Source organism: Gracilinanus agilis, chromosome 2 (assembly GCF_016433145.1).
Source record: "Gracilinanus agilis isolate LMUSP501 chromosome 2, AgileGrace, whole genome shotgun sequence".
Lineage (NCBI taxonomy): Eukaryota > Metazoa > Chordata > Mammalia > Didelphimorphia > Didelphidae > Gracilinanus > Gracilinanus agilis.
In genome coordinates this window covers 27,528,597-27,600,685 of record NC_058131.1, presented here as the reverse complement: position 1 = coordinate 27,600,685, position 72,089 = coordinate 27,528,597, and the positions used below count along the sequence as shown (strand labels likewise).

The following is a 72,089-nucleotide window of genomic DNA, read 5'->3' as shown; positions in this document are numbered from 1 at the left end:
GGAAAACATCAGATCATTATTTTATTTCTGGGAATGCTCATTTTCATCATGGGTGATTGTTTTGAAACATCTCATCAATAGAATATTATGATTGTGTAATTAGAATGCTGTGCCCTAAAGACTCCATCTCCCAGAATTCTTTTTCTTATCCCAAAATTCCTTTCCTCTCTCCCACACGGTGCATCTTCATGGTTTTTTTTTTTTAATTTTTATTTATTTATTTTTTTTTTGCATCTTCACGTTTTGTTTATAACTTGGCTGTAACCCTGCCTTTTCTCTCTCTTCTCTTGTGACCTCAGCTGGGTTAGCTCCCTCTTTACTCTAGCTTTTTATTTCCCTTTTCTTCAAGTTATTATTGATAAATATTATTAAATATAATACTTAGAGATATTGTATGTTAATTTTTAAGCTTACATGATTAAGAATCATTAGCAGCACCATGGGATGAGTTATAGTGTTTAAATATATTACAGCAATCCAGTAGAGAAAATAGATGCTTTTAATGCTGCATGATGATTTAAGATAGAGCTGCAAACCAAGCCTAATTTCTTGTATTATTTACCTCAAAACAATAATAACTACTAATGGTGAGCAGTGAAATTTGGATGCTGGCGTGAGGGTTCAGTTGAGACTAATAATGGATCTGTAGAGTGGACTCGGTTAGCAGTTTCAGGATTTTCTCCAGCTTTGCTGAGTCTTATGTGAATAGGAGTGAAAGCACTGGATAGTGAGAGTGATCCAAGCAAGAGTCAAGCTAAGCAGGGCTGGATCAATGATAGGACAAGGGGGCACAGGCCAAAAAGAGAAAAGGGAAGTGCAGAGCTGAACTGGATCATCAAGTGGTTAAATGGATCAAATGAGTGAAGCCAGTGTAGGAATGAGGGTCTGAGACTTCTGGGCAGAGGGATTAGGCACAGTCAGGATGAAGAAGAGGGTTAGGGGTTGCTGGCAGAAGGACACATGGAATGGCAACAGATTTTGATCAGAAAGGGAAATTTCAGCGGGGCAGCTGGGTGGCTCAGTGGATGGAGAGCCAGGTCCAGAGATGGGAGGTCCTGGGTTCAAATCTAGCCTCAGACACTTCCTAGCTATGTGACCCTGGGCAAGTCACTTAACCCCCATTGCCTAGCCCTTACCATTCTTCTGCCTTGGAATCAATACATGGTATTGATTCTAAAATGGAAGGTAAGGGTTTAAAAGAAAGGGAAATTTCAAAATTTATGAACATGGAAATGGAATACTTGTGAGTGAAGGGAAGATTAAGAATATGCCCATCTCTGTGTGTAGTCCAGGTAGGGTGCCGGAGTAGTTCCTGTGCAATGAATTAATTGAAGAACTAAAAGTTGTGGATACTTGAGGGAGTATTATTATAATATGGTGAAATCCCCTAAGAGGAGGGCAGGAATTGAAAGTGAAAGACTTTGAGGCAGGAATCTGTTGTGTTCATTTCTTGGTTTCAAAAAAATCATAATTCAGATGGCCCCAGAAACTAGATATAAACTCCCAAGTTCTTCTATAGGGAGAATTAACAGCTGCCTTCTACTTATCTCTCCTGGGTTGTTGTGCTAGTCATTCAAGCCCAATATACTATTTCAATTCAATAATCATCTTCCTGGGGCCTATAGTACCCTGTCCAAGGCATTGTGATCTCTCTGGAAATACAAGGACAATAAATGAGACAATAGGTGGAGATCCAACAGATAAATAATTACAAGATAATTCAGAAATATTAGTAACTGGAGAAATCATAGGAGACTTCACAGAGGAAGTGGCCCCAGCATGGAGACCTGCTAGAAGATAAGGTCTCAGAAGTGACAATAAGTAAAGAGGGCTTCACAGACCTGGGGAGCCACTTGTGAATACACAGAAGGAGGGGAATAGCCATCCCAATTTATTCAGATGCCATTTTTCCTAAAGGATTGGGAAGTAATATCGAGTAGCAAGGATTCTGGGAGAAAGTTATATCTCCTTTGATTTCCTGCATCCTTGACCCAAAATCCATGGTTCATTTCTCCCACAATCACCTTCCTTGATTCAAAGCCATACTCATTTCCTAGATTGACTTTCTCTGGATGTGCCTCTGATAGTGTAGGGTTCTTAGGATCACAACAGCCCAGAAGTTGGAACTGAGAGGAAAGATCTCAAAGCTCATCAGATGGATTTAGGGAATAGAAATTGGTCAGAGGACCAGGAAGGAAGGAAATTTTTTTTTTGATGATCAGGTTGGAAGTAGGGACATCAGAGAATAGTAGGTGCGTCCTGGGAGAATGAGATAGAGTTAAAGAAACCATAAACTTGATCTACTCTCTCCTGTGACTCATCTATCATCTCTCCCCTTCCTCTTCTATCCCTATTCATAAAAGTATCTCTGAAAGTCCCCAGGAGTTTGTGGTTTAAGCAGTAAAAGTCCTATTTGAAATATTCTGACCATACAATGTGGCTTCAAAACCTTGCTGTAAGTGATCCCCTGAAGCCCATGATTATAAAGGGTAACACCAACGGTGTGTCCAGACCTAATCTAAATGTGGACTCAGTTAATAACATCTGCACAATTCCCATGAAATTACTTTTTTTAATATACTTTATTTCTACTTATATGCATATCCATTGGCCCCCCCAATAGCATATAAAATTTTTCAGGTATGTTGCCGAGGACATTATTGCCCTGGTGTGTATTGAACTGGTAGACCTCAGGAAACCCTTTTTTGATCTGAGGTTCTGGATTCTCCACACAGAATGTGTAGCTTCTCATTCAAAGGGCTTAAGTGGGGTGAATTACCCCCATAGAACCCCAAGAGAGGGACAGTTAGGACAGTTAAGAATGTGGGTATAAAAATAGCACCCCAAGCTTGAGTCAAGCACTTTTTGGGGACAGGGTACTGGGTGGATGAGATAGTGGCTTTACTACTTCTCTTTGAAGCCTAACTTAACTCTGACCTAAGGAGCTTGGTGAATGGTTGATATTTACCCAGCAATCATCATAAACTATCCCACACTGACCTCTGATTTAGTTACTGCTGCAAAGAAATCCAGCTAGCAGTATCTCAACAAAACCTGAGTCTACAGATCTTCAATCAAGATACTTTTAACCATCTTGCATTTATTCCTAGTTAATATAGAGATACAGATTAGTTTGTGAGGTAGTTAAAGAAAGAAGATCTCCTTGGGGGTTTTCCCCATTAGGGGAGAAGCTATCCTGATAACATTGAAGATAAATTAGACAGTTATTACCTTTCCCTCTTTCCTGTACATACCATCTACCCCAAACTCTCCAAGTTATTAAATCCTTGTTATTAGTTTAATCAGTGAGGTGTGTAAATCTTTCATCTATATTATTTAGGCCTGAATTTATACATTACCTAAGCCAGCTTCCATCTTGATTGCCTGGATTAGGATCCTGAGAGAAAGGAATCATCTTTAAAGACATCTTGAGCCAATTAACCATCCTTATTTAGGGGATAAATCTCAAACAGCTAACGTCATCGATTTCCTGTGAAGTTATTCTCATTTGATATCAAATTCAGCCCTGGAAAAGCTTATCAGAGAGGCAGCCATACTGGTCCACAGACATTTCAGTTAAACAAACTCCCTGAGTTTTGAACTTCCAGAGGAAGGGGGAAGGAGTAGAAGTTCTATTTACTTGCTTCCTTTCCCCTGCTTGAGGCTTGAATTTGCAACTGGGGCTCTGGTACTGCAAGCTACATCTTTGTAACTACCATCTTTACTTCTTTACATCTTCCTCTGAATGTGGATAGTTTTCTTTCTCATAAGTCCCTCAGAATTGTCCTGGATCATTGCATTGCTGCTAGTACAGAAGTCCATTATGTTCAATTGTACCACAGTGTATCCATCTCTGTGAACAACATTATCCTGGTTCTGCTCCTTTCACTCTGCATCAGTTCCTGGAGATCTTTCCAGTTCACATGGAATTCCTCCAGTTCATTATTCCTTTGTGCACAATAGTGTTCTATCACCAACAGATATCACAGTTTGCTCAGCCATTCCCCAATTGACGGACATCCCCTCATTTTCCAATTTTTTGCCACCACAAAGAGCCACGGCTATAAATATTTTTGTATAAGTTTTTTTCCTTATTATCTCTTTGGGGTATAAACCCAATAGTGGTATGTCTGGATCAAAGGGCAGGCACTCTCTTAGAGCCCTTTGGGCATAGTTCCAAATTGCCATCCAGAATGATTGGATCAATTCACAACTCCACCAGCAATGCATCAATGTCCCAATTTTGCCACATCTCCTCCAACATTCATTATTTTCCTTTGCTGTCATATTGGCCAATCTGCTAAGTGTGAGGTGGTACCTCAGAGTTGTTTTGATTTGCATTTCTCCAATTATAAGAGATTTAGAACACTTTTTCATGAACATATATTTTACATTCACCTCAATGCCCTGCATTCAAAGCAACTCCCAAAGTCCACATCATCTAGCCAACCAGGCACACCTCTTTGGTCTGGCCAGCTCCAGAAGTCTCTTGGAGGTGATGCCAGTCTTTTTCCTTTGAGGGGCTGCTGCCAAAATCACCTCCTACCAGGCAATTAGCACCCAACTTGAAAATTCTCAAACTAAATGTCTACCTTTTAGGATCCCTGTCTGGTAACCTATACTTAGGGGAAAATACACAATACAGGAGAGGAAGCCAGGAACTTGAGGGCCAGGTTCAAACTCATGTAGGCAAGCCCACATTCTCCTTGCCATGTGCAAGGACCACCATAGACATTGGGAGATGGGAAACCCACTCCCTCAGGGAACAAAGGTTCAGAAGAGAGTCTTTCTGGGGTTTATGTGACTTGCTTAATACAGGGAGAATCTTTTATCCCAGATGCCCTTCTGAGAGGAAAAAAAAGAGATCAAGAACTAGAAGAGACCTCAAAAACCCTCTAGCCCAAACATCTCAATTTGTAAATGAGGAACCTGAGGTCTAGGAGCATTAAGTGACTTGTCCAAGGTCACACTGCTAATATACATTAAAGGTGAGATTTTTATGCAAATTCTCTGACTCCTGCACCAGTGTGCTTTCCACTTACTATGCATCACTTCATCTTCATGTAGCCCTTCAGGCATGGAAATGAATAAGGGAAGAAAAGATTCAGAGCACTGTCCCACAGTGGTCAACTCCACCATGCCTGTACATGTAATCACCCACAAGATAAATGCAGGACTTTTTCCTTCTTTCCTTCCTTCCTTCCTTCCTCCTTTCTTTTTTTCCTTCCTCCTTCTTTCTTTCTTCTTTCTTTCTCTTCATTCCTTCTTTTTTCTTCCTTTCTTCCTCTCTTCCTTCTTTCCTTTGTTCCTCCCTCTCTTCCTCACTTTCTTCCCTCCTTCCTTCATCCCTTCCATTCTTTCTTAAATTTTCCCTCCTTCTTTCTCCCTTCTCTTTCTTACTTCCCTTCCTTCCTTTCCAAAATAATCCAATATCTGGCCAAAAGTAAGTGCTTAATTAATGGCTGCTGATTGATTAAATTCATGGTACTAAGTCTTGGGTAAATATTTCATTACTTCCAGCAATTCACACCATACTTGGCATAGGATCAAAGTTAGTAAAACACTTAAAATTCAATTGAATTATATCTCTTCTTGTTCTCCTTCCAAATAATTCAGCTTATTATTTATTGAAATAACATCTAAAATTTTAGAGGTAAAATCCAGAAAGTATTATTAAACACAGAGTATTGTCCAATTAATTCATTCTAATGCACTCTAATAAGGCAACACCTTCCACTTTCTTAAACAAGTGACCACTCTCTGAGTTCCTTGTCTCACTATTCACCCACCCACCCACCCCCGCCCCTGTAGTCTAGTCTTGAACTGTCTCTCTAGCTGCTAAAGTCTGATGAAGGCAGTGGAATCATTTGTCTACACTATCTGACTTTGTATTTCATTACAACACTTCAGTCTCAATTTGTTTTTGTGGAAATGAGGAACTTCTCAAAACAAAAACTGACAGATTTGATAAGAAAATGAAATTCCACAATCTGATGCTTTTAAGAAACAAAGATATGAAAGACTGGGAAAGATTTATTCTGCAACAGGTTGAGAAGATTTATTCTTAATACTGTATTATTTGATTTCAAATACTGCTCTGTAATGTATTTTTCAAGCTGGTTTCCTTATTCCGTTGTCCTGACAACCTTTGGAAGAGAGCCATTACATTTCCATGGCCCAGAGCAGCTTCTACAATTGGAATAATTAAAATTGAGAAGATAAACTCCATTCTGTCTAGTAAACAAAAGCTGGTTTAGGCCAAATATGTCTGGGGAGAGGTGAGGAACAGCCCTATCCTTGATTTCCCCATTAGGTTGACCAGGTTAACAAGGTCTAACTTGATGTCTTCATCTAGATCAGCAAGGATATTAGAATCCTCTGAACAGGCATGATTTTTCCCATTGTCATGAGGGGATCAGGGAAGGACTGGAAAATATTAGCCCACCTTCTCAATAGGTATCCACCAATTAAATGTCCTGGACTGTCATGGGGAGGGCTGAATAATGAGTTTCCAAAATTGCATTTAATTATTCAAGATGCTGAAAGAATGTCTTTGACTACAGAGCAATCATTGACCATTCATTTATTAATTATTGCTAAATAATCAATAAATTTATTTTCCTGCCCAGAACTGAATCTTTTGGAATTTTTACTCATCAAAAAGTGAAAACAAGAAAGCTGGAATAACATCATACTGTCAGACAAAACAAAAATAAAATTTCATTCCATGAGCAAAAATGGACAAATTTCATTAAGCTCTTTAAGCTTATCATGAATGTTAAAACATCCATATCAAAATCAAATACTCAGATTAAAAAAAATTAAAGTAGAAGTTTGAATGAAATTTTAAAACTTCTCACCAGTGAAGTCAGTGCATCTAGGATTAGAAGAAAATAGAACTAACACCGTTAAAGATAATGAGAATCCCTGGCCCCCTGATTCTTTTCAAAAAGATCCTAGATATCACAACCATTAGTATGTAGCCAAAGGAAGGGATTAATCTGGAATAATGATTTTTTTATAATTGGTAGAATTCTAGCAAATATTTTATAAGGTTATTCGGTTAAGCTAATGCCAGTTAGTCTCTCTGAGCTAACATTTTACAATAGAATGTGACTCATCAAGTAAGCAGAAAGTTTATCAAACATATAAGGTATGTCCGGATGATGAAAGGTGAGAAGTCTTGGATCTTTGCTGGCCTATCGATCATGGGTCACTACCATATAGGGCACATTGGGAGGAGCAGTGATGACCTCAGACCTCTCATGACCAATCAAATAGTTGAAATGTCTCCTCAAGAAGCTAGGGCACCACCCACAGATAAAAAAGATATCTGGACCACCCACAGATTTAGGGTAAATAAGCAGGGAAAAAAATCCTCATTCAATTGTCTTACAAGGAATTAGGGAGGTAACCTAATGACCCAGCTTTGCTGAGAGACACCAGTGTCTTTCAATAAAACTGTTATTAGCTTGGAGCTTTGCCTCTTTGTTTTCAGATTGGCTGAAATATTTGCCACACTACATTGAAAATCTCTAAAAAAGATTTAGTATGTATGATGCTCAGACAAGGGATAGAAATATGCAGGGCCAAGAGCCATTCACCAAAAGATAAATGGTCAGAAGACATGAAAATAAATTTTCAAAGAAAGGCAAATATTTAGTAATCATATTAAAGAATGTTTCAAATCACTAACAGTAAGTAGAAATTATACCAAAAGAACCGTATTAACACCCAACAAATTGATAAAGGATGGAAATAGTCAATGTCAGAGGAGTTGTGGAAAGACAGGCACACTAATGCATTGTTGGTAGAGCTGCAAATGAATATAATTCTATTAGAAATTAATTTGGATGGTCAAATGATATGAACAAGCAATTTTCAGATGAGGAAATCAAAATTATCAATAATATAGGAAAATGTTCTAAGTCACTCTTAATTAAAGAAATGAAAATTAACACAACAATTGTCAATATGACCGTGAAGGAAGGTGATAAATTCTGGAGCGGGTGTAGCAAAATTGGGACACATGCATTTTGGTGGAATTGTGAACTGATCTAGCCATTCTGGAGGGCATTTTGGAACTGTTCCCAAAGGGCCATAAAACTGTGCATACCCTTTCATCCTGTAATACTACTGCTGGGTCTGTATCCCAAACAGATAATAAAAAAAGGGGGGGAAGGAGCCATTATACAAAAACATTTATAGCAGCTCTTTTTGTAGTGGCAAAATATATGGCTGCATATACACATAAATGTAAGTGTTATCTGTGGAAGCCTAACACTCATATGTGCCCATCACTAACTAATGGGGTGTCACATTCTTGAATAGATATAAACTACAGTGTACCTAATTGTCTACATCTCTGTTGGCTTATTCATGCAGTAAAGAGCAGAAACCCTGAAAATTCTTGCAACAAACCTCTCTTCCTTACATTTCATGCCATGGCCCAGAAATATTAGTATTTCCAGATGCCATCTTCTTAACTAGATAACTACATTCAAAAATCTTTTTTTGTTTCCTGGTTCCTTGTTTTCCTACCAAGAGTGATGCATGTACCAGTCATAGGCTTCAATTTCTTGCCCAAAGAAGAAATGTGCAAAATAAGGCTTTTAAGAAAGAGGAATTAGAAATTCAAATGCAAGAAAGAAATTTTGATTTTACTCTGAGATTTCATGAGATTAGATCCAAGCCTTGAATATGGCACCACAAAGACATATCTTATTTTTAAAAATAAATTAGCTAAAGTATGTAAGGAGGGAGGAAACTGTAAGTAAATTAGGTGAACACAGAATAGCATACTTGTCAGATCTCTGGGAAAGGAAAGATTTTAAAACCAAACAAGAGTTAGAGAAAATTACAAAATGTAAAATAAATAATTTTGATTATATTAAATTAAAATTTTTTTGTACAAAGAAAAACAATGTAAACAAAATCAGAAGGGAAACAACAAACTGGGAAAAAATCTTTATAACAAAAAAACTCTGACAGGGGGCTAATTACTCAAATATACAAGGAGCTAAATCAATTGTATAAAAAATCAAGCCATTCCCCAATTAATAAATGGGCAAGAGACATGAATAGGCAATTTTCAGATAAAGAAATCAAAAGTATCAATAAGCACATGAGAAAGTGCTCTAAATCTCTAATAATTAGAGAAATGCAAATCAAAACAACTCTGAGGTACCACCTCACACCTAGGGGGTTGTATTATATGTTAAGAAGATAGGTTTATGGAAAGAAATCTAGAAACCAGAAAGGGTCAGCATGATGCAGAACATTTGGGTGACAAATGAAGGAGAAAGTAAAATGATCCTTGTCACCAGATTCCTGGGATGGAAAGAGAAGTTCAAGAAGCATAATCTAAGCTAAAACACACAGGTGTATAATAGAAAAGTATATAATAATATAGAATGTATAAAATAGAATTCAATAGGATAATAGAATTATAATAATATAATAAGGAGTTTTAACTACCTGGATATCAGGTTACTCTACCAAAAAAGGGGGGGGACAACTAATAATTTCTTGACTTTCCTTAATAATCGTTTTATCATTCAAATAGTGAGATATTATTTTCTGAATGTTTCTAAGAGGGAATAATTGGATACTGTCATGGAAAAAGTGAGAATTCGAGCATCAGTAATCATTCCATCATAGAATTTGTAATAGAAAAGAGGAAAATTGGTTTCACCAGAACATAGTCCTCTGAATTTGGGGAGAAAAGAGTTTAAAATATTCTGAGGAAGGATAATTTGATTCACATGAGCTAAATTTCTGCAAAAAACAAGTCAATTCAGATGGATTGTACAGTTCTCAAGAGTGAATTTGGAGATCACAAAAAGAAATAATTCTGATGAGAAAGAAAAATACAGAGTTGTTTAAATAGACAAATGTGGATACCTAGAAAATCCATCAATTTGGATGTTTTTAAAACATGAACAGAAGATGGAAACTAAACAGATCAGAAAGGATGACTACAAAAACGTGGCATGGTTCTATAAGAATAAAGGGGTGGACCTAGATAACTAGAAGCAGGGCAGAAATTAAGTTTAGACCAAAAGCGGACATTAGCCATCACAATAAAGTCAAAGTGGATATGTGACCTAAATATTAAAGATTGTAGCATAAAAAATTAAAGAGAATTAGATCAAGTTCCCTTCAAAACTATGTCTAGGTTCTTAATTAATGATTTTAAAAAGGAGCACATAGGAGATATTTTTCAAAAATAAAATTGAAAATAAGAAGAAAATAAATGCAAATGCTTACAAAGGGAAAGGGTTGACCAGTAGAATTGTGCCTCAGCTATGGGAGGGAGTGGGAGGAGGGGAGGGATAGAACATGAATCTTATAACCATGGAAAGATATTCTAAATTAATTACTTAAATAAAGGTTTTTAAATTAAAAAAAACAAAGGGAAGGGGTTGACTGCGAAAATATCTTTACATAAATATATTTCTTATGAGGTTCAAATATCTAACACATATAGAAATATACAAAACCAATAATAGCCTTTTCCCAAAAGACATGTGATCAAAGGATATGAACAAACAGTTCTCAAAAGAAGCCATTTAATTATTTGAATCTCTAGGATTTTCTATACATGTGATCATAACATCTAGGAAAAGAGATAGTGTTACCTCTTTGCCCATTCTGATTCTTTCAATTTCTTTTTCTTCTCTTATTGCTATTTGCTAGCATTTTAATACAATATTCAATAATACTGGTGATAATGGGCATTCTTGTTTCCTTTCTGATCTTATAGGGAATGCTTCTAATTTATTACCATTACAGATGTTTGTTGGGATATATATGTATTATTCTAAGGAAATTTTTATTTATATCTACGCTTTCAAGTGTATTTAATAGGAATGAGTGTTTTATATATACAGATATCTTTTTGTCAAATGATGCCTACTCTAATAGAGGAAGAAGTATGAGAACGTTAACTGGGAATTTAAGTATAATAAATAAATTTTTTTAAAGAAGTAGTTTATTAACGAGTATTTGATAGAATGCTCCAAATCACTAGTAGAAAACTAAATAAAAACAACTCTGAGCATCAAATTAGAAAAGATAACAAAAGGATCCTATTTGGATTTGGAGAGGTAGTGAAAAATCACTAATATGTGACTTGGTGGAGCTACAAATAGTTTCAAACATTCTTCAAAGTCATTTAGATTTGTAGGAAAAAATGGACTAAAATGTCCATAACCCTTGCCTCAGATAGTCTATTGCAAGGCATGTACCACAAAGATCAATGACAGAAATGGCACTAAGGTGGCACTTATATAGCCCACTTAGTCCTGGGTCTTGAATCAGGAACCTGACTTCAAATATGGCCTCAAATTCATCTCCAGCAGTTGGGTAGGCAGGATGATGACTAATGACCGAGAAGACATTGTTGCTCAACTCTTAATTTACTTCCCTTTTTTCTACAAATAATAATAGATAGTAACCATAGATAGTAAAAGGATGAAACATCGGATAGTAGCAGGGAAATATAATTGTCCTGACTGAATACACGTCACCTGGTCTTCGTGGTCTATGCCTAGCAATGGAATCCCTGAGGCCAGGGTGATGGACATTTTTGTCCGTTTCTTCCTATAATTCCAAGTGACTTTGAAGACGTTTGAGACAATGTATAGCTCCACCCACCAAATTAAAATATTATCCTTTGGCCACCTTTTCTAGTTTGGTGAAGGGGAAATGAAACCTCAGAGTTGTTCTGATTTCATTTGAATTTCCTTTTCAGGTTCATAACTGGAGGCACTGCCAAGGATCACTGAGAGGTCAGTAGGGGATCAAGGAAGACAGGTCAATCGAATAAACTTTATTTCCATTTAATGACAATAACAGGATCATTGCCAATCAGGGAAGTGTCATAGACATCCTTTACCTGGATTTCACAACATATTTGACAAAGACTTCCATGTACTCTTTCAAGGCAAGATGTAGATCTATGACTTTTATGTCTACACTTGGCTAAGTTTAGAACCGATTGAAAACCGGTACTCAAAGTCTGATGATTGGTGGATCAATGACAGCATGTGGTGAGGAATGTCTGCAGAGGCGTGGTATGGGGATTTGTGCATAACTCCTCTCTGTTCAGCATTTTCAATCAATGACTTGCATGAAATCATAGATCGAATATTTCTTAAAGGTGAAAGAAAACAAGGAGGGATAATGAACATACTAGAGAAAAGTTGGGATCCATAAAGTGCAAGAACAATAGATAGAAGTCAGTGAATTAAGTTTTAAAAAGGTAAACATAAAGTCCTACAGCTGGCTTGGGGTCTACATTACTAGGCAACAGATGGTTAAACAATCTGGAGGTTTTAGTGGAGATTTAAGCTATTTAAGAGTCAGCAATGTGACATGGCCACTAAGAAGCCAAAGTCATCTTAGAGAAGTGTGGACTCGAAATTACCACACCAATGCAACTACCAACAATTTGGAAACTGGTCTTGATCAAGGACACATGACAAAACTAGTGGAAATGTGCATCGGCCATGGGTGGGGGGACTGCGGGGGGCGAAGGGGAAAGGAGGAGCATGAATCATGTAACCATGTTAAAAATGAATATTAATAAATGTTTAATAAATAAATAAATAAATACCTCTAAAAAAAATAAAAAAAAGGTATGGCTTCCTAAGAGAGTAGAGGATTTAAATATAGTCAGAAATGCAATTGATTTACAAACCAAATATAGTTAAAGGCACTAGACCTGTGATCTTACTGTTGAAAGGAACTCCCAGATCAGTGAGTTGACAAAAGACCTATTTTTAGGGCTTATTATGTGGCGAACATTCTGCTAAATACAGGTAAGAAAATTTTCTTTACCATTGGAGATAAGTATCTTCCCTGGAATTTAAAGTATTAAAAAATTGCCTAAGGTATAAAGAGGTTAAGTGATTTGACCAAGAACATATAGCCAGTTTGTGTCAGAGCTCAGATTTACTTGTTTGTTTTTTTTATTTTTATTTATTTTTTTATTTTATTTAATTAATTAACTTAGAATATTTTTCCATGGTTACATGATTCAAGTTCTTTCCCTCTCCTCCTCCCACCCCCCTCCCATAGCCAACACGCAATTCCACTGGGTTTTACATGTGTCACTGATCAAGTCCAATTTCCATATTATTAATATTTACACTAGGGTGATCGTTTAGAGTCTACATCCCCAATCATATCACCATTGACCCATGTGATCAAGCAGTTGTTTTTCTTCTTTGTTTCTACTCCCACAATAGAGATCAGATTTGAATCCAGGTCTTCTCTATCCATTATACCATACTTCCTTTCCAAAAAGCAAATATATCTGCAAAAGAAAAGAAGACAGGAAGACAGGAAGAAAGAAAGAAAGAAAGAAAGAAAGAAAGAAAGAAAGAAAGAAAGAAAGAAAGAAAGAAAGAAAGAAAGAAAGAAAGAAAGGAAGGAAGGAAGGAAGGAAGGAAGGAAGGAAGGAAGGAAGGAAGAAAGGAAGGAAGGAAGAAAAGAAAAGAAATTTTAGGTTGACTTGACTTCTCTGACACTTGAAGTCTTCAATCCAAGGACAGATGATCATTCTGGGAATGATGGATAGAGAAATGATGCTCTTGTGGAGGTTTGAATTAGATGGCATTCAAGGTCCCTTCCTATTCTGTTTCTAGGATTCTTTTTACAAAGTACACAATTATTAACATCAGTTCCAGAATAACAACTTCTTCTATTCTTTTATAGTCTCTTCTTCCCATGCATTTCCCTCTCATCTAACGGTACAAACTTGACCACGTCTTCCTCCATCTCCTGAAGATTACAAAACAGCTAATTATCAGAACGGCTGCTATCAGGATACTCAGGACAACAATCCAAATACTCCACTTGGAGGGTTCCTCAGGAACTGCAGAGAGAAAAGCCAGCGAATTAATGAAACTGGGGGAATGAGAGAGAGCCTAGTGGGAACTTTGGCCTTGAACTCTTTACTAGTCAGGGATTGATGTGGGCAAGGAGGAACAGAATTCTATGGCGTGGTCTTCAGGGGATGGGCCTGGGTAACTTGGTTGAGACACTCACCAGGGTACACAGCTGGTGTCTCCAGCTGACTGTGCTCCACCACACAAGCATAACCTGTCCCAGTATCTCCTGGCTGGATCTCCAGGGAAATTTGAAGATAAAAGGTATCATCAGAATGGGGAAGTATGTTGCTAGAGCTCTCTTTCCCCAATATAGTTCCATTATCAGCTTTCTTCCAGGATATCTGGATAGCTCGTGGATAGAAGCCTGTGGCTGTACAGGAGAAGCTGATGGTGCCATTAGGGAATTCTTGGCGGGACACATACACTTCAGGTGGTACTGAAGGCAGAAGACAAGAGAAACAAAAGGTATCATGACCAAAGTTAATTAGGAACCACTCAGTGTTCCCCTATTCTTCCTTCTTCCTTCCTTTTGACCTCCCTTTACTCTTTCCCCCTCCAACAGTATCATTTGTTTGTGTATCTCAGCCCCACCAAGTGTCTAATATCATGCTCTGATCCAGTAGAAGCCCATGTCTAATAAAAACTGGAATGGAATGCCTGGGGAGGGAGAGAATTTCACCTCATTCCGAGGTCCTCAGTCCAATATCAGATGACTGCTTTTATTTTTTTATTCTTTTTAAATTTAATTATTTAATTGATTAAGAAAATTTTTCCACGGTTCCACGATTCATGTTCTTTTCCTCCCCTCCTCCTACCCCCTCCCATAGCCAATGAGCACTTCCACTGGGTTTTACATGTATCATTGATGAAGACCTATTTCCATATTATTGATATTTGCACTAGAGTGATCGTTTAGAGTCTAAATCCCCAATCCAGATGACTGCTTTTAGAGTGTATTTTATTTTCATCAGCATTTTCTTTTCTAACATTTCCACATCACATTAATAAAGAAAAGTGATTGCCCATGTCACGAAAGCTTCTTTTATCATGTTGTCTAACTACTACAAGAAGCCACTTTTTTCTATATTTCTTAAAAACTGCATAATTCTTTTCTTATATAAGTGTTATGAAATTTCTTTGGAAGTTCAGTTTTCTTTAGATTTGTGTTTACATGCCTACATTCATTTCATTGTTATGGTGTTTTTTTTAAACCCTTACCTTCCATCTTGGAGTCAATACTGTGTATTGGCTCCAAGGCAGAAGAGTGGTAAGGGTAGGCAATGAGGGTGAAGTGACTCGCCCAGGGTCACACAGCTAGGAAGTGTCTGAGGTCAGATTTGAACCTAGGACCTCCCATCTCTAGTCCTGGCTCTCAATCTACTGAGCCACTTAAGTGGCCCCTTGGATTTTTAAAAATATAAACATTTAGAGAGTACTCCCCCATCTAGGTAGAGTTCTGTTGTAATGAAACAATTAAATAAAACAAATAATACAATGACCCCATCTAAAAATGCCCGAAGCATTCACATCTATAGCACCCTCCATCTCTCTCTGTTTTAAATTAACAGAAATATATTTCATCTCTCCCCCAGAATTTCCATTAGAAAGGGAAAAAAAGATATATTTTTATAGCAAATATACCTAGTCAGCAAAATATATTCACTTAGTGGTTGTATAAAAATTATATATGTCTTGTTTCACACCTAATACACCTCATCATTTCAGGGTGGTAAAGAAATGCATATTAAGCATATTTTAGGAGATATGCTTTTTCACATACAAATTCACATGACATTCCTATTAACTCAGAAATTCTGTGATTATCTGTTTCTTTAAAATCAGGAGATGTCTAACCGACTGCAAGTGGTAATAAGCAGCTATTGTTGCTTAAAGTTTGAGCAACAATCTTCTTTAATATTTCAACACTTCAAATAACCACAATTACATTATTCAGATTATTTATTAATAATTAAAACAATAAAAAAATTAAGAATTCACATTTCTATAGTGCACTTTATTTGCCAGGTAGAGTATTAAAAATATTATCTCCTTGGAGCCTCACCACAATCCCGAGAAGTAGGTACTATTATTACGCCCATTTTACAGACAAGGAAATTAAAGCAAACAGAGGTCAAGTAACTTAGGGTCACATGGCTAATAAGTCTCTGAGGCTAGATTTGAAGTCTTCCTGACTCCACCTACCTGCCCAATCTATCAAAGAATGCAAAAATTCGCCACACATTTCTCTTAAAGACCATATTTCCAAGATATATATGGAACAACCTGGACTTTATAAGAATAAGAGCCATTTCCCAATTGATTAATGATCAAAGGTAGTTCTCAAGGGAAGAAATGCGGTCTGTGTAGCCACATTTAAAAAAAAAATCTAAACTAATGATTATAGAAAGACAGATTATATCAATTCTGAGGATATATCTCATCCCATCAGATTGGCAAAGATGACAAGGAAAATGGCAAATGGAGGGGATGTGGCAAAACTATTGGTACACATATAGATAACCATTCTGGAAAGCAATTTGGAATTACATAGGAAAAGGTTACTAAACAGTGCATGCCCTTTGACACAATTCTAGCACATCTAGGCCTTTGTAAAGAGAACAAAAAAAAAAGAGGAAATGGGTCCTATATGTATAAAAGTACTTAAAGCAGCAATTTGAGCAGTGGCCAATACCTGGAAAATAAGGGAATGTCCATCAACTGGACAGTAGCTGAACAAATTATGGCACATAAATGTGACAGAATATTACTGTGCTAAAAGAAATGAGGAAATAAATTATTTCAGAAACATGGAAAGACTGAACTAAAAAAAGTGTAATAAGACAAAATTTCAAGAAAAAAAATTTATATCATAGCATCCATTTTATAAAATGAACACTTTTGAATGAATGCTTTAGAAAATCAGGATTTTTAGGAGGTGATAAAGAAGAACATGAGCAGAACTAGGATATTAATTTATACAATAACAACAATGCAGGCAAATGATCTTGAAAGATGTAAAAATTATAAAAAACCAAATAAACATTCATGGTTCCACAGGACTATAGATGAAGCATGCTACCCATCTCCTGACATAGGAGATGGATTTAGGATACAGATGAGATTTTTTTTAACATAGTAAATGAAGATATTTGTTTTGCTTGACTATATATATATGTTATTCCTTATTTCTCTATCTTGACAAAGATGAGAGAAAAAAACATACATTTCTGTTAATTAAAAAAATAGAGAGAGCCAAGTAAAACAGATGTTGCATTTCTCCCAGCAATCAAAAATTTTAGTCCTTTAAAAATATTTTTATAAGAAAAAATTGTATTTATGTTAATTAGCAAATAAAATGTTAATTTTAAGAAGTGAAATCAAGGAATGGACACAGCATATAGGGCAGATCTCCTGTGGCAAATTTATGGACGGATAGGGACAAGCAATGTTGAAGAAGTATGATCTGTACATTGGAGGTGAAATCCACGTAGTTGGGACCACAGATGTATTTGAGTATTTGAATCTTTTTCTATGGAGGCATACTCATAGCCCAGTTATATTCTAAGGAATGTGGAAGTTCATGAACTGAAATAAATGGTAGTCTTTATACTTTAAAAAAATGGAGAGAGTAGTTCCTTAGAGAATCTACAATGACTTCCATATATAACATAATGAGTTATCAGTCTAGCTATACATTTTTCATCTGAATAAAGTAATAAAGGCATTTCCTCCCATTGCTACTATGTGTATTTTTTATTGTTAGAGACAGCTACATCTCAGATCTCAGGTAATCTGCCTCCTAATTCCAGGGCTCTAATACTACACAATAGAATAGGGGAGATGGCTTGGTAAAGGATGGGTAGAAAGGGGGACTCACAATTCTCTGTCATTCTTGACTTCTGAAGGATTTTCTGCATGACTCCAATACAATATATCTTATTTAAAAGTTCGAAGACTTCAGGACTTTCGAAAAAGATTTCAGAGCTCAGGGCCCAATGGTGCAGGACCTTCCATTTTCCTTTTTCATTTATCTCAATGAAATCTTCTCCCTCAAAACCATACTTTACATGGTAACTCAAGGGAATATCTTCATTTAATTCACAATTTAGATAAAACTGCATTGTGCGATTGCCTATGGGGAAAAGAAACATGGGAAATTGTGAGAGAAAATGGTGATGTTGGATATGAAGAAATTGATGGAGATGAACTCTGTCATGTGTCCCAGAAGAAAAAAAAGGAATTTGTTTTGTGAATTGTGGGGGTGACTTGTATGTGAGGTAAAAATATTCAGGTGTCCATGAGAGAGTCTGATTCTCCAAGGCTAGGAAGAATGTTAGTAAATATAGTAAGAAGAGCTGTCAAAAGACAGAGAAAAATCATGAGTCAAGTACAAATAAGACTTTTATATGCATTCCTATTCATCTTTTTATGCTGTGTTATTTTATTTCTCAATTCTTATGTGGTCTTTTACACATGGGTCCTGAAAAAATACATCTCTCTGGTTTATTTTGATTAACAATGGGAGATAGAAAAGAAAAAAGAAAGCACAAATTAGGAGCATGTGCCAAAAAGTCATGGAGGAAGCACAAAAAGGAGGAAGAGAAGAAGAGGAAGAGGAAGAAGGAGAAGGAGGAGGAAGAGGAGGAGGAGGAAGAAGAGGAGGACGAAGATGAAGAAGAGGAAGAGAAGGAGGAGGAGGAGGAACCAGGGAGACAGTGGGATTGATTGCTGAATTTAGGAACCAAGGAATATTAAGAAGTTTGGTATCTTGAGTTCACATGCAATGATTAAAGAAAACTTGAGTGTGAAGGTGATGGTCCTCTGAGCTGTTTTCCAAATCTTGGATTTGGTATCTTTGGAAGGTGATGTGGTTCCCTGAGTCCTATAACCTAGGTCTGGATTCTTCACAGCCTTTCCCTATAATATAAACTAACAGTAGCCCTTTTGCTTGACCCCCAGCCTGACTGGATGCAGGGGTGTGTCCTCATGGGGGCAAGAGGCCTCTTTCCCCCATAAATGTGAGCCAGCTGGGAGACCATCCCCTGTTCCCCAAATGAAGGGAGTGGGACACTTGGTTTGGGAGTAGGGAGGGCCCTGCACATAGTCCAGGAAGCAGGACATGGCACAGGGACCCTAAAAGGTTCTAAAAGATTCACCATCACTACTCTAGGATGTCATTCTCAAGTAGCATGTTCTTGAGAACTTCTCCACTAGGCTTAGTTGATAGAAACTGAATTAGATGAGGGGAGGAATGGGGATGAGGGATGTATAGGGCTGACTTACTCTTACTCTTGTCATTTCTTGTCAAGTGCTGGATGAAGTGGTGGTAACCTTCCTCCTGGTCTATCATCTGGTATTGCATCTCCTTAAGGAATTTCCTCCCCAAAGCCTCAGAGATCCAGGCAGACTTCACTTCTATCTGCTGGAGTGGTTTGCCGTAGGAAGCCCATTGAATGTCATCAATGAAGGCAATAGCACTTAACTCCAATAGACCTTGAGATGTGCCCACTGCAATGAATTGCAATTCATGCTTGTGATAGTCTGAATGACAAGAATGGAGAGAAGGAAAAAAAGGGTCAGGGATTAGAGAGCCTCAAAATTTTAGAATCTCCTCAAACCCATCCACCTCCCGCTACTACTTTTCACCATGAATATATGTACTCCAGACTATACAGTGAGCAACTGTGAATAACTTAGCTATTCTCAGCAAAACAATGAACCAAAACATTCCCAAAGGACTCGTCATAGAAAATACCATCTGCTACCAGAGAAAGAACTGATAGAGCCTAAATTCAGACCAAAGAAAGCTTTTTTCTAGTTTCTTATTTTTTTCCAGTTTTCTTCAACAAAAGGCTTAATATGGAAAAATATTTTACATTTTTGTGCATGTAAAATCTACATGAGATTGCAGTGTAGGAGGAGAAGAAAGGAAGGGAGAAACTTCAAGACTCAAGATTCTTTTTAAAATGTTGGAAACTATTTTTACATGTCATTGGAAGAAAAATTAAAGGAAAAAAAGGAGGGAAAGCATATGTCATCAAGGCTTTCAAACATGCCCAGATCACATGAAGCACCCTATATCTGGGAGAAGATAGCCTATATCCTACATTTCCCTCTCACATGAATAAGAATAATCTCCTTTGATGGGCTGTGTAGCCAGAATAGGTGGTGCTGTTCAAATTGCCGTCCTGGGATAATCTTGCTCCCCTTCCTGCCCTGCACACTTTTTGCTGCTTAGCATCCAGAGATGGTAATGGTTGCCCCACAGTATGGGCACAATGAAATAAAATGGTGAAGGGGAGACTCTCTTCTTTTAGACCCTAAGCCCCTGAGAAATAGGTTTGAAGTTTCTGGTTTGTTTGGGGTGGGGGTTCTGTTCCTCTCAATTTCCTTCTGCTCCTCTCTATAAGAACTAGATTTCTCACCTACCAGACTGAACCAAGACATAATGATCTTGAAGGCAGGATTCTAGGCTAGATGCCCAGCTACTCAGTCCTAGAATGAATGCTTTAAGAATCTCAAGACCAGCTTTGAAGTAAGAACTTGGGATGGGGCTATATAAAAATTGAGCTAAGTGGGAAAATTATGCTCCCCACATTGAGGAGTATGTTGGCATATTTGTTATTATTTGTATGAAGGAAATCTTTTGTGAAAGCTAGTCTAACTTTTAAGTGTTTTAAGGAACTAGGAAGTAGAATTACCACCACCACCACCTACAATTGAGGAAAGACCATGGAATGGGGCTAGAGCCAATAGCAGAAAGCCTAGATACCTTAAAACCCCTTAAGATACTAGAAATCTGGGGAAGGAATAGAATAGAACACATCTAGCTTTCAGAAAGTGGTCCTGGGATAAACACCATTATAAAGATATAAGGTGAGGAATGCCAGATCTTTCCCAGGAGGCATTCCAGAAAAGGAATATGTTGGTGGCCAACGTTCCAATCAGGACCCAACATAGGTCTAAATACAAATCAAGGTAAGAGAGAGCCATGATGAATGCCAAACAGAGAATATCATATTTGATTCTGGAGATGACAGGGAGCTACTAATTTGGCAGCAGTGTAGGGTGTATGAACTGGAGTAAGGAAAGACTTGAATCAAGAAGAAAGATAAGAAAACTCTTGGAATAGTTCATATGTGAAGTGGTGAGAGCCTACATCACTGCAGGTAGTAGTGTCAGAGGAGAGAAGGGGCACATCCAAGAGATACTCTGAAGGTAAAATGGACAGGACTTGACCACAGTCCTAGAGAGTGATACAAAGTGAGCTGTTGAAGAAGATACTTAGGTTGTAAGGATGAGTGACTGACGGTGTGGTGGTGTCCTTGACAATAGTAAGGATGTTTAGGATGGGGAGGGTTTGAGGGGAAAGATAAAGAGTTCAGTTATGGACATGTGTAAAAAACTTGCAGGACATTCAGTTTGAGATGTTCAAGAGACGGTTGGCTATTAGTTAGTAGAGGTCAGGAAAAAGACTTGAGAAGTAGATCTGAGAATTTTCAGCATAAGAGATAATTTAATCCATGTGAGCTCATAAGATCACCAAGTGAAATAAATCCATATTAATTATCCAATAGACTAAGTCTTTGAGATAGATAGGGATGCCCTTTCTTCTCATTGTCTTTTGAAGAATATCTCCTTTCTGGTAACCAGGAACTTGTTATTCAGGCATTTCAGTCATGTCTGACTGCTTGTGGCACCGTTTAGGGTTTTCCTGGCAAATTTACTAGAATAGTTTGCCATTTCCTTCTCCAGCTCATTGTTGCAGATGAAGAGACTGAGGTAAGCAGGGGTTTGCCTTTATCTCAGTTACAATTCTTTCTCTAAACACATTTCTCTGTTTGACTCAGATTGGTTGGGGTCACTTGAGTTTTATCCTAGGAAATAAGGCAATAAATCTCCCCAGAGGTTGTAAGTTATATCCCTGCTTCTCTACTCCCATATATTTTCTTTCTATATTCAGTCTCCCCGTCATACTAGTCCCATTAGGTCATGGACAATGTCTTCTCTATCAGACTGGTAGTTCTAAGAGGGTTGTAGACATATAGTTTCCCCTATAAGGGCAGGGCAGAAGGGCATGATTTGTGTCTCTCACATCAGACCAACCCTTCTATGTCAAACTCAGACCTTTACATCCATCCCTCCAACTTCCACAGACTCACCTGTCAGGATCTCCCTGGGAGCAAACAGCACAAGAATAAGGAGCCAGGATGAGAATAAGCCTCTCCCCATTCTCCTCTTCATTATCCAGCTCTTTAGGTATCTGTTTAGAGGCCTCAGAGAACTGCCAGTCTATATGTACCATTTGCCTAACAATTCCTCAGTAGGAAAAACGTCTTTGACCCCAAGCATTTCCTTGATCTTATTTTGGCTCAGCCAAATCCCTGCCCTCCTCTCATTTCAAGAAGGGACATCTGTCACTAAGCAGAAACTGTCCCTTCCTGGTAGGGATAAAAGTGGAAGTGAAATCGAGCTTTTGGTGAGCACAGAAAACCCATAAATGTTATCACTTTTATGTATCATGGAGCTGCAGGATGGGGATATTCATAGTGCCATGGGCACAGCTGGAATTTACAATGGTGGGTTGAATTAAAAACATGTTTAATGCATGGGACGGGGTGGACATGATTGGGGATGTGGACTTGAAACTACCACACCAATGCAACCACCAACAATTTGGAAATAGGTCTTGATCAAGGACACATGATAAAACCAGTGGAAATGTGCATCGGCCATGGGTGGGGAGAGTGCGGGGGGGTGAAGGGGAAAGGAGGAGCATGAATCATGTAACCATGTTAAAAATGAATATTAGTAAATGTTTAAATTTAAAAAAAACATGTTTAATGGTATTAAAGATAGAGTTCTGGGCCTGTAGCATGGAAGACCTGAATTCAAACCCTGCCTTAGACACTCCCTAGCAAGTCTCTTAATCTTAATCTTAATCTAAGATTCCTTAGCTGTAAGGAATGGAGTTAATAACAGCACCTACCTCACAGGGTTATGATATTAAAATGAATTAACATAGATAAAGTACTTTACAATTACAGTTTAATGGTCTTTTAGTCATAGTTCTAGAGTGCTCTCAAGAATGGTTGGATCAGTTCACAGCTCCACCAAAAATGTATTGGTGTCCCAATTTTTCCCACATCCCCTCCAACATTTATCATTTTCCTTTTATGTCATCTTAGTCTGATAGGTGTGAAGTGGTACCTCAGAGATACATTTCTCTAATTAATGGTGATTTGGAGCTTTCTTTAGATGAATAAAGATAGCTTTAATTTCTTCTTCTTAGAATTGCCTCTTTATATTTTGTTACAATTTGTCAATTGGAGAATGACTTGGATACTTATAAATTTGACTCAGTTATCTATAGATTTGAGAAATAAGGTTTTTGTCAGAGACACTTGTTGTAAAGATTTTTCCCAGTTCATTGTTTGCCTTTTAATCTTGGTTATGTTGATTTTGTTTGTGCAAAGAGACATTTTTATTTAATGTGGCCAAAGTTATCTATTTTGCATCTCCTAATGTTCTTTATGTCATGTTTGGACATCTACTCTTCCCTTTTTTCATTGGACAAATAGGCAAACTATTTTGTGATCCACTGATCACAAATACATATATATATTTATATAATTATATAATATATATAATTCAACCCTTTATTCCTAAATCATGTATCCATTTTAACTTTACCTTGGTATATGGTGTGAGGTATTGGTCTCTGGGTTTATCTTGGCAGGTAGACTTCTTGATATTTTATGGTATCTATAATTATTCTAAATGAAATTTTTCTATCTCTTGCTGTTGGACTTTAGTGGTACTGTAGAGAAATGGAGATGATTTCTAAGGGTTTCTTTTTTTTTTTTTTAAACCCTTGTGCTTTGGTGTATTGTCTCATAGGTGGAAGATTGGTAAGGGTGGGCAATGGGGGTCAAGTGACTTGCCCAGGGTCACACAGCTGGGAAGTGTCTGAGGCCGGGTTTGAACCTAGGACCTCCTTCTCTAGGCCTGACTCTCACTCCACTGAGCTACCCAGCTGCCCTCTAAGGGTTTCTTTTGTATATTGCAACTTTGCTAAATTGTCAATCATTTCTATTAGTTTTTTGGTTTATTCTGTATAATTAGAATTTTGTACCCCAGAACTCTCTTTCCCAGATTCCCATTCTCCTTCTCACATTACATGCTGACATAGGGAGGATATAAGTTTTGTATAGCTTTGCCCTTACATTCTCTTTTCCCCTGATCATGACTGGGAAAGAGGGTTTTACGCAGACTTTTACTTTTGACCTTTTACTTCTTCTATTTCAAGTGATTATTAATAAATCTTATAAAATATAATACTTGGAGTTATTGGATATTAATTTTAATCTTACATTTTTGGTGAGCCACTATGGAAGAGAATCCTTGAATTTTTTTTCTAAAAATTTTAAGTTTGGAAAAGTCACTCTTAAGAAATGTGTGTATGTACACGCATAGCACAAATATAGTACACATGTACAAGAAGTTTTTTCAACTCCCCACTCTAAGACAGGCCTATTATGGACAGTTAACATTTAATACAGATCTTTTAAAAAAGTACTACGGGGGCCAGGAGATCAGAAAATTTACAACATATTTGAAGACAAGGAATTACCTCTGGAATGTTTAATTAGTGGTATTTAACAGAAATGTAATTTTAAGGTAACAGTTTTTCATTCTCCATTGTAGAGCATAACAAAACAAAGTTAAACTACACTTAAGGGGAACTTTAGACTGCAGACTGTTACAGGTCTCATTGTCACCACTAATAAAACTTTAGTGATGGAAGCAAAACCTCTCTTTTATTATAGCCACATCATTATATTCTGAACACAAACTTCCAAGTGTGCTCATTGGGAATATGGCATCTTGAATTTTTTTAAAGAAAGCTTTTGAGTAAAGGATAGGGAGCAAATAAATTTTGCTCCTGCTGATAAGCTGCTTTTCACCATGCTGGGGGTTTTCTCCCCATTTTTCAGCATCACCTTGCCCTGGGGCTCCTGGCCAAAAAGGATAAGCTGCTTCCTGCCTCTTCTGCTGTCCTCAGGCTACTGAGCTACTGCCGTCCCTGTCTGATTGCCTGAGGGTCTGAGAGCCATTTAGAAACACCTTGTTTTTTCTGCAAAGAAGGTGAGGTACAAATTCCCTTTTCCCCTCCCATGTGGGTCTCAAGCCTATGCTAGCTGCTTTTCAGCAGGGGAACACAGAGTGGAACAGCCACTCCATGCTATTCACATCAATAATCCTGGCTAATCCAGGGAGGCTTCCATGCTCCTGGCAGTTAGGGTGGGGACTGAGGTGTCACATGGGCCCTAGAGTTTTTACTCTAGTGGGGAGGTGTGTAATTAGAATCTGTTATCCTCAAAACTATGATCCCCGACAAAACTATGACTCCCAGCACCCTATTCACTTCCTGTTGTTATGTGCTAATGTATACAGGATATACTTTCCTTCCTCTGGCAGCTTTGGTGGAGTGGGGATTTCCCCTTTCTTTAACAGTTGCCCAGGGAGGACCCTGAAAGGTTAGGTGGATGGTAACCCTTTCAGGTCCAACCTGGGGTTGGATAAATTATATAGGGCTTTTGATTTGCCTTGGAGCACGTTTGATATCTAACTGCATTGACTCCCTCCCTAAGGGTTGTGATATAAAGACCACTCAGGAAGGTACTTGTTAAACTCTCTTTATCTATAATCTATAATCAGGGAAAGGATAAACAGGACAGGAATAGGGATTGGAAACCCTGTCAATCTAATATCTATAACTAGTTGACAGTCAGGACTGGAGGCTATTGATCTAGTGGAAGCTGGAGCTTTATTCTCCACTACACCTATGGCCTAGCCTAGCCACAGTGAAGCCAGAGAATAGGGAATGCTGTTGATGCAGCTGTGTTGGGGATCTTATTCTCTCAGCTTTCTCACTATCAATGTTTGGTGATGCATTAGCTCTCACAGTCTTCAGGAAATATTCAGATTCTTCCTACCCTCTTCTTCATAGACCTCTCAGCCTCCGTTCACCACCCAGAGACCTAGAGACCTAAAGAGCTAGAAAGACCCAGAGACCTAAAGACCTAAAGAGCCCAAAGGCGCCAAGACCAAAAGACCAAAAGCCCAAAAGACCCCTTCCAAGTGTCTGTCAGGGTTATTTATACTGCCAGGCCAACCAATGTTTGCCCCTGGCTCACGGCACCTGGGAACATTCCATCTCTTCCAACTGCCTTCCCTGTCATTCAAGGTGGCATCCATCATTTCCCAGGATATGAATATAATAACCTGCACTCCAGCATTTGTACCTTATTGCCTCAAGCAATCAATCCACCTATTACTGATTAGGGCTGAGAGATATACATCAAACATCTACAAAGAAGAAAATTATAAGCCCTCCTTTCACCTGGTCTAGGCCACAGCCAGGCCTGACCTCACTTGCTAGTGATTGATTAGTTTACTTCAGTTCCCATTAGATTAGCATAGCTATTCCCAATACCACTTTCCTTATCCTGAATCCTACCCCTTTGAGTTTAGTGATATTAAAACCTTAAACAAAGTTAAGTGAAGATTGGTGTTATTCTGAAGGACTACCTAGCAGATACCTCTAAGGGGGAAGGAGATAGTTGAGTAAATCACAGTCAACTGTGTTAAACCAACCTTACCAATTATTATCCTTAACATAAACCTTATCTATCAACCCAACCCCAAGCTAACTAACCAGAGGAGCTGTGTGCAACAATATACAGCTTCTCACGTATTCACTTTGGCTTGGGCACTGTTCATGAGTCAAGTGCTTAGCTGAGCTGAACTTTTATAAGCCCTGGTTCTTGCCAGCACACCTTGGTGGCCATTCAGGCATCCCTCTCCTCACTCAGTTTAGATCCATACACCAACTAGGATCTTGGGCCACCTTCATCAGGCCCATCTTATTCAAGCACCATATCACCCTGTATAACAACTCTGTAGTTTGATTTTTTTTTAAATTTTATTGTTTTTCCCTGTATGTGCAATAGAGTATTTGAGTTTTCTTTTTCTCTCATTTCTTGTACTTGAAGCACATGTTTCCAGTATTAATGGCTTTTTGATTTTGCACTAGAGTAAGTTTAAAATGTCCATTAGCCCTAATGTCAATGCACACCCAAAAGCTTTAGACTATGGAAACCTGCCATTGATTGTTAAATATTATGGGACTTTGCTTAATAATTGTGTCTGATTCCAGGAGAAGGGATCACTAAAGAGCCACTGCACAGTGCCAAGGAGCTCAGAGTTAACCTACACAGTACCAAGGAGCACAAGGTCAAGGAGGCCAACCAATCATGGTGGGATTGATGAGATTCTGTGCCAAGACAGGAGACTTGAACTTATTTGGGGGTTCAAGTAAGCAGCTGCTTGCAAAGTCAGATGCAGGATTCCCTCATGCCAGATCCAGACTTCTACCAAGTACCTCAGTTTGGCTGCCATTTTGGCTCCCCTATCCCTGAGAGCAAAGGTAAAATAAGATAAGAGAATGCTATTTCCCTTCTGCTTCAAAAGTCTAGTCCCTTTATTCTCTCCTTCCTAGTGTGGCAATTTTCTGTAATCCTGGCTGCCAATGGGTAAGTACTACATTGTTATAATTGCTACTAAAGGCTTGTGGGACATAAATCACTTTAATTGGGTCCTGATTCAAGGACCTGTTATGGACTTATTTTTCCTTACTTAGAATTGTTTATACATGAGACTTTGATATTTTATATTTAATCCAGAAGTTACTTTTTCTCTTTTATTTGGTTTTTTAAATGTTTTTTTTTTATTTTCTTTAGACAATTGATTCATATACCTCATAACTCAGCCATGTATTCCTGGGTGATCCATGTATTGGTCAACACCCTCCTCAGGGAGGGTTTTATTATTGTCATAAAATTTATAAAAATTTTTCTTGTTTGAGATTAATTTTAGGATAAGAAATTTGCTACCTACCCAAATCAAGAAAGTGAACTGTTTGTAGAAGGCGCCATGAAGATGCCTGCAGAAACCACACACTACACCAAAGATGCAGAATGAACTTTGGGATATAGTGAATTTGAACTGTGTGGGGCTGAACACATTTATTTTGAATGTAAACTCTTACGCCAAAGGGGACTGCCCCCTAGTTGGCTTTTTGTCAATGTGCCTAGCAATCATTAGTTTTTTTCTCTTTTTCTTTTATTTACCTCTTATCCCCAAATTATTGTAATTTTCCCTTAGAAAGTGCAATCTTGTATGTACTTCAAGTTAAAGGTCTTTAGAGATATAAGTTGGTTATATGTACTGATTCACTGGGGAAACGAGGCATGTAAATCTGGGAGATTTCTACATGCTCGTTTTCCAATGGAATCACAGGGTGGAATGTATAATTAGAATTTTGAACCCCAGAACTCTCTTTCCCAGCTTCCCATGTTCCTTCTCACTTTACATGCTAATGTAGGGAGGATACAAGTTTTGTGTAGCTCCACCCTCACATTCTCTTTTCCTCTGATTGTGGCTGGAACAGCGGGTTTTATTCAGGCTTCTATTTTTGTCCTTTTATTTCTTCTACTTCAAGTGATTATTAATAAATCTTATAAAATATAATACTTGGAGTTATTGAATATTAATTTTAATCTTACATTTTTCTAGGATTCTCTAAGGATAGCATCATATCATCTGCAAAGAGTGATGGTTTTACTTCCTCAATGTCTATTCTAATTTCATCAATTTCTTCTTATTGATATAGCTAGCATTTTTAATATAATATTAAATATTAGTGGTGATAATGGGCATCCTTATTTCACTCTTAATCATATCCAGAAGACTTCTAGTTTATTCTCATTATAGATAATGCTTACTGATGGTTTCAAATAAAGCTATTTATCACTTTAAGGAGTGTTCCATTTCTTCCAATATTCTTTAGTGTTTTAATAGGAAAGAGTGTCATTTTGTCAAAAGCTTTTTTTCCATCGACTGCAATAATCATATGCTTTCTGTTGGTTTTGTTATTGATATGGCCAATTATGCCCATAGTTTTCCTAACATTGAACCATCCCTAAATTTCAGGTATAAAACCCATCTGGTCATAGTGTACAATTTTTGTGATATATTGCTATATTCTCCTTGCATTTAATTTTTTTGCGTTATTAAAAAATTTACATTATCATTATTTTAGAGACTTGATCTATAATTTTCTTTTTCTATTTTTTTCTTTTCCTGGATTATGTCTCAACACCATATTTGTTTCATAAAAGGAATTTAGCAGATTCAGTTTTCTCCAGAGGTCTATCAAATCTAACTTTTTTAAAATTCAATTTACTTCCTTAATTTCTTGCTTGTTTATTTTTTTAGTTAGAGTTATCTAATTCTGAGAGGGAAAGGTTAGTGTCCCCTATTAATAGAGTTTTATTGTCTATTTCTTCTTATAACTCATGTAATTTCTTGTTTAGGAATTTGGATGCTATGCTATTTGGTGCATATATATTTAATATTGATATTACTTTATCATCTATGGCTTCTTTTATCAAGATGTAATTTCCTTCTTTATGTCTTTTAATTAGATCAATTTTCATTTTTGTTTTGTCTGAGATCATAATTGCTATCCCTGCTTTTTTTTTTTTTTTTTTTTTTTTTACTTCGGCTGAAGCATAATAGATTCTGTTCTAGTCTCTTTTCTTTGCTCTGTGTGTGTCTCCCTAATTTAAATGTGTTTCTTGTGACAATATATTGTGGGATTCTGGTTTTCAATCTCTTATTTGATCTCTTCCATTTTAAGGGTGAGTTCATCACATTCACATTCACAGTTATGATTACTAATTGTGTGTTCCCTTCCATCTTATTTCCCCCTCTTTACCTTTCTCCTTCTATCTTTTCAGCCTTTCTAGGTTCACAGATATTTTGCTTCTGACTATCTACCTCTCCAATTTTCCCATCCCTTTTGTCTGTCCTCTCCCTTTTTTTCCTTTCCCTTTCCTACTTTCCTATAGAATATGATAGGTTTCTATACTTAAATATGTATTCCATTCCTATTTTGGGCCAAATATGATGAGAATAAGGTTCAAACATTGCCTGCCAACACCCCACTCCATCTTCCCTTCTACATGCCTCTTCATGTAAGATAATTTACTCCCACTTTCCCTCCTTTTCTCTTTTATCAGTATATTTCTTTTTCCTATCCCTTGATTTTTTGGGGGATATCATCTCATCATATTCAACTCCTTCCCTGCTCTCTATGTATATATTCTCCCATTTTTGTTTTCCTGTTGTGGTTTGGAAAGTAGCTGTCAAACTCTGAGTTTGTTATTCCACCATCTTGGCAACTGAAAGTCAACCTAGAGTTCCTGTTCTAATTGGGGAAGCGTTGTGCCTACCCTTATTAGTTCTCTGATATAAGTGGAGAGGTAAAGAATCTGACTTCATAGTGCTCTCAATTTGAGGTGTAAAACAATTGTTGACTTCAAGAAATCCGCAGGTTGAAAGCATCAACAATTCTACAAATGTACATCACTGATAAGTGGTTTCTTTTTTAACTACTTCTGGAAAGGCAGAGCCAAGATAGCAGAAAAAAAGCAAGGATCCACCTGGTCCCTACCAATTTCTCTTCCAAACAACTTTAAAATAGCAGCTCAAAATGAGTTCTGGAGTTGTAGAACCCTTGAAAAGACAGGGTGAGGCAATTTTCCCACCCCCAAAAAACCTAATGGGTCAACAGAAAGGTTCTGTCTCACAGGGGTGGGAGAGATACATGGACCAGCATCCAAGGGCAGGTCCTACCCCAGCAAGCCAGCACAGGCCTTGGCAGTTGCTAAATCATCAGGAAGACTTCTGTAGTTCTCAGTCTAGAAACAGTATGGGAAGTAGACAGCTGGTCAAAAGGTGATTGTGGGGGTCCCTTTGGTGACACTGAATGTAGGACTCTATTGCATTACTTATACACAGATTCTGGTCACAGTTCTTGGCCAATGTACCAGGAAAAGGAGAAGTGCAATTTCATGTGGCCTTGCAGCTACAGGGGAACTGGGACCCAGATCACAATTCCAGGGAAGAAAAGAGTGCTAGTGCCTGCTCAAACGAGAACAAAGGGAAGTAGAGTAGTAAACATATGACTCCCTAGATTATACTATCTTGAAAGAAATGAAAACTAAAAAATCTGCACACACACACACAAATCTAAAGCTTGGAATAGTGCACTCTCAAGTGCCAGAGCAGAGTCCAATAAAAATTTTTTTCTGATTCAACTCCATATATGAAAAGTGATTTAAACTTTCACTTTCAGAAAAAAAAACATTTAATGCACAAAATAAATATCAGGTATAAGAATGCTATTTTTTCCTACCATTACAAAAGGAGTTTGCAGAGCACAAAAAGACCATAAGTACATATTTAAATACCTAAATCTTACAATACGAATCCTTCACCTATAATACTCTCCCAAGTGGTGAAGATATCATTGTTGGTCTAATAGCATATATTTCACATTCACCTCAGCTCTCTACATCCCAGCAACAGTCCAAGTCCGGATCCTCTAGCCAACCAGACATGTTTCTTTACTCTGGCCAGCTCCAGAATTCTCTTAGAGGTGTTGCCAGCCTTTTTCCTCTGAGAGGTTACTGTCAAAATCATCTCCTTCCAGGCAACTAGTATCCAGCTTGGAAATTCTCAAACTCATAAAGAAGATGGCAAAGTTGGAAATGTCCACCTTTCAGGGCTGTTTCGTAGTCTGGGCTCAGGGAAAGCTACACAACAAGGAAGAAGCAACCAGAAACTTGAGGTCCAGGTTCAGACTTATATAAACAAGCACATATTCTCTTTTTCATGTGCAAGGACCACCATAAACATTGGGGTTTGGGAAACTCTCTCCCTGAGGGAACAAAGGTTCAGAGGAGAGATTTCCTATGTTCAATGTGACTTGCTTAACAGAGGGAAGATCTTTTTTCCTAGCTTCCCTATATAACGTACTGAGAGGACAAGAAGAGGACCCGCCATCAAATGCTGGAAGGGACTTCAAAGGCCCTCTAGTCCAAGTTTCTCAATTTCAAAGTGAGGAAGTTGAGGGCTAGGGACATGAAGTGACTTGTCTAAGGTCATATAAGTAATATGCATCAAAGGTAAGGTTTCAATATAGATCTCACTCCTGAGCCAGTGGGCTTTCCAAGCACAGCATATACCTCTTCATCTTCAGTGAAGCCATCCAGGCATGGAAATGAATAAGGGAAAGAAAGCTCAATCATCCAAGAGCACTGTGCCACAATGGTCAATCCCATAGAGCTAATGTATATGATCAACACCAAGGTAAATTAATTGATGATAGGACTCTTTTCTTCTTTCTTACTTTCTCTTTTCATTGTCTTTCCCTTCCTATATTCCTTGCTTCTTTTCTTTCTCTTCTTCCCTCTATCGCTTGCTTCCTTCTTTCTTTCCTTCCTTTCTTCCTCCCTTTCTCCTTTCTTTCTATATTACCTTTCCTTTCTCCCTCAGATCCTTTCTTCCTCCCTGTTCCTTCCCTTTTTTACCTCCTTCCTCTATATCTTCCCTTCTTCCTTTCTTTCCATTTTCTCTCCCTCTTTCTTCATCTTTCTCTTCCTTTATTATTCCTTCCTTCATTCCTACCTTCCTTCCTTTTTTTCTTCCTTTATTTTTTTCCTTCCTTTCTCCTACACTCCCCAAAGTCTCTCCCTTCCTCCAGAAATTAAGCCATCATCTGACATATAGTAGGTGCTCAATGAATGACTGTAGGTTGATTAATTCATAATGGTAAGTACTAGGTCTTAGGTAAATCTTACATTACCTCTCACAATTCACACAATATTCTGCATAGGACTGGAACTAATAAACAACTGAAATTTAATTTAATTAAATCTCTTCATGTACTCCTTGAAAATAACTCAGCTTATTACTTATTAAAATGAAATCTAGATTTTTTAGAGGTGAAATCCAGAAACAATATTAAAAATGGAATATTATCCAATTAAGGCACTCTAATAAGACTAATTCTCTACTTCTTAGAAAAATGGCTACTCTGGGTACTTTTCTCACAATTTTTTCCCACCTGTGGCCCAGGACTTAACCATACCTCTGGTTGTTAAAAGCCTGATTAAGGGAGTGGAATTATTTATCGACAGGATTTGGCATCTCATTTCATTACACTTGTTCAGATTCAATATCTTGTGTGGAAATGGTGAATTCTTCAAGATAGAGATCTACAGATTTGATCAGAAAAGAAAATTCCACAATATGATCCTCTCCTGAAATTTATCTTTGAAAAAAGCATTAAAGTCTGGGGAAATATTTCTATGCATCAGGTAAAACCAAAAAGGAAGGAATTGGATCATACTGTAAAACAAAAAGAAAAATAAATCTTCAAAGAATAAGCAAAGATAGACAAGGAGAATTCATTGCGCTTAAATAAACCATAAAGGATAAATCAAACTCAACTGTTCCAAATGACTTAGCATGCAAATTCATAAGGAGACAATTAAATTGCCAAAGGACACAGAATAAGAAAATAAGAGTAGAAGTGTTGAATTGGAAAACTTCAGTACAAATGAAGTTAATGTACCTAGGATAAGAGAAAAGAGAACTGAATATCTCTGATAAGGGTTTGGTAAGCTAGGTACACAGACAAGAGATGGAAATATATGTACTGGAACCAGAGGCATTCTCCAATAGGTAAATTGTCAAAGGATATGAACAGTCAGTTGTCAAAGAATGCCAAACATTTACCAGTCATATGGAAGAATGCTTGAAATAACTAATAGCAAGTGAATTTTAAAACATACCATTCTGAGATTTCACTTCACAGTCAACGAAATAACAAAAGATGGAAATAGTCAATGTCAAAGGGGTTGTAGGAGACAGAAATATTAATGCATGTTTAGTGGAGTTCTGAGTTAGGATAAATATATTAAAAAGCCACTGGGAATTGTGCAAATAAATTGGCTAAAATGCCTATACCCTTTGACACAAAGATTCACTGCTATACATCAATGAGATATAGACAAAAATAAAGGTTCTGTGTATACTAAAATATTCATAGCAGCATTTTTTTGTAGTAACAAATAACTGAAAACAGAGTATCCCATCAAATGAAAACTGACTGAATAAATTATGGCAAATAAATATAATGGAACAATATTTTGCTGTAAGAAAGAATGAACATAATGAGTACAGGGAAGCATGGAAAGACTTCTATATGCTGGTGCAAATGAAATAAGCAGAGACATGTTGTGAGGAAGATTATTTAGTAATTAATTAAGTATTAAGGTTGGACCTAGCAGGAAGGGCTGGAGCATTCCAAGATGGAATGAAGGAGCAGGAAGTTGCTTGTGCTCGGAGAGGGTCTCCATAGTGGTTGGCACAAACTGTTGTTAGCCCTGGGAGATCTCAGAGTTAAGGACACCCTGCATCCTGATTCCCTGGGATCCTGAGTGGTGGTGGCTTTCAGTGAGTGGACAAGACCTGCAGAGCTGCACCAAGTGGAGGAGGAGTTTGGGATCTGGTGGACAGCATCTCAAGCACACTCTCTCTACTTGGATACCTTGGACCACCTTGGCTTCTGGCATCCTATAATCATCTGTGGATTACTGTGAGAACCCTCAAAGCCACCCTCAGCCCCTTTAGCTGTACTGGTCAAACCTGGCTGGAACCTGGTTTGAAGCAGCCTTCCCAGAGACTCCAGAACTGCTCCTTTGAACCCTGCCTAGCTTGGTCAACTAGAATTAGAGTAGAGAAGTCCTCCCCTTGCCCTGTGGTTTTGCTATTTAGCTTTTAGTGTAGAATCCCCTATCCCATCCTTTTAGTTTCTCATAATCAAACTGTTTAAAATTTTTACCTTGCCTGCTGGTTCCGAAGACCCTGGCCTAGGGTGAGCAGAGTGACAGTTAGGCCAACTGCCATTCTTGATTCTTGATCTCCCTATCCTGGTTAGTCCTGTCTCTCCTTCAACCCAGTGTGTGTACCCAAAAACCATTAGGACACATTTACATCCCTGGTGCCCCAATCTCTTTTACAGACGAGAATGATAAACATTTAGATTATAACAATGCACATAGGAAAACAAGTAGAATTCTATAATCTATTTTATTCAAAAAACAACTCTAAAAAGCAAGACCTACATAGCATAAAAAGTAAATAGAAGAATTAGAAATTGGTAAAGATTAAAAATGAATAGTTCAGAATTTAAAAGACCATATCTGTCTCCAAAGATGATATATAAGGAGATAAGTCCCCATTCTTTTGCAGAAGTGAAAATATCCATGACTAAGAAACATGACAAAGAATGTCAAATTTTTATTCAATGTATTGCTTAGTTTCACTAAAATGCTTCTTCTCCTCTTCCCCTTTTTTTCCTTTAAAAAAAAACAAGCTTTGGTATGAGGAGTGATTCTGAGAAGAGGGAAGCAATAAAGGGAGAAATCTAAGCAATATAAAAAACACAAATATCAATAGAGAGGAAGTCATGACCCCATCCAAGGCAGTGGAATCTGTCCTGCTGGGAGAGATTCAGTAGGGGCAAGATTATTCTTCTTCCTCTAATCTCTCAGAGAAGATAATGGCTGATCTCATCTGGAGACTTTTCAAAAATGCCTTCTGAAGTACTTGATTACAGTCTAGAAAGAGTGGGAAAATATCTTCTTGGTTTCTTCCTGCAACGATGAACTAAGTTTCTTCTTTAAGACAAATATATTAGTATTTTCACCTCTGAAAGTCTCACTCGGGTATTTGATTTTTCTCTACCTTCTCCATTACTGAGTCTAAAACTACTTGTAACCAGGGTCTCATTTTCCCATTACTACAGGAAGCTGAGGTGGACTGAGCAGTCTGTATCTCACATTTAATGGAGGTACATTGGCTGTCCCAGCACAGACCTGTCTCCTATATGGCGAGGCCAGTAAAATTATTTATATTATATTATATTATATTATATTATATTATATTATATTATATTATATTATATTATATTATATTATATTATATTATATTATATTATGTTGTATTATGTTGTATTATGTTGTATTATGTTGTATTATGTTGTATTATGTTGTATTATGTTGTATTATGTTGTATTATGTTGTATTATGTTGTATTATGTTGTGTTGTGTTGTGTTGTGTTGTATATATAAATTATAATTTAATTTAAGTTTATACAAATGACCCCTCTGAAAAATAAGTTGGAGCTGTCAGAGAATATGGCAACTGATTTAGTGGCAGAGTTGTGGGCTGATGAATTCCTTCACTGAGGATGAGTTAAAGGAGAAGTAACAGAAGGAAAGGGTCCTTCCAGTTGAGCTTCTGAAGTTGTCCTTGTGAAAGAGATTTCTAGGTTAAACTTGATCCATGATCCCAATGTCCATTTATTCCCGTTTTAATGGTAGAGGTAAGAAAAAGGAATAAAATCAAGATTCAAGAATTAGTTACAGGTTCTGCCTTCTCTCATGTAACTTTCCCAAGGGTTCTCCCATCCTCAATAATCTTGAGTCTAAAACATATGAATTTATACCTGTTCAGCATGACTTCCTTCTGTAATCTATTTTCAATTCATACATCAATCAAAAAAGCAAAATTACAGAACACTTCATGGTTCTCAGCAACCTTGAGTGGTCAAAGATTGGCAGACTTGAATGAAAGGACATCAACATCCATCCAGCCTCATTCATACCTGAACATGGGTCTCCTCCATAGTTGACTGCCAGCCTATGCTTGAAGACTTCAAAGCAAAGGAATCAACCCAAACCTTCTAAAGTTATCCATTATCACTAAAGCTAGCTCTGATTGTCGGGAAATTTTGCCTTGCATCATGCTCAAAGTATCTCTTTAAAGTTTCTGTCCATGTTCCAAGTTCTACCTCCTGGGCCCAAACAGAAGCAATCTGATCCATCTTCTTCTTGGTGTAACAGTTAACTCAATGGATCAAGCATTGGACTTGAAGTCAAGAAGACTTAAGTTTAAAGCCAACTTCAGAAGCCTATTAGCTGTATACCCTTAGGCACATCACTTAAACTCTGACTGCCTCAGTTTCCTTAACTGTAAAATGGGAATCAAAATAGCACCTACTCTAACCTCACATGGTTGTTGTGAAAATTAACAGAGATAATATTTGCAAAGTGTCTGAGCACAATGCCTGGAACATAGTAGCTACTTAATTAATACTTATTCCCAATCCAACTTCCTCCTCCTGTTTCCAAATGACAGCTCTTGAAGACAACTGTCATCTTCCTGCCATCTCCACTCATGGTATGGATTCTCTTTCAGGTTAAACATTTATGATTCCTTCAATCCATCCTCCTACTGTAATACCATCAGACCTTTTGTTCTTCCTGGAATGTTCTCAGAATCTAATATGACTCCAGATGTGACTAGATGGAAGCCAGAATAGAGTAGAATGACATTCTTATTCTTAGAAACTATTCTCCTTTTGCTGATTTATATTTTATTTTCTTTCAAACACCCAAGGAATCTTTATGCACAAAGATGACCACAAATTGTGTAGGCAAATTTCCCCACATATGGGGAACTGAGAGAGGTCTTCACAGCCATCTTGCAATGACTGAGCCACACCCTGGAAAAAAATAACCCTTTCTGATATCTTCATATTTTCTCCCTGGCCAGCTAAATCTTCATTTCTCTCTTATTGCAACTGAATATCTCATGTGAATTTTTGGCTGCCATATTGCACTTCTTCTAAGCTTTCCAATATCAAAATTCTCCAATCTTTTTCAAATGAGCTACTTGCCTGTAACTCTTAACTCTTCCTCCTCCTCCTCCTCCTCCTCCTCCTCTTCTTTGTACATTTTTTTTTGTTTTTTACACCCTTGTACTTCGGTGTATTGTCTCATAGGTGGAAGATTGGTAAGGGTGGGCAATGGGGGTCAAGTGACTTGCCCAGGGTCACACAGCTGGGAAGTGGCTGAGGCCGGGTTTGAACCTAGGACCTCCTGTCTCTAGGCCTGGCTCTCACTCCACTGAGCTACCCAGCTGCCCCTTCTTTGTACATTTTAATGTGTGAAAATTGAAGGAGAAAATAAAATTATTTTCGTCACCAGAGTATACTCCAGACTCTTGAGATGGAAAGAGATGTTCAGGAAGCATATTATAAACTGAACAACAAAGGTAAAAAATGATAACAAAGAGTTTTAAATAATTGGACATCAGGTGGCTATTTCTACAAAAAGAATGGTAATTAATAATTCCCTTCCTTTCTTCGATAATGATTTTATCATTCAAGTAGTGAGGGAATCCACATGAGAATATTTTATTCTGAATATTACTAAAAGAGAGTGATTGGATACTGTCATGAAAATGGTGAGAATCTGTGCACCACTGATCACTCCATCTTAGAGTTTGTGATAGAGAAGAGAAGAATTGGGCACAGTAGAATATGTACCCTAGAATTTGGGCCTCAAATGTAAAATCTATATTGGATTTCCTGCTATTTCAGGGACTGGAAGAGGGCAGAAAGGGAAAGAGGAAGGGTCAGAAGAAGGAAAAGAATTTAAAACTGAATTTTTTTTAAAGAATATTTTAAAATGTTTACATGTAATGGGGTGGGGAGAGAAGCTCATAATGGATTGAAAGCCTGCATTCAAAGTCTATTGATCAGTGGATCAGTGGTAACACATGGCAAGGAAGGTCTGCAATGGCATGGGGATCTATAAATAACTTCTTTCTGTTCAGTATTTCTATCAACAACTTCTATGAAGTTATAGGTAGAATATTTATTAAATCTGAAAGAGAACTATAAAGGATAATTAACGCAGTATAAAAATAGTTGAGATCCTTAAAGAGGACAACAGGCAAAAACAATGAATAGAAGTCAGTGAATTCAATTTAAAAGAAATAAATGTAAAGTCCTATAGTTGGGTTGGGGAGTAGGTAACCATACAATGAATTGTACAAAAACAATCTTGGATTAAACCCCTCAAAAATGGCATGAAAAAAAAAACCTGAAGTGACCCAGTAGGTACAACATTCTGAATGAGAGGGCAGCAATGTACATGTTGAACTCTTTCCTGGTAAGAGCACATTTGGTAGTTGTAAGCTAGATGGTAAAATGGTGGAGTAAAGGACACTCCACTCCCCTGATCCCTAAACACACACACACACACACACACACACACACACACACACACACACACACTCACACAAAAGAAAATAAATTGCTTCAAAACAAAGTAAAGCTAGAGGAACATGAGTCACTGGGATAAGAATAGAAAGTGGCCCAGGGAGCACCTCATTTGTGAGAACTGGTAGAACTTAGAGTAGCCCAAAACACTATGACTCTGCCAGAGGCAATGAAATTGCAGAATGGAAGTGAGCCTGCCTGAGTCACTTTGCTCAGGAATAGAAGGAAGAGAAGGCTGGAAACCAAAAAATCTCATGTGGCAGCAAAGCCCCAAGGTGACAAGGGAGCAGAGATGGGAAACTGGAACTGTAGGATCCTACTCACTCCAATGGGGCAGTAGAGCCCTGGGGATATAAGGGAATAGAAAGGGGAAACTGGAACTAGAAGAACCTACTCATTCCTATTTAGCAGTAGAGTTCCTGATGTGACAGGAAATAGTTAGGGATAGAGCAGCAACAGAGCACAGACCAGCACAGCCCATGAAAAAATGAGGTAACTGGTAACATGGGATGCTAAATTTAGCAAAGCTCCTTACAACAAGTCAGCAGGGGCCCCTCCTTGACAGACACACCATGAGGAACAAGGGCACCCAAGTCTACCCCAAGTACTAGAGAAGAGTACTTTACCAACTTGGAACAGTGCGCCCTCTACCCTAGGAACAGAGTAAAGCCTCAAAAGATAGATAAGGTAATGGGATTGGAGTGGGAGTGAGCAATTAGAAAGATGAGCAAAAGATTAAAAAAAAATGCCCTGACCTTAGAAAGCTACTTTAGTGACAGTAAAGTCTAAAATATGAACTCAGAAGAGGATAATACCAAAAAGGAAACATGTGAAGCCTCAAAGGAAAGTGTGAAAAGATGTCAGGCCCCAAAAGAATCACTGGAAGAACTTGAAAAGAAGTTTAAAAAACTAAATAACAAGAGAATTGACAGGAAAACTCAATGGCTGGGGGGAAAATATCCACTGAAGAAATCAACTCCCTAAAAATTAGAATAGGCCAAAAGGAAAGTGAGATACAAAAATCCCTTGAAGAAAACAACTCACTAAGGAATCGAATGGACCAAATGGAAATGGAGGTTTAAAAACACACACAAATACACACTCCAAAGAAAACAATCCTTTAAAGAGTAGGATTGGCCAAATGAAAAAAGAAACACAAAGGCTCAGGAAGAAAATAACGTCTAAAAAATTGGAATTGGACAAATAGAAGCTAATGAAACTATAAGACACCAGGAAACCATAAGACAAAATTTTAAAAGTGAAAAAATAGAATACAATTTAAAATATCTCACTGGAAAAATTACTGTCCTAAAACACAGGTCCAGGAGATCTAATTTAAGAATTTTTACAGTACTTAAAAGCCACAATCAAAAAAAGAGCGTGGACAGCACGTTATAAGAAATCATCAGGGAAAACTGCCCTGACATCCTTGAATAAGAGGGAAAAATAGAAACTGAAAAAATCCACTGATCACCTCCTTAAAGATATTCCAAAATTAAAGTACCCCAGGACTTTTGTAGTCAAATTCAAAAACGCCCAGGCCAGAGGAAAAGTACTATAAGCTGCCAGAATGAAACAATTCAAATATGGAGGAACCACAGTCAGGATTACACAGAGCCTAACAACTTCTACATTAAAGAACCAAAAAGAATGGGATATGATATTCTGAAAGGCAAAGGATCTAGGACTACAACCTAGAATGAAGTGCCCAGCAAAATGGAGCATAATATTCCTGGGGGGGAAAAGCTGATGTTTAATGAAATAGAGGAATTTCACACTTTCCTGACCAAAACACCAGAGCTGAAAATAAAATTTGATGAGCAAATTTAACACTCAAGTGAAGCATAAAAAGGTAAACTGAGGGGCAGCTGGGTAGCTCAGTGGATTGAGAGCCAGGCCTAGAGACAGGAGGTCCTAGGTTCAAATCTGGCCTCAGACACTTCCCAGCTGTGTGACCCTAGGCAAGTCACTTGACCCCCATTGCCTACCCTTACCACTCTTCCACCTATAAGTCAATACACAGAAGTTAAGGGTTTAAAAAAAAAAAAAAAAAAAAAAAAAGGTAAACTGAAAACTTAAAGGTTTTGATAAAGTCGAATTGAGTACATTCATTTATCACCTGGAAAAGTGATAAAGTTTTTAAGTATGTTAGGTACTTTAAGTATCTTGCATATTTTAAATATTTTAGCTTTCTTAAGTATCATAGATACATAGAAGGGGGCAAACAACCTCTCTTTAAGAGGCACATAACAGGTAAATACAGTGGAGGAGAAGATGAGGGGGCAGTGCTATACTTGAACTTTATTCTCATCAGAACTAGTTCAAAGGCTAGAACATGCACACTCAGACAGCTATAGAAATCTATCTTACCCCATAGGGAAACAGAAAGGTAAGGACACTAAGGAGTGGAGGGAATGGACAAACAGGGGGGTGAATTAGGGAAGGTGATAATCAAAAGCAAAACATTTGTAAATAGAGAAAGGTTAAAAGAATAGAGAGAAAGAGAGGAGTAATTAGGGAGGAAATAAGATGGAGACATTAGTAACCACAATTGAGAATATGAATGATATGAATATAGTTCTGTACATAGCCAAGTTAAAGAGCTTAACTTACATTTATTTAATTTCTTTTTTATATAATTTGATATAAAACTAAGTCATCATATATGTAACTAAGTGTTAGAAAGGCATTATTAACAGTTCTTTAATTAACTGTGACAGATATGGAGAATTGGCTTAAGAACTCTTGTTGTAAACCTTCTTGTGTTAAGTGCACATCTTCACCATCTCCTGATTCTGAATAAAGATAACAGAAGCAATCATAGAGTCAGTTGTAAAAGCAAAAATAATATTTGTTTTTCTAGGAATGTATGTCAGTAGGAGGGCCCTCAGATTTTATGACTCAAAGAGACAACTTTGTGTATCTTCAAAGTTTCTTCTTATGAATTTATTGTCTTATAATATCAGTAAGTCTTTTCCTAAAATATTGTCCAAAGAAAGTAGTAACAGAATTGATAAAGTCCTTGGACCTTGTATTAGACTATATTAGCTATAGCTAGCATAGTTTTAATATTGGTTTTTGTTAATTAATGATTTGTATTAATTGTCAAATACCTTTAAAAACTACTGGGAACATCCACAAGGTCTTCATCACAGACTGGGAATGAAGATGGACCACTGACTCTATTTGCCCATGAATAAAGTCAGTTTTCAGCTCAGAATTATGGCCCGGAGATTGCTTTATTTCTTACAGAGTGAATTAAGAACCAGAATCCCACAATATGCTGTCTATAAGAAACATGTTTTTAAAAGGGAGACACACAGAGTAAAAGTAAGAGGCTGGAACAGAATCTACTATATCTCAGCTAAAGTAAAAATAAAAAGCAGAGATGCTAATCATGATTCAGACAAAGAAAAGTAAAAATGATCTAATCAAAAGAGATAAGGAACTCGGTCTCACCTATCAGATTGACAAAGATGACAAGGAAAATGGAAAATGCTGGAAGGGTTGTGTCCAAACTTTGGGTGCACTTATATATGTGTACAACCATTCCGGAAAACAATTTGGAGTTACATAAGAAAAGGTTACAAAATGGTACATGCCCTTTGACACAACTATAACAGAGGCAGGCCAATATGTAAAGAGGAAAGGTGTCCTATAGATACAAAAATACTTATAGCAGCTCTCTTTGTGGTGGCAAAAAGCTTGAAACTTGGAGGATGCTCATCAATTGGAGTGTGACTGAAATTGTGGCATATGAATTTGATGGAATATTATCGTGCTAAAAGAAATTAAGAAATAGATATTTCAGAATGGCATGGGCATTGTACCCCTAGAACTCAGGCAAAACTAAACAGGGAAATTGCTTTGCTCCCTTACAGCCTTGTAACTCCAACCTAAAATATCTGACCTTGAGGATTACCCTCCTTTGATTGTCCCATTGATTTGAGATGGACAAAGAAACAGACCTTATTCATCTGTCCTCCAAATCAGGAGAACCACCCTGAAGCCTTCAAGCAAACCTCCCCCCACTCCTTGCTTCAGTGCTTACCACTCTAGAGTCACATCTTCACTGTTGTAAAAAGTATAAAAACCCCAGAATTGATTTCCTCTGGGGGTGACAGCTTTTCCAGCCATGCTGCCCTCTTAAGGAACAGCTCCCCATCTTGCTGTTCCACCATGAAATACTCCTGGCCATCCTCAATATTACCTTCTAAATTAATAAAATTCTCTTTTTACTTTAAGCTACATTTCAGAGTCTTACATTCTTGCAAAAAGTATCCTTCCCAAACCCTGGGGGCTCACCTCTGCACCTCACAACAAGAAATATGAAAAGACTTGTAAGAACTGAAGAAAAGTGGGGGGCAGCTGGGTAGCTCAATGGATTGAGAACCAGGTCTAGAGACGGGAGGTCCTAGGTTCAAATCTGGCCTCAGACACTTCGCAGCTATGTGACCCTGGGCAAGTCACTTGACCCCCATTGCCCACCCTTACCACTCTTCTGCCTTGGATGAGGAAGGTAAGAGTTTAAAAAAAAGAACTGAAGAAAAGTGAAGTAAGAAAAACCACAAGAACATCTATTTTGAATACTTTAGAAAGGACATTTTATAAAAATGAAGACTTTAGAAGCTAAGAAAGAATGAAATGAATAAAACTAGGATGATGATTTTTACAACAGCAACACTATAGACAAAACTTTGAAAGCTCTAAGAACTGTAATTAATCCAATGACCATCCATGATTCCACAGGACTGATGACAAAGCATAGTACTGACCTCTTCACATAGAGGTTATGGATACAGGATGTAAATGAGATTTTTTTTAAACACAGCCAGTGAAGGAATTTGTTTTGCTTGACTATGCAAATTCATTATGAGGAATTTGGCTTTTTTTCTTATTTTTTTCCCTCCCTTGAGAAATGATAGGAGAGAGAGAAATATATGTCTATTAATTATTTTTGTGTAATTTTTTTGTTAAAAAAAAATCCTTATCTTCTGTCAGAATCAATAGTGTGTATTGGTTCCAAGGCAGAAGAGTGGTAAGGGCTAGGCAATGGGGGTCCAGTGACTTGCCCAGGGTCACACAGCTAGGAAGTGTCTGAAGCCAGATTTGAACCCAGGACCTCCCATCTCTGGCCCTGACTCTCAATCCTCTGAGCCACCCAGCTGCTTCTATATGTCTATTAATTAAAAGAATAAAGTTAATTTTTAAAATGAGAGGAAGCCAAATAAAATAGATGTCCCATTATCCCTGTGCCAAAAAATTTCAGTCCTCTGAAAATATATTTATGATAGAGCAAGTATAATTATATTAATTAACAAATAAAATATTAATTTAAAAAAATAAAATCAAGGAAGAGCCACAGCACATGGGGTAGGTCTCCCACCAGCAAATTTATAGAAGAATAGGTCCAAATGGGCTGCTATCACAGAGCCAGACGCCAAGTTTCTGCATAGAGTCAGAACCCTGGGACTCTGGGGACAGTGTCTCTGGGAGGATCACCTCATGAAATGATTCTCCAAAGAATAATAGAACTTGGGAATCTTTTATACCTTTTGGGGAACTTGGTACCTCAAACATAGATTGGCAGATTGCAAGCAGCCTTGGGAAAGAGGCTGTAGCCAACAGCTGGGGTATCAGGGGGTGCTCTACTACAATGAATACAAGAGGAAAGCATCAAACCAAGAGCTGGGCTTCCTGCAAGAGGACTTTCATACAATGAAGCTACTAAGACAAAAAAGGGTACTTAACATTTGAATATATCCACTGGTCCCACCCAAACTGGGGTCGCCAAACACTTCAAGATCTACAGCTCAGTCTGAAACTGGTGAGTCTGGGACTTCCCTCTGGTGAGTTCTCAGGGGGACAAGAGCAAACTTGGAATCTGCAAAAACCCCAGGTGACAGAATATATCAGGTAACCCATGGAAACCCCTCCTTGCCAAGTCTACCCTACAACTTGGCTAGAGGTGTATATAAGGCTGATTGGGTTTTGAGGGGTGTTCAAGAGTATGGAATAGGGTCAGGATTGGATTTAGGGAAGTGATCACAGGCACAGAGGAGAGGATTGATTGGTTGTTAGATTGTGAACCCCTCCAGTGCATGAGGAAAACCCCACCTTGAAACTATACTTAAACATCTGCCTTAAGCTCAGCAGATGCCTCCCAACAGTTACATCTCTGTTGGGGGACTCAATCTGCTAGTAAGAGTAATAAATTGGCTTGTTGCTTTGTAATCTCAGAGACTTGAGTTTTTTTCATTTTGAGTCAGTGAGCTCGTATCCCACACAGAATGAACACTGGTCTGACCCTCTAGGACAGTGATGGGCAAACTTTTGAAAGAAGGGGGCAAAGGAAAGGAAATGCTCATCTATCAGTCTGTTTCTAAGGCAGCTCTTTAAAAGTTTCATTGTATTGTATCCTACTCATTGTATTTGTCAGATTAGGAATAATCACACTGCGGGCTGGATAGAACATTTCAGGGGGCTGCATCTGACCCATAGTTTGCCCATCACTGCTTTAGGCTATCATTCTAATGGAGCAGGTCCTAGGAGACTGATCCATCAGGTTTAATTACAAGAGGTAAATCAGGACAAGGTGAACAATAGGGACAAGGGATGTTTGGGATTGATTTCCTCTCAGTCTTGGTGTTATTTCTTGTCAAGTACCAGATACCCAATGGGAAATCCTTCTCACTTATCATCCCATCTCACATCCCTCAGTGAAATTCTTCTCTAAAGCCTCAGATAGCCAGGATGCCTCCACCACCATCTGCTGGTGAGATCTGGAATGGGAAGCCCACTGAATGTCACCAGTGAGTTCCAAGATAAGTTGGTATATGCTTGATACAGTGAATTTGATTTCATGCTTCTGGTGGGCTAAATGGGATGTGGAGGAGAGGAAAAAGAGAGATCAGATATAAGGGGACCTCGGAAACTTGGAATCTCCTCACAATTATCTACCTTCCACTACTACTTCTCATCATGAACATAAGGAATCGGGACTTTGGAGCATGCCCAGGTCATGTGAAGGCACCCTGCCTCTGGGAGAAGTGATCCCTATCACATGAATGAGAGTAGCCTCCTTTGATGGGCTGTGTAGCCAGAATGGTTGTGCCCTTCGAACTGCCTGGGATGGACAGTCTTGCTCTCCTTCCTGCATATTTTTTGCTGCTCAGCATCCAGAACTGGTGAATTCATGTGATAAATCCTGACTGGAATGTTGGATGTATGCATATTCACGCACATTATGGACATGATGAGCTAAACTGGTAAAGGGGAAGCCCTCCTCTCTCATTTTCAGCTGCTCGGTTCTGTGAAATTGGCTTAAAGTTTCTGGGGGATTTTTTCTGTTTCGAGTACAGCAGGTAGAGTTCTCACCTACCAGACTTTGAACCAAGCCATGATGATATTGGAGGCAGGATTTTAGGCATAGCCAGTCCCAGAATGGAAGCTCTGAGAAGCCAGTGTACTTGGGACTTTAACCCAAAGGCAGATTTGGACTTGGAACTAGAGACTGGGCTACATAGGGGTTGAGTTCAGTGATGAGCCTAATCTCCTTCTCCACAACGGTGTAAGGGAGAATTGCTGGAATCTATCCAACAGCTTCTGAGGACTGAGAGGCTCACAGTTTAGGTGAGAAAGAATGAAGCAGATACTGGAGGCTGTCTGTTAGCTCATGGCTGTTCCGACCATGCATTGAGCCTGAGATTTATTTATACAATATTCAGAAGCAGTTTACAAAGCACAATAGTTGCACAGTTACTCAAGGCAAAAAAGGGTTACATCATGATTGGCATATGGCTTACAAAATTTTCTCCCATAAAGATTAAGCCCGGAATGAAACAAGATTCAAGGTTAGGAATGAGCCTCTTTTTATCTAAAAGCTATTTCAGGGAAAAGTTTCTATACTTCAAGAGATATCTTTAATGAATGAATCTTTAACATATTATAGGGCGGAAAGCACCTGGCTGGATATGAAACTGTCTGACTTGCTTGCTTTTGACCTTGGGCCATCTGGGAACAGTTTCAGAGCCCCTGCAGCTTTTTTGCTTAATTTCTGTCTTATTGTCTTGGGAAAAAACTGTTAACTCCTTAACTTCTGGTTTACTATGCAGTACTTAGAGATTTTTTGTAATACTTAAGGTTATCCTAGAAACTAAATTACTATGTTTTTAATAATAAAGAGGAGCCATCAGGAGGGGTCTGGCTTTTTATCTTAGATATGCCATCCGTTGTCTGACCTGATCCTTTCAGGTCAAATGAGTCAATGTATGACCCTGTCAGCTACATCAACTTTGATGGGATCCAGATAAAAATATCTGATAGAGACCCTGTATCTCTCAATGGCCTCCAACAGAGAATTATCGTCCTCATGTTGAGGAGTATGTTGGCATATTTGTCATTATATCTTTGAAGTAAATCTTTTGTAAAAGATAATCTGACTGTTAAGTGGTTAAATGGAACTGAGGTGCCGAAACTCTCCCCCTTCAGTAATTGAGGATATCTCATTGGTGGATACTAGAGTCAATAGCAGAGAGCCTCAAACCCTTTAAGAATATTGGAGAACCCTGGGGGAGGGATGGAATTTAACTCATCTGGCTGGAACCAGGGTAGTCACTGTTACACTCTTATAATATAAGGGGGAGAATGCCAGACCCTTCCCAGGAAGGCATTCCAGAAAAGGAATTCCAGGACTAATGATAGGACTGAATACAAATCAAGGATCAGTAAGAGGGAACCATGGTGTAAAAGGCTTTGAATGCCGAACAGAGGACATCATATTTGATCCTGGATGTGATGGGGAGTCACTAAAATTTATTGAGGAGGGGAATTATGTGGTTATTTTGATGCTTTAGGAAAATTCATTTGGCAGCTGAGTGGGGAGGATGATTTGGAGTGAGGAGGACCTTGAAGCAGGGAGAACCTCATGAAGGCCATTGCCATAGTTCAGGTGTGAGAGAGTTCAGACAAAAAGAGCCTGAACCACGGAGATGGTAGTGTCAGAGAAGGGGTACATATAAGAGATGTTATAAAGGTAAAGCTAACAGGACTTGACAACAGTCTTGGGGAGTGAAAGTGAGATATTGAGGATGATGCTTGCTTCAGACTTGTTGAGTATAAGAAGCCTACAGGACATCCAATTTGAGATATCCAAGAGATACTGGCAGTAGAGGGCAGGAGAAAGGTTAGAGCTTGTGAAGTAGATCTGAGAATCATCAGCATTGGACTTGTAGTTGAATTCATGTGAGCTCTTGAGAGTACCAAGTAAAATATATTCACATTAATTACATCATTGAGAGAGAGAGAAATACCCTTTCTTACTCACTATCTTTTGAAGAATAACTCCTTTCTGGTTCTCATGGCCTTGCTATTCACCCATTCTATCATGTCTGGCTCTTTGTGACCCTATGGCAAAGATACCAAAATGGTTTGCCATTCCATGTCGAACAACTAGTTGTGAAGATGGGATTAACTCTCTCCTGTCTATTTTTTAGATTTTAGCCACCAGGAATGTATACATCCCCACTTAATCCTTAAGTAGGGGGAAGAGGACAAGATCTATGACCCATGTGTGCCAGTAAGTGACAAATCAAAAATGACTGACTGGCCTCTGGGCAGTCTAAAACAAAGCTAAAGCTGCAATTGGTGGAAGGAAGGCACAGGAAGTGACACCAAGAACTGTCTTTAAAAATAGTGGTAACTTCCTGTGACCAGCTTTTTCTCCTTTGAACTTGAACTTGGAGGAGGAGCTCCAGCTTGGGCTGTCAGTCTGCTCTTGGACTGCCACATGGGTAAGGCTGACTTCTTGTCCTGGCTTTTCTAAAGGCATTAGTCACCAGAGAGGCCCTTTGTCTTAGAGGGGGCCTCATGGCTAGAACCCTTGTTTAATTCACCTCTGGGCCCCACTTTGCAGGGGCCTCTGTAGCCTTGCTTGGTTCGGACTAGGTCAGTGTAATTATCTCTCTCTGTCTCTCTCTCTCTCTCTCTCTCTCTCTCTCTCTCTCTCTCTCTCTCTCTTTCCCTTACTTTCATTCTTTCTATTTTGTAAATAAACTAACATAAAAGCCATTCTGACTTGAGTAATTAATTTCAGCGACCACATTTCTCATAAATTTATCTTTAATATTTTATCTCTTACATATTAAGTATCTGAGGCTCAATTTGAATTCAGGTTTTTCTGATTCTAGACTCAGCACTACAGCCACTGAACCACCTAACAGCACAATCAGGAATTAGCTTTGGCCAGTGGAGATCCTGACAGCCCCAACTAGGATTAGCCTGTGGCACCTAGAAGTCACTTTCTCTAGGACTTTGAATCTCAACAAAATTCTGCCCCCTCCCCACAGTTTCTCCTTGGCTTATCTGAGACCCCAATGAAAGATATCCCTACTTGGGATCCACCTTGGTTAAATAGTAGAAACCTCTACATGTCAAAAAGTAGTGATTTACTCAGCACAATGTTGAACCAGGATAAATGAAGCTTTCAAAAATAACTCTACCTGTGATTTCATCAGTTCAGTAACTACCAGTAAGATAGCACCTACTGCGTCTTACTGTCAGAGAGTTCCCTGGGCACTGGGAGAGTCACTGACTTGCCCAAAGTCACACAACAAATATGTATCAGAAGTGGCACTGAAACTCAGGTCTTCTGGACAGAAGAGGCAGCTCTCCATCCATTATATCCTGCTGCCTCTCATAAAGTAGATTTATAAATTTTAAAATCATACTCATATATGTAGAGCACATGTTTGGAAATAACAATTCATAATATTTATCACATTAGACCCAGCTTTCAAATTGTCACATTGATATATCTTCATTCCCCTCCCCTATCTCTCTGTTCAGTCTCTCTAAGGGACTATTTGGGTCCTTTTGCTGTGGGAGAAACACACCCAAGACTGTCTCACCCCAAGAGACTCAAGATCCCTTCAATCTTGAAGTAAGAAAAGAATTTATTTGAAGTAGTTTATGGTGGTATAATACCCTAATAGCTGTTGGGATAGTCTAGAGCCATGTTGGCAATCCTATGGCATGCTTGCTGGAGGGGACTGCTCCCCTCTCTCTCTCCACTATGCCTGAGGACTCACCCTCCCCTCTGTCTGGCACTCCAATGGGAGTGTTTCCTCCCTCCCCTGTCTGGGGTATGGGGGCAGCTCACATGCAGCATGTGAGTGCCGTTTGGGCACTCAGTCTTTAAAACATTTGCCATCACTGGTCTGGAGGCTAATCAGGTAGCCTCAGGGTTGATGGAAATGCCCAGGGACTAGTAGAGTAGCCTCTCTAGAGCTGATGGAATAGCAGCCCTCCAAGTATATAGAGTTGCAACTCTGAATATGGAGTAGCGGCTCCACGTGTAGAGTAGCAGTTTCTGCTGTAGAGTTGGCATATTTATTAGGGTCTGGAGGTTAGTCATCTCCCATTCCAAAGAAATCTTCACCTTTCCCGAAAACCCTGGAAAATCAGTCCAGCCAAATTCAGTTGAAGGTGTGTTTTGGGGGTTGACGTTATAGGGAATAAGGAGCATTCAAGAGTTTGAGGAATTCTGGAATGCCAGAGTCCCCAGTGCACAGGTTCCTTGTTCCCCATTGTCACCTTGTCATCATTTATCAGTGTGGGAAAGGTCTTGTTAATCTGAGGCCAGATTTGACCACAGAACTTCCTACATCCAGGCCTGGTTCCCTATTCACACTGAGCCACCTAGAAGTCCTCACAATTTTCTTCAATACTTCAATAACCAAAGTTACATAATTAAGGATATTTAATAAGAGCTAACAAATTGGGATAGTAATACACTGTTGGTGGAGCTGTGAACTGATACAACCATTCTAGAGAGCAATTTGGAACTATGCCCAAACGGTCATCAAATTGTGCATTCTCTTTCACCCAGAAATACCACTGCTAGTTCTGTATCCCAAAGAGAGCAAATATAAGGAAACAGATCTTGTACAAAAATATTTCTAGCAGCTCTTTTTCTGGTGGCAAAGGATTGGAAACTAAAGGAACATTCATCAGTTGGAGAATGACTGAACAAATTGTGATATATGATTGTAATAGAATATTATTGTGCCATTAAAATGATCACCAAAAAAACCTGGAAAGACTTATTTTTAGTGATGCAAAGTGAAGTGAGCAGAACAAGGAGAACATTGTACACAGTAATAGCAATAATGTAGGATGATCAACTGTGAATGACTTAACTATTATCTGCAATGCAAGGACCCATGACAACTTCAAGGGATTCATGATGAAAAAGCCTATCCATAGAAGAAAATGATGGAGCCTGAATTCAAATTGAAGTATGACAATCTTTATTTCTTTCATAAATTTTTTCCAGCATAAGTATATGTGTCTTTCATTACAACATAACAAACATGGAAATATATATTGTATATATATGCTGCCATCCTGGGGAGAAAGAAGAGGTAGGAAGGATGGCAAATACATGAATAGCAAAATGTCAGAAAATGATTGCTAAAAATTGGATTGACAGATAACTTGGGGGAATGGGGGGCATTAAGCCATTTAAAGAAGTTACATTGGATGATGTATCCCAGACCTGTTTCCTACATGAAAAGGCCAGTTAGAGATAGGATTAGAACTATGGTTAGATGTACAACAAATGACCCCTCTGGCAAACATGTAGGAGCTGCCAGGGAAAATAGAAACTGACTCGGTCAGAGTTGTGGGCTGAAGAATTCCTTCACTCAAGATGAGTAACAGGAGAAGAAGAAGATCTTTCCAGTTGAACTTGTGAAGTTGTCCCTGTGAAAGAGATTTCTAGATTAAACTCATCCCATGGTTTCAATGTTCATTTCTTCCTTCCCATCTTAGAGAAACAAGTAAAGAAAGAGAATAAAATCAAGGTTTAGGAATTAGTTACAAAACACAAATTCTATCTTCCCTCATGTAATTGTCAAGAAATCCACTGTTCCAGGTTCTGAACCTGAGTCCAAGCTAACATCCAGACCCTGAGACCCTGCCTGGACCAATAGTGGTCCAAAACAATACACACCCCCTTAAAGTTCCAAGCAAACCTGCGGTAAAGCCTGGAATTCCAGCCCAGGGGAGTCCATGCTGTGCAGTCTGATCTGTGTGGACCCAGAGCAAGGCCAAGAGTCCTAGCCTGGGGTTGCAGTGAGGACATAGATGCCAGTTTGAGTTAATCAGTTGACTGGAAGCTAAACTCCCTGATCTTTTTGCCAAAAGCTCAAGGCAGAGCCCCAGGCAGACAGTCTGCAGTAAGCTGGGTGGCTGACCTGATCAAACCCAGAGAGAGAGAGACCAAAAGCCTACACCCAGGCCTGAAGCTAGAATTTCAGCTATCAGCAGTCTTTGGGATTAATTGAGTCAGCAGTGAGAGGTGGCTCTCAGAGCTTCCAGCCATTATATGGTCTTGGAAGAACTGAATCTTGCAGAAACTCAGAAATAAGGCTAAGAGTAGCAGCAAGGAAGGGCTGAAGTTTAAGAGGGTACCCTAACTTCCTGAAGAAAAAAGCCTACCTTTGAAAAGGCTGGGGAAATAAGCAGACTTTTAAAAAACACCTAATTATAGAGAATTTGGGGGGAGACAGAGCAAGGCACAATCACAGAAGGGGACAGTGAAAGCAAAGCAAGCACACACAAAGTCTAAAAGAAAAATATGAATTGGACTCAGGAGCTCAGAAGAGCTCAAAAAGGATTTCAAAGTCAATTAAGAGAGGCAAAGGAAAAATGAGGAAGAGAAATGAAAGCAATGCAAGAAGAAATGGGCCAATTGAGAAAGGAGGTTCTTTAACTGTAAAATGTAGATCATAATAGAACCTACTCCACCTTCACAGGGTTGTTATGAAGATCAATTAAGATAATATTTGTAAAATGGCTTGGCATAATGCCTGGAACCTAGTAGGTACATAAAAATACTCATTCCTATTATTTCCCCCTCCTTTTTCACATGACAATTCTTGAAGACAATTATCATCTGCCTGCCATCTCCTTGATGCATTGTATGAATTCTTCATGTTGAACATACATAGTTCCTTCAACCCATCCATCTTCAAATGCTTTGTTCTTCCTGGAATATTTCCAGAACCAAACATAAGAGACCACATATGACAATGTATCTGGACAAGAACCTCCTTATTCCTGGAAACCATTCTCTTCTACTGATTTTTTTTCTCAAAAATACAGGGAGAGGAAAAACATAAACACCATTATACAAATGGTGCAGGCAAATTTTTCCACAATGGAAAACTGGCAGTTCTCTCTGCCATATTGACTCCCCTGACAGTTGTCTCCATTTCTCTTTTATTGCAATTGCATTTCTCATTTGAATATTTGGCTGTCATATTGCTCTCACCTTCAGTTTTCAAATTCTCCAATCTTTTTCACTTGAGCTATTTACTGCCAACTATGTCTGGCTCCTCTTTACCCTCATCCTTGTTTTCTTCTTCCTCTTCTTTGTACATTTTAATTGAGTTTGCCTTCATAGATATATAGAGCCAGTTTTTTCTCTCCCCTTTCTTTTCCATTTAAAACTTTTTATACAACTCTAAATTACATAAGTGTTTTTACCAACCTAGGACAAGTAGAGAAAGGGAAGATGACTATTTGTTATGACTTCTAAGAACTAGGCACTTTGCTTAGCACTTTATAAGTATTATTTTATTTGATCCTCACAACTACCCTATGAATTAAGTGCTGTTCTTATTTCTATTTTGCAAAAGGAAACTAAAACAAACAGAGGTTAAGTGACTCTCCCAGGGTCACATAGCCAGTAAATATTTGGGAATGGATTTGCACTCATCTTCCTGGTTCCAGGCCTTCCTAGTGTTTTATCCACTATACCATCTAACTACCTGGCCATACTCTATCCTTGACTAAAAGCTTGTCAAAAACAAGCTTTTGGAAAAACAAACAACTCCAGTTTGTCCTCGATTTGTCACTATATTTCTTTTTTTTTTTTCTCCTGATGTCTCTTTGGCACTTCCTGAGCCTGAATGTTTCCTTTGGCGCCTCCTTTCCCCTAAACGATTTACAATTTAAAATAATTCATAGGACTTGGAATAGTTCAAGAATCCATCCTCTTCCCTTCACCCTATGTAATAAAACATGTAGTAGGGGATTAACTGATGAAGAAGTTTTGGTATCCACTGATCCAGTATAAATAGCTATGCTAAAGAATACATTCTTTTATAATAATTTAGGTATCTTTTAAATGTACCTTTTCCTACCTATGTGGTCTCCCTGATCTTACCCAAACTCTCTGAGTCATGTAGTTCAAGAGAGTATGTGTAAAAATGTGCACATGCATATGTATGTATATATATATATATCTTCATATATGGCTGTATGTACATAAATATGCATGTGTCACTTATGGAGCCATTAGCACATATTTGTCCGTCATATGCTGATGGGGTATCATACTATTAAATAGATATAAATGACAGTATACCTGTTCATCTGCATGCTATGTTGGCTTATTCATGCAGTGGATAGCAAGGACCCTGAAAATTCTTGCAATGAACCTGTCATTCTTGTGTTTTATGCCTTGGGCTAGAAATTCTAGTATTTCCAGATACTATTTTCTTAACTAGGTAACTGCTTCTAAAATCTTCTTTTCCCTTGTTTGTCCTTTGTTTTTCCTAACAGATGTGATGAAGGTACCAGCTGTGCCACCATATGTTTCACGTTCTTAGTCAAGGAAGAAATGTGCAAAATATGGCTAGTCAGCCAGAGGAACTAGAGAGCCTAATACAAGAAAGAAATGTTGACTTTAGCTCTAAGAATTGGTGAGATGAGATCCATGTCTTGAATATGGCACCATAAAGGCATATCTAAATTTAAAATATAGGGTGGGTAATGTATGTAGAAAGGGATATGAAATCTTTAAGGTCATATTGCATGGGTAAACAAGTGGAGGACATTTGGGTGACAACTGGGAGAGAAAAAGTGATTTTTTTTCACTAGAACTTACTCCAGACTCCTTAGTTGGAAAAAAGAAGCTTAAGAAGCATATTATAGGTGAAACAAGAAAAGTATAGACTATCAATGAGGAGTTTAAATTACCTGGACACCAGGTGGTTCTTTCTGCCAAAAAAAAAAAAGAGGGGGGGAGCACAGCAAATAATTTCTTGACTTTCCTTAATAAGGATTTTGTCATTCAAACAGTGAAGGATCCAACACAGGAATATTCTATTCTATGTACTATTAAAAGGGAATTATTGGATACTGTCATGGAAACAATAAGAATCTGAGCATTAATAGTCACTTCATCTTAGAATTTGTGATAAAGAAGAAAAGAATTTGGCAGAGTAGAAGATGCACCCTAGATTTGAGGAGTGAAGCATTCAAACTATTTGGAATAAGGATAATTTGATTCACATGAACTAAGTTTCTGCAAAAGGAAGTCAATTCAGATAGGTTGTATAATTTACAAGGGTCCATTTTTGAGGTCACAAAGAGAAACAATTCTGATGAGATAGAAAAATGGGAAGTTGTTTAAATAGACAAATGTGGATGTCCAGAAAATTCACCAACACGTATTTTTTTAAAACATGCCCAGAAGAGAGAAACAAGACAGGTAATAGAAGATGAAGACAAAAACATGGCATGATCCTATAAGAAGAGAGGCAGTTGCCTAGAAAACTAGGAAGTAGTTTCATAGAAATTGAGTTTAGACCAATAGCTTATGCTATACAACACAATAAACTCAAAATAGATAGGTGGCCCAAATATCAAAGATCATACTCTAAAAATTAGAAGAGAATCAAATTAGTTTTCTTCCAAGACTATGTCTAGGGGCTGAATTCATGATAGAAAGGGAGCATATAAGTAATTACATGAGATAAAACAGATAGTTTTCAAATATAGGAAATTGGAAAATGTGAAGAAAATAATTCAAATACCCTATAGAAGGAAGCAGTTAACTGGAAAAAATGTCTTTGTATAATATATTTTTTCTTAATTATATATTTCTTACATGGATAAGATAGCTAAGATATGAAGAAATATACAAAACCAAAAGACATGTGGTCAAAGTATATGAACAAGCAGTTCTCAAAAGAAGAAACCATCTATTAACACCTATATGGTAGAATGCTCCAAATCACAAGTAGAGAAATACAAATCAAAACAACTCTGAGGTTTCACCTCCCCTTCACAAATTAGAAAAGCTGGCAGAAAGATCCTATTTGGATTTGAAGAGGTAGTGGAAAGATGAACATACTAATAAAACATGACTATTGGAGCTGCAAATTTTTCCAAACATTCATCAAAGCAAATTGGAATTATGGGAAGAAACTGATTAGATGTCCATAACCTCTATCCCAGAGATTCTACTGCTGGACATATACCGTAAAGGTCAATGACAGAAATGTCTGCTAGATGATGCCATCGCACACTAAGCAATGGACCTAGAATAAGGAAACCAGGGTTCAAATATAGCCTCAGAGACTTACTAGCTATGTGAAGTGTAAAAATGGGTCCAGTTAGCAATGATGTCTCAGCAGACTCCAAACCCCTGGCTATAACACCTCTAGCAAGGGGAAGGGGAGTGAGTGGGTGGAATTCTTTCTCCACCCCCTCCCTTGGCAGTTGCAGCCTCTGGTAACTGTTAATAACAGAATCCTTCTCTGTCCAGAAATGGTGGCTATCTGACTTAGCTTTCACAGGGCTAAATAGGCTGGCAAAAAGGGAATCATCCCACAGAAATTGGCAACTTCCACTGTTTGAGACTGATTCCCAAAACTCAAGATGGTTAATGTGCTCAGGATGTCTTCAAATAGCTTTCTTGATCACTGAATCTCAACTACTATCACAGTCTGTATTTGCCTCAGTTTTTTCATCGGCAAATTTAGGACGATAATAGCACTACATCTCAAGGTTGTTGTGAGGATCAAATGAGAAAAGCCCTTAGTATAGTGCCTGGCACATTCTAGGTCACATAGACAAATAAATTTTAGCAACATTTTTTTTTCAATCTTTATCTTCCATCTTGGAGTCAATACTATGTATTGGCTTCAAGGCAGAAGAGTGGTAAGGGCTAGGCAAATGGGGGTAAGTGACTTGCCCAGGGTCACACAGCTGGGAAGTGTCTGAGGTCAAATTTGAACCTAGGACCTCTTGTTTCTAGGTCTGACTCTCAATCCACTGAGCCTCCAAGCTACCCCTAGCAACCCTTTTTGGAGCATCAAAAAACTAGAAACAAAGTAGATGTAATTTTGGGGGGAGTTGGGTAGGCAAGTTATGGTATAGGAATATTATGGAAAGTTGTTTGTATTATAAGAAACAATGAATGTCATACATAGAGAAAAGTACAGGAATACAAATGAACTGATACAATGGGAAGTAAACAGAAGAAGGAAAGAAACATGCAAAATGACTATAATATGTAAATGAAAGGAACACAAATAAAACTATTGAAATTCATCAGGAGTTATTTGGGTCAGTTATATGCAAAGAAATTTAAGAATATAAATGAAATGGGAAAATAATTTTTTAAAAAATCAACTTGCCTAGACCAGTGATAGTGAACCTTATAGAGAACAAGTGCCCAAACTGCAACCTTCATGCTACATGTGAGCCACCCCCTTACCCCAGACGGGGGAGAGAGGAAAAACTCCCATTGGACTGCTGGGCAGAGGGGTGGGTGATGTGAAAAATATCCTCAGGCTCAATGGAGAGGGGGAAGAGAGCAGCCTCCTCTAGCACTCATGCCATAGATTTGCCAAAATAGGTCTAGACTATCAGAGGAGGAATTAGAATGTCTAAATAAACCTATTTTAGAAAAAGAAATTGAACAAACCATAAATGAAGTTTCTGAGAAAAAAACATCAGGACCAGATGGGTTGCAAGTGAATACTACCAAATATTCAAAGATCAAATAATTTCAGAATTAAATAAGTTATTTGAAATAACAGGTAAAGAAGGAGTTTTACCAACTCCTTTTATGAAACAAATATAGTGCTGATACCTAAACCAGGAAGAGCAAAAACAGAAAAAGAAAGTTTTAGACCAATTTCATGAATAGGATGTAAAAATCCTTAGCAAAATACTAGCTAGGAGACTACAACAATATATCACAAAGATTATACATTGTGACCAAACAGGATTTGTACTAGGAATTCAGAAATGTTTTAAAATAATAAAAACTATCAAAAAATGATTATATTAACAACAAATTGTTCCCAATATTAGAAGGAAAGCAGAAAACTGAAGGGGAAATATCATAAACAACCTCTTGGATAGAGGCCTCATATGTAAAATATATGGAGAACTTTGTCAAATTTATAAGAATGAGCCACCTTCCAATTAAGAAGTAAGCAAAAGATATGAGCAAATAATTTTTAGATAAAGAAATTAAAGCCTTATAGACATATATGGAAAATGTGTTCAGAATCACTATTGATTAGAGAAGTGCAACCAAAATAGTTCTGAGATATCATCTCACGTTCATCAGACTGGCTAAAATGGCAAAAGGACAAAATGACAAATATTGGAGGGGATGTGGAAAAATGGGGGCACCAATACACTTTGGTAATGGGATCCAACCATTTTGAATAACAGTTTGGAATCACACCCAGAGAGATATAAGCTACATATACTCTTAAACCCAACCATACCACTGGATCTGTTTCCCAAAGAAGTTGGGGAAAAAGAAAAAGAACTTATGGGTTACAAAAATATTTATAGCAGCATACTTTGTGGTGAAAAAGACCTGGAAATTAAGAGAATTCCCTTCAACTGGGGAATGGATAAACAAATTGTGGTAGATGATGATGATAGAATACTACTGCACCATAAGAAATGAGGAGCAGGCTAATTTTTTTAAAACTTGGAAAGAACTTCATAGGAAAATGAAAGCAAAAAGAGTAGAGCAAAGAGAATACTATATGCAGTGACAGATTTAATATTTGAAGAATAATTTATAAATGTCAATTCAAAAGAAGGAACTGAAAAATGGAAACGTGAAAGAAATAATCCATATATGCATATCTGTTTGCCAGATAATACTTTCTATGATTCAGGGAGGGGAGAGAGGAGCTAAGAAGCTTGTAAATAAATTCTACTAATTAAAAAAACTATTGAAAATGGACGCTGTGAAATCATATTGAATATGAATGTGCTTGACTTCAAAGAAATATGAGAAGCTACCCCTTGCTTTGTAGAAGTGGAGAAATTACTGGAGTAAAACAATCCACATGATAATAGTCTTTTTTTTAACCCTAATATCTTTATATATATCCTTCTATATTAATTTTATTTGTTACAGGGTTAGGCAATGGGGGATAAGTGACTTGCCCAGGGTCACACAGCTAGCAAGTGTCTGAGGCCAGATTTGAACCCAGGACCTCCTGTCTCTAGGTCTGGCTCTCAATCCACTGAGCCATCCAGCTGCTCCTGATAATAGTCTTTTATATGTATTTTGTTTGAATTTGATTTAGTTTTGCTTGACTATTTTTCCTCTTAATTTTTTAAATTAGACATAGTTCTCTTGGAGTGGGGCCATTGGGAAATCTATGTCATTAAAGATGAAAATCTATCAAAAAGTGGATTTTTAAAGAATGACAGGAGCATGGAAGCCCATAATAAAATTGAACTGGTGGGTTATGCTAAGTACAACAATACAGGTGACATTTTTAAAGCTACAGTGGGAGGGAAAGGAGGATCAAGAAAGGGAGAGACCCAAGGTTCTGTGGTAGATAGTATAATCAATGATAGAGAAAAGAAATTGTTGCTCAACTCTTCCCTTTTTTCTAAAAATAATAATGACTTTTGATGAGAACATGCATAATAGAGATATGAAGCCTAAGACAGTAAGAAGAGGATGTAGTTGTCCTGACTGACTGCATATCACTTGGTCCAGAAGAATTTCATTTTCAAATACCAAGAAAACTAGAGGTACCGAAAGAGATCACTAAGAGGCCAGCATGGGGTCAAGGAAAACAGGTTATTCCATATGAACTTTATTTCCATTTAATGATATCAACAGGGTCATTGTCAATCAGGGAAATGTCCTAGGCATCATTTTCCTGAATTTCACAACACATTTTACTAAGAATTCCATATTCTTTCAAGGCAACATATGATTATATGATTTCAATGTTTTTATGATTATAAAGTTGGCTAAGTTCAGAACTGTTTGAAAGACTGAACCCAAAATCTGATGATCAGTGCATTGGTGAAAGCACATGTTAGGATCTAGCTATAACTCCTTTTGATTCAGTATTTCAATCAACGACTTGTTAGAAGTCATAGATAGAATATTTCTCAAATCTGAAAGATTAGGGAAAACAAGGAAGGTACTTTGTATACTGGAAAGAATGGCTGAGATCCATAAAGTGGGCAGCTGGCAAAAATAATGAATAGAAGTCAGAGTTGAATTTAAAGGAGAATAATGTAAAGTTCTACAGTTGGGTTGGGGACTCTGTAATTAGATAATCATTTATATGAAAACAACCTGGGGGTTTTAGTGGATATTAAACTCCTTAAGAAGCAACAATGGGTAAGAATTAACAGAGCCAGTACCCAAATGTTATGATAGAAGGGAGAGAGAGAGAGTCTATGACATCCTAAAAGAGGCAACACTTTCCTGGTGAGGGCACATCTGGATTGCTGCCACACTGGAGATGCTATCTTTTAGGAAGGAAAATAAACTGGAGCATTCCGGAGGTATTAGGATGACAAGAGGACTAGAAACTATTCCACATAAGCATAGTTTGAAACAAATGGTGATAGAACCATTTCTGTGTTTCTGAATTTCTTCTTTGCAGAAAATGAATAGAAATTATTCTACTTGATCCCAGATGAAGGAAGTAAAAGTGAAAATTGGAAGGTAAAGGAAGGCAAATTCTAAAGTAGGAAGAGCTTCTTCAGGAGGAAGTAGGTTTCATAATTATTTGTTGATGTGTTGGTAAGTTTTGTTCAACCATCAGCCCTGTGCTCCACCCTCCATACCCCTTTTAAATTCTATATTAAAAGGTAGGGATTTCCAGGAAAGAGTAGAGGATGAATGCAATGGGAAATCTACAAACCAAATATAGACACAGGTACTGGATCTGTGATTTTTTTGGGTGAAAGGAACTCCCAGGTCAGTGACTCTACACGCCTTTTTTAAGGTCTGACTATATGGCAAGCACTCTGCTAAACACAGGTAAGAAAACTTTCTCATCTGATGGAACTTAGCATCTTCTCTGAAACCTGAAGTATTGGACAGTTGTCTACGCTAAGGAGAGGTTAAATGATTTGTCCAAGAACACATAGCCAATTTGTCAGAGGTCTGATTCAAACCCTGGTCTTCTCTATCCACTTGGCCATACTTCCTTTCAAACAAACAAATGTATCAGTAAAAAAAAATCTTTTAGGTTTTGACTTTCCTGATACTTGTAGTCTTCAATCCAAGGATGGATGATCAATTGTTGGGAACATTGGATGGAAAATTATATTCTTATACAGTTTGGATTAAATGGCATTCAAAGTCCCTTCTTATTCACACATTCTGTTTCTGAGATTCTTTTTACAAAATACACAATTATCATTATCAACCCCAAAATAACTTGTTCTATTCTTTTGTGTTCTCTTCTTCCCATCTCTTCCCATCTCACCTAAAAGTACATACCTGACTTTCTATTTCTCCATTTAGTGAAGAGAAGGAAACAGCTAATCATGAGGATGGTTGGTATCAGGATGCTCAGGGCAACAGCCCAAATAATCCCCTTGGAGGGCTTCTCAGGAACTATGGAAAGAGAAGAGCCAGTGAATGAATAGGATTAGGGAAACTATAATGGGAAGAATTTCTAGTGAAAAAATTAGTCTTTACCAGTTCAGGGATGTATAGAGGTGATAGGAAAAGAATCCCATGCCTTCACCTTGAGGGAATGGGCCTAAATAACTTGACTAAGGCACTCACCAGGGTACACAGCTGGTTTCTCCAGCTGACTATGATCCACCACACAAGCATAACTTGTCCCAGTGTCTCCTGGCTGGATCTCCAGGGAGATTCGGAGGTAGTAGGTATCATCAAGACTGGGCAGGGTGCCACTAGAACTCTCTTTCCCCCATACACCTCCATCATCCTTCTTCCAGTACATAATGATGGGTTTTGGGTAGAAGCCTATGGCTATACAGGAGAAGATGATGGTGCCATTATGGGAATCTTGACGGGATACATACACCTCAGGTGGTACTGAAGGCAGAACACATCATGAAAAGAAAGACATTATACCTAAAATTAATTGGGATCCATTGGTCCCCTCATTCTACTTCCCTTCCTCCTTAGTGACCTACCCTCTACTCTTTCTCCTTCCAGTAGTACCAGTAGCCTCTCTGTATTGCAGCCCCACCTAGTATCTAATGCCAGGCTCTATACCCAGCAGAAACCTGTCATTTTTGTTGTTTATGATGATGTTATTAAAAACTGGAAAGGAATATCTGGGGAAGGAAAGAGCTCTCTCTTAGTAGAGGTCCTCAGGCAAAGATGAGACAAACACTTATAATATCTGAAATTTGATTTTGAAATAATTTATCAAAATAACGGATCAAGAAGGTCAGGCCACAATTGATGTGGCCTGATCTTCATTTTTGCAGAAATACCCTAGGTGGGATAAATTCTGTTAATTTTGCTCTTTTCTTCATCCTTTCCTTCCCTCTTCTCACTCACTAGTTTTGTAGCTCTTGCCCCCTTATTTTACCAGAATTTACAGCTATTCTGGATTCTCTCAAATGGAACAAATTCACTTTAGTTGAGGTGTGTGTGTGTGTGTGTGTGTGTGTGTGTGTGTGTGTGTGTGTTTGTGTGTGTATGAGAAAGGTTAAATTAAACTAGATACAAAGGTTATAGGAATTGAGAAGGATGATGTGTAACTGGAAGTTCATTTCAACAAAACAAAGGATTGCAGAGGAGACAGCTTCAAATCAGGTGTCAGACTTATTAAAAAAATAATAATTGATCAAAATTTTGAAATAAATGATATATTTGAAATATAGGCATATTTCTTTTTATTTTTATTAGCATTTTCTTTTTTTCCACATCACATTAATAAAGCAAAATGATTACACATATTGTGAAAGCTTCTTTTGTCACATTATATAGGTGCTATAATAAGCAGTAACTTTATATTTTTGGTGTCTTTATTTAAAAGTCTATAGTTATTTCTTATGTAAATGTTATGATCATTGGTTTTTAATTAAAAATGTAGCTTCTTTTTGTTTTTATTTTACATGCATGCATGTTTTTCAGTTTTAATGATTTTTTTACATTATAAGCATTTAGAGATTACTGACCCTCTATAAGAGGTCTTCTGTAACAAGCCAACAATTAAAATTTTAAGAATACAGTAACCTCATCTAAAGTACCTATAATAGTTCACATCTATAGCACTTTCACCTCTGTATCATTTTTAAATCAAAAGAAATATATTTAATCTCTCTCTTCCATACACCTCTTTTAAAAAAAAGAAAAACACATTTCTTGTGTACATAGAGTCAAACAAAACAAATTCCTTTAGTAGCTATATAAAAAAAGTATCTGTTTTTCATTTTACACCTAATCTGTCTCATCACTCCATTTTGGCAAAGTAATGTAGATTGAGTGTTTTTTAGAAGACATGCTTTTCTACATACAAATGACATTCCTATTAATGTATAAATTCTGTGATTCTCTGATTCTGTAAAACAAGAAGACATTCAAACCAACTACAAGTGGTGATAAGCAGTTCATTTTATGAAAAGTTCAGACTAAAATCTTTTTTTAAATCTTAAATTCTGTCTTAGAACCAATACTAGATATTAGTTCAAAGTTTTTTTTGTGGTTTATTTTAAAGGATTGGGTAACTGGGGTTAAATGACTTGACCAGGGTCACACAGCTGGAAAATGTCTGAGGCTAGATTTGAACCCAGGATTTTCCATCTTCAGGGCTAGCTTTCTATTCACTGAACCGCCTAGCAGCTCACACAATCTTTAATAATTAAACACTCTAAATAATCACAGTTACATAACTGAGGTTATTTAATACATGGTGCTTTTTATGTAGCAGGCAGTGTTAACTGATTTGCAAATATTTTTTCATTTGAGCCTCACAACAACCCTAAGAAGTAGGTAGTATTATTATTCCTGTTTTATGGATGAAGATACTGAGGCAAACATAGCTCAAGTGATTCCCCTGGGTCAAAGGATAGTGATTTTCTAAGGAGGGATTTAAACTCCTTCTGACTTCAGGCCCAGTGATCTGGCTGCCCAAATTATGAACAATAATCTTAGACCCTCCACTGAATTCTAGGCACGCCTTCACAGTGTTCTGGAATCCAAAGAATTCTATCAGGATGATTCTATGCAGAGTTTATCTAGATTGTTTCCTCCCAACACAAAAGTATGACCCCCAGATCAGTGTTCAAAGCTCCCCCTGCTTGGTAGTGTTATAGAAATAAAGGGTACAAGGGAGATATATAGATGTATAATGATGGTGATGATGTGTATCTATCTATGATCTCCTCAGCTGCAGTTGGTGGGAGGAATACCTACTCCTGTCACCCCTGACTGCTGCTGTAAGTTATCCCCTTCTCTCTAACAGCTGCCCAAGTAAGGACCCTCAAGAGGTTAGATGGATGGGTAACCTTTCAGATCCAACCTGGGGTTGGATAAATTAGTATTGGGCTATTGATCTGCCTTGGATAACATTCAGAATCTGACTGCATTTGACTCCCTTCCCAAGGGCCATGATAGAAAGACCACTCAGCAAGGTACTTGTTGTTGAACACTCTTTTATCTATAAGTAGGGAAAGGATAACAAGGTCAAGCATTGAGGATTGGAAACCCTATTGATCTACAGACTAATTAACAATCAGGACTGGTGGCTATTGATCAGGTGGAGGCTGGAGATTTCACCTCTCCTCTATCTCTGGCCAGACCTGGCCACAGCCAACCCAGAGAACAGGGAGGCTATTGCTGCAGATGTATTGATGGTCTTTATTCTCTCAGCTTTCTCACTACCAGTGTTGGTGATTCACTAGCTCTCACAGTCTATCAGGAAATAGATTCAGGTTTATTCCTACCCTCTTCTTCTTAAACCACCCAGCAACCCTTTCAACCACCCTTCCAGCCACTCACTGCCCAGATTGAAACACAGAGGTTGGCAGAGATCTGTGATCTCTAGTTCTTAGCCTCTGAGTCCAGAGACTTCTCAGTCCAGAGACTTCCCCCAAAAGTGGCCATGAGGGGTATTTATAGGGTAAGGCCAACTGACGTTTGCCACTGGCTCACAGCACCTGGGAACATTCCAAGTCTCTCAACTGCCATCCCTGTCAGTCAAGGTGGCATTGATCTCTTCCCAGATTATTGAATATAAGAGTAGGACAAGTCAGAACTTGAGCTTATATTGAATCAGCTATCATATTGTATCACCAGTATCTCCACTGTGTCCCATAGACATCAGAAAAACTTCTACATGAGATCCATTCTATTAAATGATTTGAACTAATGAAAAGGATCATAGAACCATGAGACTACATGATGCAGTGGGAAGAGCACTGAGTTTGGGATTCAGGAGTTCAAATCCTGTGTCTGAGATTTAACATCTTCATAGATTTAGGAAAGTCCCTTAGCATTTCTGGGATTCACTTTCCTCAGCTATAGAATGAAAGAGTTGGGTGGGGCAGCTGGGTAGCTCAGTGGATTGAGAGTCAGGCCTAGAGATGGGAGGTCCTGGGTTCAAATCTCACCTCAAACACTTCCCAGCTGTGTGACCCTGGACAAGTCACTTGACACCCATTGTCTACCCTTACCACTCTTCTGCCTTGGAGCCAATACACAATATTGGCTCCAAGATGGGAGGTAAGGGTTTTATAAAAAAAAAAAAAAATTAAAAAAAATGAAAGAGTTGGACTGAATCTATGATTGATGTAAAAATTTCAGGGATCTTAGACCCACATTTGACAGAAGAAGAACCTAAGGACCAGAGACATCATACAAATTCTCTTAGGTACAAAGTAATACATCTGGAATGCAATGCTATGTTCTTTTCCCTGCAGATATTTTCTATAGAAACAATGTCTCACAAATATTATTACTTTTCAAATATCTGTAATGCTGTTGTCAAGAAAGAAAAAAATCTATTTAAAAACACTAAGGCATTTATAGGAACTTTTTGATATCATGTTTCAAAGTTCAATGGGAGTGGGCAGGTAGGTGACTCAGTGGATTGGGAGCCAGGCTAGAGACAAGAGGTCCTGGGTTCAAATTTGACCTCAGACACTTAATAACTCTGTCGTTTAACCCTCATTGCCTTGCCCTTATCGCTCTTCTGCCTTGGAACCAATATAGAGTATTGATTCTAAGATAGAAGGTAAGGGATTTAAAAAAAAAAGAAAGAAAGAAAAACGGTAATAAAGGATGACAGGAAAAATGTACAAACAGGAAATAAAATGGCTTGGATGTGGAAAGTTTGAGAAATAATAGATAGTTGGTCAGAGTGCTCTGTTTATATTCCCTCAATGTTAAAAAAAAAAAAAGCAAATAATGCAAATATTTGCCAAAAGTTTCTCTTAAAGACCTCATTTGCAAGGTATATATGGAACTGACTCAAATTTATAAGAATAAGAACTATTTCCCAATTTATAAATTATCTAAGGCAGTTCTATCTACAGCCACATAAAAATGTTTAAAAAAAACAACTAATAATTAAAGAAGGCAAATTACTCTGGGTTCCTATCTCATACCCATTAAATTGGCAAAAATACAAAGAAAATGGCAAATGTTGGAGGGGCTGTGGTGAAACAATTGGTGTTCCTATAGATGAGTACAACCATTTTTGAAAGCAATTTGGAATTATATAAGAAAAGGTTACCAACAGTGCATTCTCTATCACACAACAATAACACAGCTAGATCTATATCTACAGAGAACAAGAGGAAAATGGTCCTATATGTTAAAATATACTTAGAATAGCTCTTTTTGTGGTAGCAAGGAATTGGAAACTGAGGAGATACCTATCAATTGGGAGGTGGTTGAAATTTTGATAAATGAATACAATGGAATATGATTCTTCTGAAAGAAATGAGAACATAGACGAATTCAGAAACGTGGAAAAACTTGTATGAACTGAATAAAAGTGAAGTAAACTAAAGCACAAGAACAATTTATACCATAACATCCATTTTGAATACTTTATAAAACTGAAGACTTTTAGAATATGATAAAGAATGAAATTAACTGGAATGATAATTTATGCATTAAAATTACAATTCAAACAACTTTGAAAGCTGTAGGGACTGTGATCAATTCGAGGGCCATCCATAACTCCATAGAACTCATGATGAAACATGCTACCAACCTATTGATATATAGGGGATGGATTCAGGGTGCAGATGAGACTATTTTTTTATTTTATTTTTTTTTAATTTTTTTTATTTTAAACCCTTAACTTCTGTGTATTGACTTATAGGTGGAAGAGTGGTAAGGGTAGGCAATGGGGGTCAAGTGACTTGCCCAGGGTCACACAGCTGGGAAGTGTCTGAGGCCGGATTTGAACCCAGGACCTCCCGTCTCTAGGCCTGGCTCTCAATCCACTGAGCTACGAGACTATTTTTTAATATAGACAATAAAGGAAATTGTTTTTCTTGACTATGAATATTTGTCACAAGGAATTTGTTTTTCTTTTTTTCCCCATAACCTTGAGAAGGGATGAGAGCACACTTCAGTTCATTTAAAAAAAAAGACCAAATTTTAAAAAAGGAGAGAAAGCCAAAAATGTTCAGTTCTTTGAGAATATATGAGAGATACAGCATATTTATATTCATTAATAAATAAAACATTAATTTTAAGAAATGAAATCAATGAAAGACTCCAACATATAAGAAAGACTTCCTGTGGCAAATGGAAGGACAGAGAGAATAATTGCTCAGAATGAGCAATAATGGAGAAGGTCTGATTTGCATCAAAGTAGGTGAAATCCACATGAATGGGACCACAGACACTTTGAGTATTTGAATTTTTTTCAATGAAGAAGTGCTAATAAAACAATGACAGAGACCTCCTTACCATAATGAGGTATCAGAGTATAGAACTTCCATCATCTGAATAAAGTTATAAAGGTAATTTTCTCACATTTCTATTATGTGTACTACTTTATTGTTAGCTAGAGCTTCATCCCAGGTCTTTTGTCTCTTAATTCCAGGGCTCCAGATAGGATGGGAGGAGGTGGCTTAGTAAAGGATGGTAGAAATAAAAGAAACTCACAATTCTCTTTCAAGCTCGGCTTCTGAAGGACTATTTGTGTGACCTTGGCACATTCCTTATCCGACATTTCCAGCTCTTTGACACAGGCAGGGCATTTTGAATTGAGCATTATGGTACGGCCCTTATGGCCCCTACGTAGGTCCAGGAGTACCCATTGATCTCCTTGCTTTTCTACCTCAAACAAATCTTCTCCATCAAAGCCATACTTTAAATGGGAACTCAATGGTATATCTCCATCCAATTCACAATCAGCAATAATCTGCACTGTATGATTTCCTATGGTGAGGAGAAATGGTATATTTAGGACAAAAGTGGTGAGATAGGGTAGGAATAAATTGAAAGAGAGAAACTCTCTTGTGGGTCCCAGAAAAAAGACATTTATTTTGTGAACTTTAGAGGTGACTTGTTTGTGAGGCACAAATATTCTGATGTCCATTAGGAGGCCAGATTCTCCAAGTGTAGAAAGAATGCTAGAAAGGATAAGAAGGGAAGGTGTTCAAAAACAGAAAAGATCAGGAATCAAATGCAATTTAGCCTTTTGTAATGCTTTCCCATTTATCTTTCCCTACTATAGTCTTTCTGAATCCATATATTGTCCTTTCTCTTAACAGACCCTGGGATAAGCACATTACTATGGTATGGGATGAGTAGTGATGGGAGATAAAAAAGAAAAAAAAGAAAGTATGAATTAGGAGTGGGTGCCAAGAGGAAGTGGGAGTACTAATTGCATACATACAGTAGAAGGAGGAGGATCCAGGAATCAGTCACTGAATTCAGGGATCAAGGAAGGTAAAGAAACTCAGTATCTTGAGTTCAGATGCAATGGTTAAAGAAACTTGAGAAGGAACAAACTGTGAAAACTCTGAAGATGAAGGTTGATGCCCTCTGAATGAATTTAAAAGGAGGATTTGGTATCTTGGAAAATTTATGTGATTCAGTGAGTCCTAAGGTCCAGGTCTGGATCCTTCACAGCTTTTCCCCTACAGGATGGTTTCTGAAAATTCTGGAAAGAGTTACATAAACCAATGCAAAGTGAAGAGAGCAGAACCAGAAGAATATTAAACACAGTGACAGCAATATTTCTTGATGAACAACTATGAATGACCTAGTTATTCTTGACAATGAAATGATCAAAAACAGTCTCAGAGACCCATGATGAAAAAATGCCATCTGCCATTCAAGAAAGAACTGATAGAGTATGAATGCAGACTGAAATATACATTTTCCAATTTTTGAGATCTCTTACACAAAATGACTAATATGGAAAAATATTTTACATTATTGCACTTGTAAAATCTATATCAGATTACTTATCATCTCAGGGAGGGGAGAGGAAGGGGAGAGAAGAAAGGAAAGGATTTGGAAATCAAAACTTTTTAAAAAATGTATGTTAACAAGTTGTTTTAGGGGTAACTGAGTAGCTCAGTGGATTGAGAGCCAGGCCCAGAGACATGAGGTCCTAGGTTCAAATCTGGCCTCAGAAATTTCCTAGCTGTGTGACTCTGGGCAAGTCACTTAACCCCCATTGCCTAGCCCTTACCACTCTTCTTCCTTGGAACCAATACACAGTATTGATTCTAAGTTGGATGGTAAGGGGTTTTTTTGTTTTTTAATTATTGTTTCTATATGTAATAAGAGGGAAAAAAAGTATTGCTTAAAATACAACAAATATTCTTGTGTTCATGAAGGAGCCTGATTCTCCAAGTTGTAGAAAGAATGCTAGCAAAATTAAGAAGTAGTGGGGGTAGTGGCATGCAGAAGGAGGAGGAAGAGATGGATAGATGGATGAGGAAGATCCAGGAATCAAGTGGGTCAGTGAATCCTAAGGCCCAGGTCTGGATCCTTCATAGCCTTTTCCTTACAGAATGAAGGAATACTGGTTTGACCCTCTAGGATGTCATTCTAATGGAGCAGGTTCAAGGAAACTTGTCCACACTAGGCATGATTTAAAGGAAATGAGTTAGGATAAGAGGAAGGAGGGTATCAAGGGATATTTGGGGCTGACTTACCCTCAGTTTCAGTGTGATTTTTTGTCTCTAGCCGGAACATCACGGGGGCCTCTTTTTCTGAGAATTTCAGCACCTCCTGAGCCTGCTCATCAAGGTTCGGCCCGAAGACCTCAGAAATCCAGGCTGCCTTTGTCACAAACTCCGGGTGTGATTTAGAAAAGGAACCCCATGAAACATCATCAAAGAAGCCAACAAAAATTAAGTCCGAGAGAGCTTGAGTTGTGCTCACTATAGTTAATTGATCTTCATATTTGTGATAGGCTAAATGGCAAGATAGGAGAAAAGGGAAAGCTTTAGGAGTCAGATATGATGGTAACATGTTATAATCAAGACTTTGGAGTATGCCCAGATCATATAAGGGCACGCTGTATCTGGGAGAAGCTATCCTGAATTTCCCAATCATATGAATGAGAATAGCTTCCTCTGATGGGAAGCAGAGTCAGAATAGGCTGTGCCATTCTGGAATAGTCTTGCTCTCCTCCTGAACATTTTTTGCTGCACAGCATCTAGAGGTGGTGAAATTTTACCCACATTGTAGGCACAATGTACTAAGCTGGTGAAGAGGGAGCCCTCCTCTGTCCTCTTGGGCACCCTGGCACTGAGAAATAAGTTTAGAGTTTCTTTTTTTTTCTTATCCTCTCAGTATCAGGTACAACAGGTACCTTACCTACCAAACTTTGAAGCAAGCCAGTTGACCTTGGAGATAAGATTCTAAGCTGTATGTACAGCTAGTTAGTCCCAGAACATAAGCTCTGAGAAGCTATGGTGCTGGGGACTTTAGGGTAGGTTTGGGGTTGGAATTTGAGACTGGTTTATATAGGAATTGAGCTCAGTTATGAACTAATCCCCTTTTTCACCCAGAACATGAATTGGTGAAGGGGAGGATTATGCTCCCCATGTTGAAGAGTCCATTGGTAAATCTGTTATTATGCCTTTGAAGTAAATCTTCCTTTATAAAAGCTAATCTGTCTGTTAAGTGGTTAAAGGAACTGGGGAGCAGATATTTCCCCCCTACAATTGAAGGAATATCATTCTTTGGGGATGGAGCCTATAGAAGAGAGTCTGGATACTGACAAACTCCTTAAGGATCCTGGAGAACCCTGGGGGAAATGAATATAACACATGTGACTTTGAGGGAGTAGAGCCAAGGTAATCACTATTATGCATCTCTAAGGTGAAGAATGCCAGCCACTTTCCAGGATGGCATTCCAGAAAGGGAATATGCATAAAGCAGCCTTCCAGTCAGGATGTGTAATGTTGAAATCTATCATCTCCAGATAATCTTATAAGGACAGCTTAGTTGATAAAGAAACGGGACAAGGGCGACAATCTTTCTGTTAGCTCATAGCTGCTTTTTCAAAGTGCCATTGAGTCACAAGCTTATTATAAATGAAATTCAAACTCCCTTTCACCCAAAAGCACAGAGAAAGATTTACAGCTGTGTAGAAATGCTATTACAACTTAGACAATACAAAGAGGCTTCAGAAGCTTCAAAGTGAAGATAAGAACCAGGCTGGATTTTCAGCAACCTGATTATCAGCAAGCTAAGTCTGGGAATACTTTTCTCAAGGGCAAAATGCCCCTGTTATACTGAGGTTTCAACCTTGGCTTGCCAAGCAGTTGCATTTCTGACCAAGGGGGAGAATGTTAAGCTCTTAACTTCTGGTTTGCTAAGAACTTAAAGTTTTCCAGTAAGACTATATTGCTTTCTAATAAGAAAAAGTGTGGATCATAAAAGGGGTCAAAAGAGGAGTCTCAGATTTTTATCTATTTGAGACTCTGTTTCTCTTATTGGCCTCCCACAGTGAAACAAGACTGAATAAAAATCAAGAATCAGTAAGAGGGAGCCATGGTGTAAAGGG

At 38.0% G+C, this 72,089-nt stretch overlaps 1 protein-coding gene and 2 non-coding genes across 3 annotated transcripts; all 3 read right to left on the bottom strand.

The window, feature by feature from the left end:
• Positions 1-13,751: 13,751 nt before the first annotated feature.
• LOC123233108 (hereditary hemochromatosis protein homolog) lies at positions 13,752-36,567 on the bottom strand. Its single transcript, XM_044659276.1, has 6 exons — positions 36,547-36,567; positions 22,061-22,190; positions 19,182-19,439; positions 17,776-18,030; positions 14,056-14,334; positions 13,752-13,882 (listed from the first exon to the last, which is right to left on the bottom strand). Exons 1-6 carry the CDS (start codon positions 36,565-36,567, stop codon positions 13,752-13,754), a joined length of 1,074 nt encoding a protein of 357 aa, XP_044515211.1.
• LOC123238491 lies at positions 24,656-24,783 on the bottom strand. Its single transcript, XR_006505654.1, has one exon. It is a non-coding gene; the product is annotated as a small nucleolar RNA SNORA1 (small nucleolar RNA).
• A 775-nt stretch (positions 36,568-37,342) lies between the features above and the next one.
• Positions 37,343-37,504, bottom strand: LOC123238530. The gene has a single exon (XR_006505689.1). It is a non-coding gene; the product is annotated as a U1 spliceosomal RNA (small nuclear RNA).
• Between the last annotated feature and the right edge of the window lie 34,585 nt (positions 37,505-72,089).

What these genes read in the sequence shown, in the direction of transcription:
- LOC123233108 (XM_044659276.1), bottom strand. Translation starts at nt 36,567, where the DNA reads ATGGAGGAGACCCATGTTCAG. An exon ending in TCCCAGGGAGATCCTGACAG is followed by an intron (nt 19,440 to 22,060) that starts GTGAGTCTGTGG and finishes CTTGTCATTCAG; the next exon opens with ACTATCACAAGCATGAATTG. An exon ending in GACACCAGCTGTGTACCCTG is followed by an intron (nt 13,883 to 14,055) that starts GTGAGTGTCTCA and finishes TTCTCTCTGCAG; the next exon opens with TTCCTGAGGAACCCTCCAAG.